The sequence below is a fragment of the Crotalus tigris genome, unplaced genomic scaffold (genome assembly GCF_016545835.1).
Source record: "Crotalus tigris isolate CLP2741 ecotype Arizona unplaced genomic scaffold, ASM1654583v1 scf7180000017598.18339901613:2243638, whole genome shotgun sequence".
Taxonomy (NCBI): domain Eukaryota; kingdom Metazoa; phylum Chordata; class Lepidosauria; order Squamata; family Viperidae; genus Crotalus; species Crotalus tigris.
This window is the reverse complement of record NW_024096502.1, coordinates 187,812-259,900: the sequence shown is the minus strand read 5'-3', so window position 1 is coordinate 259,900 and position 72,089 is coordinate 187,812. Positions and strand designations below refer to the sequence as shown.

The following is a 72,089-nucleotide window of genomic DNA, read 5'->3' as shown; positions in this document are numbered from 1 at the left end:
AGCTTGCAGCTCATTCTTAGATGTGAGCCTTGGGGCCTGCTGGATTGCTTGAAGCTTAGATTCTGCAGGGTGGATGCCTTGAGCATCAATCCTGAAACCTAAGAAATCAGTGGAAACGACTCCTATTTTGCATTTGTGTTGCTTTAATTTAAGGTCTGCTTGGCGGAACTGCAACAAGACAGCTCTTAATCTTTCTGCTAGATTCTGAGATGACTCCCCAATAATGAGGACATCATCAAAGTAGGGACAGACCCCAGGAATACCACAAAGTGTGCGTTCCATGACATTTTGAAATATGTCAGGGGCTACATTAACCCCAAACTGCAGTCTTTTGACCTTAAAGGCTCCTCTATGAGTTAAAATTGTTTGGGCCTCTGCAGTTGCTTCATCAACAGGTGCCAAATCAAGTTTTGCAAAAAGGTGCCCCCCCCTTGAGGGAGGCCAGAATGTGGCTTACCAGAGGCACTGGATAAGTGTGCTGTTGCAACGCTTTATTCAGTGTACACTTACAGTCTGCGCATATGCGTACTTCTCCATTAGTCTTTAATGGCATGACAATGGGGGTTTCCCATGGACTAGAGTCCACAGGTTCTAAAATGCCCTGCTGGAGCAGCTTGTCCAGCTCTGCATCTATCTTGCTTTTGAGGGCAAATGGCACCCTTCTAGGCTTGATCCTGATGGGCATGATAGTGGAGTCTAAACATAATGCAACGGGAGGCCCCTTGTAGGAGCCAAGCTCTGAGCTAAAAACATCAGCAAACTCCCTGCATACTTCTGCAAGGCCCAACATTTGCATGCTGTGCAGCCCAGTCACCTAAATTCCAAGGGCCTTGAACCAATCGAGTCCAATAAGACTTGTGCGTTCACCCCAACTACCATCACATCTAGGAAGCCTTCAAAAGCTTTACACTGCACTTTGAGCATAGCCTCCCCCTTCACACTGACTTTGGAATTCTGGAAGTCAGTGAGGATTAAATTCGATGGCCTGAGTTTGACTCAAAGGCCACTATTGCTACAAATCCTTTTGATGTCAAGTGAAATCATGGATAGAGCAGATCCAGTGTCCAACTCCATCAATAAGGGAACCTCTTGTAACTTCACATCAATGCGAAGTTTTTTCTTAAGGGGCTTGTGTGTCCCTGTCCTCAGAATACTCCTGCGCAATGTGCAGAAACCCACCCTGTGTTGGCTGGGGACCCTGGTACCTTTCTGAAGTAATTCTTCCTGAGGTTGGACCTTCTGGCGACCCAAACAGTTGGAGGCAATGTGGCCTTGCTTTCCACATGCCCTGCAGATGGTGGAGTGGAATCTGCAGTCAGCTCACTTGTGGCATCCTCCGCACCCGAGACACTGGGGCCTTGTCTGGACGCCCCTTTGGCCTTCTTTCTGCCAGCTGGTGAAATCTGTCCACCTCTTCAGGATCCGTTTCTGAATCTTCTCAAGCGTCCTCTTGATGGACGGACGTGACTGCAGTAGTGCTTTTGGCGCAAGGCCTTCACAGCGCCGCCTGCTGCCTCTTCAGCTGCAACCTCACGCAAGACATCTTGGAAAGTGACTTCAGCTTTCTCAAATATTTTCTGTTGCAGCTCTCTACTTTTGAGGCCACAGACAAAACGGTCTCGCAAGCGTTCTTCCAGGTCCTTGACTCACAAGGCCTGGCTGCTTGCCGTAAGGCAGCAATGAATTCCGCAGCATACTCACCAGGCTTCTGGTCCCTCTGCTCAAAAACGTGCCTCCATGCGATCACCGATAGCTTTGGATGAAAATGGTCCTTTAACATATTCTTCAAGTCTGTGTACATTACAGACTCAAGCGGCGCAGGAGCTACTAAGTTTTCGGCTACATCAAAAGTGTCCTGGCGGCAGACGCACAGTAAGGTTGCTGCCTTCAAGCCGTCTTCTCGAACCTGGTTAACTCGCAGGTAGTTTTCCACCTGGGCCCCATAAGAGTTCCAAAGCTCCAGGTGAAACACGTCGAATTCGGACAGCCGGACGATTTTTGACATTTCTAGCTTCTTTAGCCTCGCTGCAACTTCTGCGGAAAGAGGCCCATTTGCCAAGCCCACCTCCAGCATTTGCGTACTGGTAGGTGAGTGCAGATTTGGGCATCGACTTCCTGGCCTCCAGCTCTTTTTAGAGGCTAGCTCTTCGGTTGTCTTCTCCCTGCAGCGATCCTACCTTCGTTGCCACTTTTACGTCTTGGGGTTCGCAGCATTGAAGTGACACACACTCACGTTGTAACCAAGTTCTTCTTTATTTATTCCACATTACTACTCAGTAACCAACAGGCTCGCAGGCCTTTTATAGTTTTCCAAACAGCCTATCATAATTCTCCTTTGTTCGCACCTTGCGCTTGTGTGCAAGGCCGGCACCAGCCAATCTGGTCCCGTGCAGCTTTTGTGTTGCCTGGGACTGTGTGCAACACTTCTGGGTCTGCTGAGCTGCCTCATCAGGCCCAGGACATGACAGATAGCATCTCAGCATGATATGAATAGAGATGCTTGAGGCTTAGTAAGAATGGCTGGAGACTGTCTTTGCTACCCCAAAAGACTATCTGAGGCTGCTTCATACATCACTGTGTATCACTCACTGACTACCAGGATCCAGTAGAAATAGCCATCATAGCTTTTTAATATCAAGCTTTCAGCACTGTGAGATAGCTGGTCTTTACCAATAAGGTCTACATTCAAATTCCTTGTTCAGTCATGAAGCTGTCTAGGTGATTTGGGGAAGTTTCATCATCAGTAAAATGTACCTCTCAAAGAAGCTGACAGTAAAAAGTAGAGGCAAACAATTAATGTGACCTTTTTAGAAAATAAAGAACAGGACATAAATGCAAATAATACTCACATTATCCAGTACATTATAGCTGTTTCAGAGTGAGCGATGAGCCATGAGCTTTCTCAGCCATGGGCTCACTTGGTGAGCTCTTACACAAACCAATTATGTTTTCCCAAAATATTTTATTTATTATTAAATTTGTTTGCTGCCCATCTCACCCTGAACTGACTCTGGGTGGCTTATAATGTTAAAAAGAATAAAGCAATACACTAATATTGTATATAAAAATACAAATTATCAACTATAATTAAAAGACGGGGAGGGAAGGAGCAGGACATGCAGGAGGGTGGTGGGATCTGTTCAACCACCTCCAGCGTGGTGCTCCCTCGTTGGAGCCCCAGTCCAACTGGCAGAGTCAGATCTTCAAGCTCTTGCGGAAGTTCAGGAAGGTGGGTGAGCAGACCTCACTCCAGGGAGCAACATGTTCCAAAGGGCAGGAGCCATGGCAGAGAAGGCTCTTCTCCTGGACCCCACCTGCTGGAATTCCCTGGCCAAATGGAATTAAACGTGAACATGGGAATTAAAGCATGTCATTTTTAGAACCTTTGCAAGATGAAAATGCTATTCTTAATGGGTTACATGGGTTTGCCATATGACAATAGAATCCTATAGGATGACACCATTAGCTGAATGATTAATGATGGGTTTAATTAAAAAATGCTGTTCTGATCTGTATTGAGCCTTCTTCTGAGAAGATTCTCCATGGCTGAAGGGCATCATACACAGTCCATTTTATTTATTTCCCTACTTCTTGCAATATTTTAGCCTCACCAGAAATAACATTCCAGGATAAAGTCTCTGATCCCTGCCTTTTGACTCACTAAGCCTCAACCAGTGCACAGCCAAATACACCCTCTCTTCCTGAGATGCAAAGTCCTTCAACACCCAATAGACAAAATCAGCCAGATGTTCAGACTGGATTTGGCATTTTGTCTACCTATCGAGTCCTTACCCAGGACCTGGGATAGGCAGATGTGGATGTTTGATGGTATTACAGGTATCGTCGCAGGATGGAAACAGTTCCTAGTAAGGCCGCCTTTTGCAATTGACTAATAGCGAATTTGTCAATGCCAATGGTGTTCAAGTGATGCTCCAGTTGTTTTGGGATTGCACCCAAGGGGCCTATTACTATTGGTACTACCCTTGCTTGCTTTTGCCACAGTCTTTCTATTTCTATTTGTAGGTCTTTGTATTTTGTTATCTTCTCCAGTTCTTTCTCGTCTATTCTGCTGTCTCCAGGCACTGCCACGTCCACTATCCAGACTTTTTTGTCTTTCTTATCGACAATTGTTAAGTCTGGGGTGTTATGTTGCAGGTGCTTGTCTGTTTGAATTCTGAAGTCCCAGAGCAGTTTAATTTTATCATTTTCTATGACTTTCTCTGTCTGAGGAAGCTTTGCAAATAGCTGAGGGAAGAAGGAAAGTGAAAGGCAAAGGAGAAAGAGAAAGATATACCCAATTGAATGCAGAATTCCAGAGAATAGCTAGAAGAGATAAGAATGCCTTCTTAAATGAACAGTGCAAAGAAATAGAAGAAAACAACAGAATAGGGAGGACCAAAGATCTCTTCAAGAAAATTGGAGATATGAAGGGAACGTTTCATGCAAAGATGGGCATAATAAAGGACCAAAATGGCAGGGACCTAACAGAGGCAGAAGAGATTAAGAAGAGATGGCAAAACTACACAGAAGAACTATACAAGAATGAGCTTAACGTTCCAGATAACCACAATGAGATGGTCACTGACTTCGAACCAGACATCCTAGAATGTGAAGTGAAATGGGCCTTAGAAAATCTGAGCAACAACAAAGCTAGTGGAGGTGACAGTATTCCAGCTGAGCTATTCAAAATCTTAAAAGACGATGCAGTAAAAGTGCTACACTCAATTTGCCAGCAAATTTGGAAAACTCAACAGTGGCCACAGGATTGGAAAAGGTCAGTTTACATTCCAATTCCAAAGAAAGGCAATGCCAAAGAATGTTCAAACTATCGCACCATTGCACTCATTTCACATGCTAGTAAAGTTATGCTTAAAATCCTACAAGCTAGACTCCAGAAGTATGTGGATCGAGAACTACCAGAAGTACAGGCAGGATTTCAAAGAGGCAGAGGAACTAGAGATCAAATTGCCAACATACGCTGGATCATGGAGAAGAAAAACATCTACTTCTGCTTCATTGACTATGCTAAAGCCTTTGATTGTGTGGATCACAACAAATTGTGGCAAGTTCTTAAAGAGATGGGAATACCAGACCATCTCATTTGTCTCTTGAGAAACCTATATGCGGGTCAAGAAGCAACAGTGAGAACTGGACACGGAACCACTGATTGGTTCAAAATTGGAAAAGGAGTCCGGCAAGGCTGTATACTGTCGCCCTGCCTATTTAACTTATATGCAGAGCACATCATGAGAAAGGCAGGGCTAGATGAAACAAAAGTTGGAATTAAGATTGCCGGGAGAAATATCAACAACCTAAGATATGCAGATGATACCACTCTAATGGCAGAAAGTGAAGAGGAACTAAAGAGCCTCTTGATGCGGGTGAAGAAGGAGAGTGCAAAAGTTGGCTTGAAACTCAACATTAAGAAAACCAAAATCATGGCATCCGGCCCTCTCAATTCCTGGCAAATAGATGGGGAAGAAATGGAGGTAGTGACAGATTTTATTTTTCTGGGCTCCAGGATCACCTCAGATGGGGACTGCAGCCAAGAAATTAAAAGATGCTTGCTCCTGGGGAGGAAAGCTATGACAAATCTAGACAGCATACTAAAAAGCAGAGACATCACCCTGCCAACAAAAGTGCGTATAGTCCAGGCCATGGTTTTCCCATTTGCAATGTATGGTTGTGAAAGTTAGACCATAAGAAAGGCTGAGCGCCAAAGAATTGAGGCCTTTGAACTATGGTGCTGGAGAAGACTCCTGCGAGTCCCTTGGACTGCAAGGCATTCAAGCTGGTCAGTCCTAGAAGAGATCAAACCCGACTGCTCTTTAGAAGGCCAGATCCTGAAGTTGAAACTCAAATACTTTGGCCACCTAATGAGAAGGAAGGACTCACTGGAGAAGGGCCTGATGCTGAGAAAGATTGAGGGTAGTAGAAGAATGGGATGACAGAGAATGAGATGGCTGGATGGAGTCACTGAAGCAGTAGGTGTGAACTTAAATGGACTCCAGAAGATGGTAGAGGACAGGAAGACCTGGAGGAACGTTGTCCATGGGGTCACGATGGGTCAGACATGACTTCACAATTAACAACAACAACAAAATGACTTTCTCTATTTTATGATCCCACCAGTTTTTGCTTACAGGCAAATGATATTTTTTGCAGATCTTCAATGCACCATTGTTGCTACTTTGTCATGCAGCTGCTTGTAGTCAGTCTGTGCAATCTTCTTGCAACAGCTTACCAGGTGGTCCACTGTTTCTTCAGCTTCTTTGCAGAGGCGGCACTTACTGTCTATTGCTGTCTTCTCAATTTTGACTTTATATGCATTTGTCCTTAAGGCTTGGTCTTGTGCAGCCAGAATTAGTCCCTTGGTCTCTTTCTTCAATTTTCCTGCTCTTAGCCATTGCCAGGTCTTGTTATTATCTGCTTTCCCAGCTATTTTTTTAATGTATTGGCCATGTAGTGCTTTGTCTTCCCATGCCTCTATTCTGTTCTTCATTTGGTCTTTCTTGTAGGCCAGTTTGGTCTCTCCAGTAGTCAGTAAGCCTTCCTGATATACTAATTTCAGTGCATCTTCATCGTTGTTCTTCAGATATTCTTCCAAAGCCATTTTTTCTTCTTCAACCATCTGATGTACTTGTAGCATTCCACGCCCACTTATTTGCCTTGGTAGATAAAGTCTGTCAATGTCACTGCGTGGATGAAGGATGAATTATTATTATTATTATTCAACAAGTTTGGAAGGAGCAGAGGCAGTACCATAAAGTCAATGATTAGAAAGAATAAAAATATGATTCAACAATGAGATTATCACAGTGGCTACATCAGGAGTCAGTTAGAAGGGCTGTGCAATGTTCCCAAATTGCATTCCAAAATATGCGGTATAGAAGGGTGAGTCCAGCACCTCCCAGTGGCCCATTAAAGCAATAGTGCTTCTTTACTGCATTAAGCAGATACAACACAAGCCACCTTGCAGCAGAAAGCACCATGCAACTTAAAAAAACACAAAGACATTTTTCAAATTTCTACAAAGTACTGTGTTCCACTCTCAGAGAATTTAACCTAAAGCATCCTCAGACTGCAGAAGTTGATTGTCATTTGAAGAGTGTTGCCAGAAAGGCTGTGTGCCTTCTATGTATTTTTCATCTTCCATAGATTTTCAGGCATGAGGAAAGAATTGCACTCACTTTGTTCCTCCTGGTCAGGCTTTATAAAAAAATAGTGCATAATGTAAAACTCTTTCTATGCTCAGCACCTATTCGTTAACTATGCAAAATATTCATGAAAGACTCAGCTAAATGTGTCTCTTTACAATGATGAAACCATATGTAGAAGATTTGTTCACCATTTTTTAAAATAGTCTGTTGATTTTCTTTTCTGCCATAAAAGTGCAGACTTTATATCCACTTGTCCACATGTCACAGAAATCAAAACCTTTATATAATCCGGAGCTCTAAGGCATTGAAATCTTGAGTTTTGTATTGTCTGCAATAGACCACTTTTTAAATAAAGACCTCAGCTATACGGAGAAATAGCTTTATGGCCATGCAAATGTAACAATTTAAATATATAAATGTAACAGTTGCAGCAAATGGCATAGTGTTCTGATTCAGTCTGCAGTCTTTCTCAAGACTACACTGACTCCTTTATAAACATCTTCTTTCTCAGAGTAATCACATCACCCGCATATTGAAACATAATAGTTTGTTCTGGCAAAGGGTTAAAAATTAACAAACAGTTTATAAATGTCATTCAAAAATGTCTGGAGCTAGTGTGGGTGTTTCTCTATTTGCGTTAACTGCACTCTGGCTAAAATCCCCCTTTCTCCAGACTCTACAAGACATGTTCTCATCATGTCTGCGGGTCACCTGCTTTTAGCAGAATAAAGAGGAGGCTTAACAGAGTTGGAAGGGACCTTGGAGGTCTTCTAGTCCAACCTGCTGTTAAAGTAGGAGAACCTATGTCATTCCAGACAACTGGCCATCCAATCTTTTCTTAAAAACCTGAAGTGGTGGAGGTTTTCACGTATATTATTTTTAATATTAGTATAATATTATTTCTGAATAATTATGCTAAGGTAATGAATTAATATTAAAAAGATGTATTGAGATGAGATAAATTACAACTGTGACTGCTGTGCATAATTTTGGTATTCAAGAACAATGTTTTGCATGGATTGTTATTATTTAATTTGGACAATACTGATATTGACAATAGAGGTACCATTTGAACAATGGCAAAAGATTTTTACAAGTTTGTGTGGCAAAGAAACCATACCCAAACCCCCAAATTAAATATAAATTATTGCAAGATGATAAAAAAAAAGATGCGTTAGGATTACACTTGCTGTTTGTCATGGATGAAAGATTGAGTGACGCTGAGAAACAGGAGAGATTAGATAACCATTTGTCTGAAATTTGTTGTTTGGGACTAATAGTTAGGCTTGAGAGAAGGAACATTTTAGTTTCAGTTATCTCAGTTAACTTGCCACATGGAAAGTGAAGCAAAACTTCATGAGGACATTTCACATATCCTGCTTCCACACTGTAATCCCTCAATGGTATTTTTAAATCAACCAAGCTAACCTCCTCTGAAATACTGAAAGGAATTTGTGGTACTTCTGTCTGAGATAACTGAGTTAACTGAGATAACTGAAATTAAAATGTTCCTTCTCTCAAGCCTAACTATTCATCCCAAACAACAAAATGCCATAACTATGAATAAATGAAAGCCCTGGTAAATTCAAATGTCTTTCTAACAACTGCTGAACAGTATCAACTTCTTCACACAGAAATTTAAGCAGCTTCTTTTCAAACAGTGTTCCTCAATTATTTCTAAACCTAAATTTAAGTAATAGTCTCTACTTATTTTATTATTCTTTACCTTAGTTAATTTGATTACTAAACACCAAGTGAGTTTCCATCTGTGGTTTCCTCATTACTGTTGTTGCACCCACTCATTATACAAAGTAATTGTCCGTTTCTTGGAGAATAGCAGAGGTTTGACATTATTCCAAGGTTTCAGGGCACTTTTGTTGATGCAGCTGACTTCCACAATTTCCTCATTAACTGCTTTCTGTGTCTCTTGGGCAAGGAACCACATTATTAAATATTGATTTCCTTTTTTTTTAGGCCTGCCAATTTTACCATTTTCAGTCTCACTGGTCTCCTACTATTTAGTGTACCTGTGGTTAATTGATTTCTAATTTTGCATGTTCATCTTCTATGAGGTCCTGTATCAAGGCTATTTGATCAGACTTCACAGAAATTGGCTCCAACCTTCAAGACAAAGCTTAGGAGATGTGGCTCAATAGCCACCTTTTCCACTCATTGCCGGGAACTTTCAATCCATTGCTCACCAACAACCAGGCTCAATACTTGACTCCCTGAGGGACCCTCCAAGTATGGTTTTTCACTGCAGCAATTCTTTGCATCTTAACATTACTTAACATTTTCTGTATTATTTTTCTGCATCTAATACAGAAATTGTTAAATCTTTCAGTAGTTTTTTTTTTTCTATTCTTCTTCTCATCCTTCACTCTAAGGATCCTTTCTCAGAGCAATTGTATCGCAGACTGGGAGAAGAAAAAAAGATAGAAGAGAAAAAGATGTTGAAAAATAGGCAATGTTGAAAAGTCATATTTAGTTTGTGAAACTAGGATGATTTTATATATAACTAAATCTGAGTATTTTGTTTTGTGAAAACAGATTTTAATTTTAATTTTATTCAGGGTATGGGGAAATGCTTGGGCTTCACTATGAAATCATCTCTAAATCTCTACAGCATCCATGGCAACTGGATGCGACACCTCAGAACCAACAGAACTTACAGAATAACCGAGTTGGAAGGGACCTTCTAGTCCAATCCCATGCTCAAGCCGGAAACCCTAGACCATTCCAGACAAATGGCTTTCCAAATTATTCTTTAAAACCTCCAGTGATGGAGCACCCAAAACTTCTGGAGCCAAACTCTCACAGTTAATGCTATTGAGCCACATATCACCTATTCTATACCTATCCATTCATTTTTTCTTGCCTAAGTGTAAAGCCATATTGTTCTCACCACTGAAATTTAGAGATAAGTAATAAAAAATATGGCCCCCATAAGATCCTTTGTAGCTGAAGCAGCAGGAAACATTCAATGTAACCAACACTCACAGCTTTTGGAACCCAGCTCTCCTTCTCAATTTCAGTTAATCTTCTGTGTCCCAAAGACTAGAACACTGGGCACTATCTAACAAAATGAAATTCAATGGTGAAAAAAGCAAGGTTCTACATTTAGGCAAGAAAAAACAAATGTATGGGTATAGCATAGGTGGTACCTTGCTTAATAGCAGTAACTGTGAGAGCATTCTTGGAGTCCTAGTGGACAATCACTTAAATATGAGCCAGCAATGTGCTGCAGCTGCCAAAAAGGCCAACACAGTGCTAGGCTGCATTAACAGAGGGATAGATTCAAGATCATGTGAAGTGTTAATACCACTTTACAATGCCTTGGTAAGGCCACACTTGGAATACTGCATCCAGTTTTGGTCACCACAATGTAAAAAAGATGTTGAGACTCTAGAAAGAGAAGAGCAACAAAGATAATTAGGGGACTGGAGGCTAAAGCATATAAGGAATGGCTGCTGGAATTGGGTATGTCTAGTTTAATGAAGAAAAGGACGAGGGGGACATGATAGACCCACCAAGAAGCAGAGCAGCTGTTTTCCCAAAACCCACCCATAAATATGTGTCACCCATGATAGCAGTGCCAACTCCAGATTTCTACCACTTGGTTCTAAGGGCTCTTCCCAAACTCCAGCCATTAGTGAACATAGCCGAGCACTATCATCGTGGACTGTAGAGTCTGGGCAGCAATTCAGTAAAGAATTTTCTTTGCCCCATTAGGACACTGCAAATCCTGAGCCTCCAATCTTTTATAACCATAGCAGGTTGGATGTTCAACTAAGTCTGCTGCTCTTCTAAGGGCTTTTGTAACAGCTAACAAACAGGAGTGTTTCAATACAAGGAAGATGCACCATTGCAAAAACTATTTTGCAATAGTTCACTGAAGTGATATGATGCAATCATTACAACTGCATAAATAGAGAGCCATGTCTGTTCCAGGAGTAAGGTTTGATCCAGAACCAGTCTCAGCATGAAGATCCTTTACCTGCTGTTTTCATTTCTTTTCCTTGCATTCCTGTCTGAACCAGGTAAAAAACAAAATTACTGATAATTTACAAAGGATTGGTAACTCACTCCTTTTTAAACAAGTGTGATCATCACTGAAAGTAGGGTAATCTTCAACATCTTTTTGTTTTACTTTACAGATATAGCTTTAGACAGTATAGACTCCAAACATTTGAAAAATATACCATTGATTTTTCTTTTGATTCACAATTCTTGAAAGAACTTTATTGGGTGTTTTGTTATTGTAGCTTATTTTTGTTGATTTGCTTCACTTTAGTATTGGTTTATCAAATTCTCAGCCAAATATGTTCTATTTGAATAAGGAGGCACAATGGAGAAACAGTTTGATCTAGTGATTAGAGCAAAACACTACAATTCTGGATACTGAGTTCTAGTCCCATCTTGAAATCTGACTGAGTGAATTTGGACCAGTCCCTCCCTCCCCCTCCCTCCCTCCCCCCCCCCTTCTCTCTCTCTCTCTCCAAACCTCTTGATGGCATTGCTGTTATGGAGAGAAAAGGAGGAGGAAGGATTATTAGATACATTGAGTTATTTTTAAAAAATAAAAATGGGAAAAATAAAAGATATTAATGATCTAGTGAATATATTTGTATTTAATTGGGGAAAAGAGAAGAAATTGCAGCAAAATATCATAAATGCACAGCATTTCAAGAGCAGAAAAGAGCAGTGATAGAAACATTAAGAGAAGAGGGAGGAAGCCAAAGGGAAAACCAGCTCCTAAAGTTTAAAAGAAGTTAAACCTTCTCACTCAAGGTTTTCATCCAAAACACACAATGCAACTGGCCACTGTAACTCAGCAAGAATCCATGGCAATACCAGAGAGAAATATATCACAGCAAGGTCTATCCTTCATGTGAACCAGACTATTTCTTCCCTCCTACATTAATAGATGCAGGCTTACCAGTTAATTCATCTCTGAATCAGATTTCAAACCTGGGTTAATAGCTGATTTATTTGAGCTGCTGCAGGAGATCAGCAGAGATGGATCTCTGTGGTCAGAGAAAACTTGCTCTAGTCCTAGGAATCCTGCAATTCTTGGAAGGATGTTTCCATTTCCAACTTGGATGAATGGTTACAAAATCTGATGGGGTTAGCAGAGATGGCTAAACTGACTGTTTTGATAAAAGAAAAGAATATAAGTACTTTTGTTTGCACTTAGAAACTGCTTCTGGACTTTGTGCTTGAGGTGGAAAAAAATGATAGAGAAATGGCTAGTTCATACTACTACAGAAATGTAAAAAGTTGAGATTCAATTTTAATGCCTTACTTTACAGCAACAGAGGAATCAGAAGTCAACGCCTTTTGTTTCTTTCCACCCCTTTCCACATTTCCCTTTTTCCTCTTTCCCTATTGTTGTTCCTATTATTTGCTTTTTATTTTCATATTTTTATGTTATAAATGAATAAAATTATAAATTGATAAAGGAATCCTGCAATTCTGTAGAAGAAGGTAATGTCTTGGAAGGAAAAATGTATTTAAATATTAAGGAATCTTTACTCATCATTTACCTGTCTCCTCTTTTTCTTTTCATAGGGAATGCCCAGCGCATGTGTCGTCATGCAGGAGGACGCTGCCGGTACAAGTGTCGTCCTGGCACTGGCCTTGGAAAGATCAACTGTCCATTCGAAACGTGGTGCTGTAAAAAGTAAGAAAACTCTCCTCTAATAGAAATACTACAGATACAGTACATAATGAGATTCTCTGCCTAATATTATTTGCATTCACAAAGCTTTGAAAAGCAAAGAATTTACTTTAAACTCACTTTGATCAACTTATTATTTTTTCTCATTTGTATAGGTGACCTGGAAAATAATGCCATCTCCATCTACGACCATGGATATCTTCAAGATATGGCCAATGACCTGAGATTATCGCCTTCTATTGCTTTATCTTTCTTTATATAAATCAAATTGCTACCCATCAAACTCTAAAACATTTGTGCATTGAAATAAAATTTGGCAAATATTTCTTGAAATAAAGCTAAATGAGCATTGCAGACATTGTGCAATTTCTTTAAAAAGTACCTGGGAGCAGTATATTCCTGTGACTACTGGTATATGAGAGAGAGGGTGGGGATGTTGCCTGCTCTTCAATCACATATTATGCTATAATTTCATTCTTCCCTTTCAGTTTATTTATTGTAGCAATAACTTTGCCATTGATGTCTTCCAGTGAATGTAGTTGCATGGGCAGGAATAGTATAAAATCAAATTTAAGCTATTTCTTAAGTTAAATACCATTGGATGCAACTTAGAATAAGAATGACTTTGCCTGATGACTTAATTTCAGCACAGTCTGGATCTTGATAAAGGAAATAAAGATGTAACAATACGAAATCCGCAAGAGAGAGAGGATCCTTTCCTGGCCCAATCTTTTTGTTATGAAATTGATTTTAGATACCATTTAAATGAATAGATAGACTACACAATAAAATCACATAGGGTGAATCACATAGGACCTGATGTAGACAAACACAGCCAACATGTGAGGGATACTATTGTGGACACTATTATACCTATGTTAATAAAGGGGTGTGATCTAACAATGTACACAGGTGAAGACATAATTTGCAGAACCACTATCAATACAAACCTGAACCTATTTAATTCCCCCATTCTCAACTTTCATTCATACACTTTCTACTTCTCTTTTATTACAATGTCTAAATTTATAAGGAAATATAAATACTTAAATTGTGGCATAAATCATCCTATTAAATATTAAAATCTCAGCTATGAATCAGACTTCACTGAAAATAATTATTAAAATACAAATAGTAATTACCAGAGTAAGTCTAGGACCAATAGGTTACATATATCCATTCTTTATTAGCCTTTTAATGCAACATAGGCAGGGTACAAGTAACACAGAAATCAGCTAGATTTCCCTTTTCCACTTTTATCCTTATCCCTCATGTTTAGGGTCCTTTCTCAAATCAATGCTATCACAGCATGGAGTTCAAAGGAGGTGGGGTAGCCTAATACACCTCAATATGTTTTTTTTTCCCATCTCCTTTAGTGGTTTTCGTTCATTTGAATAAAAGAGTCTGTGTGGAATTCCTGTAATTACTCAATATTTCTGATGATTCAGATAACCAAGTCTATTGCAACAACAGGTAAATACATACTTCCCTCAGCTGTGAGGGAAGTTAGCCCAGAGAGAAAGGTATTGAAGAGGGCAGAAAAATATATTTTTCCTCAAAAGGACTTTTTAAAAACAAACCTGGTCCCAAATCTACAGTATCTCTCTGCCCCAAGCAAGACTTTAACCCAGTGGTTCTCAACCTTTCTAATGCCGCGACCCCTAATACAGTTCCCCATGTTGTGGTGACCCCCAACCACTTATACATCACCAGGTGCCAGGGGCGTGGCCAAAGAAAAGGGGGAAAAAATGGCAGACAGCCTTGTTTGGCGACCCCCGTGAAATGGTCGTTCGACCCCAAATGGGATCCCGACCCACAGGTTGAGAACCACTGCTTTAGCCCCATACAAATGCAGATGTAAAACCATCAGAGAATTGAAGCCAGAGCAATCAAGAAGACAAAGAAAATCTGCATGTCCCACCCAAACTCTAGGAGTCATAAGCCCCATCACCTGGGAAGCAGGATATGATAATAGGATTAAACCACAGATATCAAGGCCTAGAAATAGCCTCAAGAAATAGCCTCAAAGTTCATGCCCCAGGAACAGGAAACCATTCCAAACAAGGTTAGAGGGGATATAAAACCTACTGCCCATGTGCTCAATCTCTCTCTTTCCGCTCTGCTCCTTGCAAGGACCATCTTTCTGCCATGTTGCCTACTGTATTTATTCCTGGCTTGGATGAACCAGGATGAAGACTTACTTCTGACAGCTGGAAGCCCGCAATTATGTTTCAGGTAAATGTTGAAATATTTAATATGGATCTATCACTATCACTAGGTGCATAACGGCATCATAATATGGTTATAATATGGTGAATATTATTTTATTTGTAATGTATTGTGTTAAACTTATGGAACAATTTGCAGAGATCTGTGCAAGGACCGTTAGCAGACCACTGGCTTGCTAGCCAGACTTGCTGTCTGCAAGGTTGATTAGTATGCATTTGAGTGGGAGAATACAGTGCATTCATTGGCTGATGCTGCCCAAAGCTGAATGTATAAATAGGGGCGGAGCCATGCTTGTTAGTTTTCTGTTTTGACTTTCAATAAAGAAGTGGTTTACTACTGCTGCCTTTTCAATGCTGAACCAAGCAGAAAACAGAACAGTATTCTTTACCTTATTTCATTTTATGTCAAGGTTCTGGTTAAAAAAGCCCAACAAATTAAATCCATCAGACACATTGTGATCTCTAATGTAAAGCTTTAGTAGGCATAGCATATCAGTACAGTAGAAAGAATACCAGGTCTGACAATATGGCAAGGAAAAGTTAATTAAAAGCGTAAAACCTTCCCTCCCCTCTCTGACAGTTCAGGTCACATTGTTTGAGAAGAAAACTTCAATTTGCCAAAACATCTCTTCAATGACCTTGGCTCTCACACTGATAGCAACCACCTGTGCGTACTAAACCTTCTCCCCCTCCCCCCAGACTGTAGGCAAGCTAGAAGCATTGTGGCAGTTCTGAAGCAAGGGATCTTCATAGCTTGACACTTTATTGTTAAACAACATGTCAGTTTGTCCCTGAGATGTCCTCATTTCCCTCTCTGCACATACAGTACTCATTACACAAGATAATTGACCATTTCTGGGGTAATACCAGGAGCTCAACTTTATTTCTAGACTTCAATGCACTTTTAGAAATACAGCTGGCCTCTACCTGCTCCCTGTGGTTCTTGAGCAAAGAATTACATTATTAATAATTGACTTTTTTTCCAGAGCGGCTAGTTTTGCCTTTTGTAGTCTCACTGACCCACTAATATTCACTGTATGTGAGGGCAAGGTTGTCAGGGGAGAGTCCACAGAAATGGGCTCCACCCTCAAAGCAAAGAGCCCTTTCTAACTCCAGTTCTATCACTGGCAGGGAGAAGAAAGGAGAAATGTTCTCCTATCTTCTCTAGCCCTTCTTATTCAGCTGAATAAAAGAGTCTAACGGAAGAATGAGAAATTCCTATACCTACTGGCTCTTCCTGGTGATCCAAGGAACTAAGCCTGTTGCTACTGTACATAAATACATACTTCCCCCATGTGACAGCCCACAATTATGTTCTAGGAAAATATTGGGTAGCCGTATTTAGTTTGCATCTAAGATGATGTTGACTGCATAACTAATTCATAATATTGTGAAGAGAGGCATTATGTTGTAAGTCACTAGGAGTATGGGGGCAATGTCTTGTGTTTCACTTTAAAATTATCTCTCTGATTCTATAAAATCCATGGCAGGTGACACTTCAGTCCTATCCCAAATGAGATAAAATGAGGAACCTCTGCCTAAGGGGCCTTTTCACACTAAGAGAAAGCCACAAAACCAGCAGTAACCTTAACCCTAACCCACTGCTATTTACATTAAGAAGGGGATTTTAAACCAATACAAGAATATTTAGAGAGAAAATATTTCACTCCTTAAGAAAAGTATCTCTTCTTATAGCAGAAGGGAACATTTGAGCAATTGCAAGATAGATTTTTTTTTTATTTTACTAATGGAACTCTCTAATCTGGGATAACCACTAGTCAACTGTTAGCTGCTCACTCCTTCCTCCTGCTCCTGATCTCATAGACCATGCACCATAGAATAATAGAGTGGAAAGGGACCTTGGAGGTCTTCTAGTCCAGCCCCCTGCTCAAACCTATACCATTTCAGACAAATGATTATCCAATCTCTTTTGAGAGCCTTTAGTAATTGAACACCCAAAACTTCTGAAGGCAAGCTATTCCATTGGCTGATTACTCTCATTGTTAGGAAATTTCTTCTTACTTCTAGGTTGATTTTCTGCTTGGTTAGTTTCCAACCATTGCTTCTTGTCTTGCATGCGGGTGCTTTGGAAAATAGTTTATAATAATAATGATGATGATGATGATGATGATAATCCCCCAGTGAGGCACTACCTTGTCGTGGTTGTGGGGCATGTGTACTCTGAGACAGATGAGAGCTATGACAGAGGTTCAACCATACTGGACAGGTCTTATCAGAGGAGTCAGACAAAGAGTGTCTCTCCCATAAAAAAATATGGTGAGTCATAAATTTGGTGGACTTGTAGAGAATAACTGAGCATCTGGAACAGCACAAAAACAACAGAATAAGGCTGCCTGCATTGAAGCTTGTTCCAAAGAAACAGCCAGCACAAGCATTAAAAGATGCAAATACTGCAATATCAAGTATAAGCACCAATTCACTGCAAGAAACAAACCAACTAATGTACAGCACAGCTGCAGTTATAACTGAATACCTGGGATGCAAAATCAACAAAGAAGAAAAACAAACAAACAGTGCACCAGAAAAATGGAAGGTTAGACTAGAAAATAAGATCAGCAAGCAAGCTAGAACAGATGAAAGAAAAGAAACTGAAGTACAAGAAGACCAAAGAATACCTAATCAAGAAATACCACTTAGAAATGTGTAAAAGCCAGTAAAAACAGCGATCATCAGCTGTTTTGAGGCTTGGAACCTTCCAGGGAGAAGGGAAGAAGGTGAGTTTTTCCAGATAGAGGTCGAGTTCCTCTAGTCTCCCAAAAATTCTTTGGGGAGATGAAGGGTGAGAAAACTCCCTCAGAGTCTGGATCATCTCCGCATCCCAGTATGCCTTTGTTCTTCGGAACGAAGCTAGACGCTGCTTCCACATCTGCTGCTTAAAGAGAATTCTGAGTAAAATCAAAAGCAGACGGAGCTGTTCAGGAGGATCAGAATTGTGATATTTTGGAACTTTAACTCAAAAAAGAATTAATACCTTCTCCACTCATTATTTTAATAAAAGGAGAGAGGAGGAAAAAAAATGGCGGAGGAATCCCATTTCTTTGTTTGAAAGGATACTGTTAAAAAGACTTTCACTTTCAATTGGCAACAAAGTTTAAACAATGTAATGGACTTTGTTTATTTAAAGAGTTAGCTTTTTTTCTTATGTATGGGGGATTTGTTTTTATTATCCCCTTATTTCATTTTGTTATAAGAAGTGGCTTTTTTTAAAAGGGAAAAAAAGTTTGAAAATGGCTTCAAAACACCCTGGAATTTCTTCTCTTCCTAAAAGCTCAATTTCTTCTCCGGTAATTCAGACTGTACAGCAATCTAAGCCTAAATCTCCTCCATCCTCCCCCCCACCTCAGGCACTCACACTTAAAGATTTACAGGATGCTTTACAGGAGGCTTTGGAGAAAACTGCACAACAGATTAAACAAGAGACAGCATAGCTTTTGGAGCAGAAAAATAATGAGATGAGAGAAGATATTGTGCTGGCTCTCCAGGGACTTGCAGCTCATGTAGAACGTCTTGATGAGCTTGTGGATGAGATGGTGTAAGGTGTCGAAAGATTAGAGGATAGAGTTGAAAAAGTTGAAAATAATGTTGCTGCAGCACAGAATGAAATTATTATGTCACAATATAGAGATATGGAATATGCTTTGCAAATAAGAGGATTGAAGGAGAATGTGCAAGAGAATTTGAAAGAAGAAATTGCAGCAGAATTAGCATCCATTTTGGGATGTGAACCTGAAGAAATGTTGAAAGAGATAGAAAAAAAATTTAGAGTTAATTCATGGATTGCAAGGCAGAGAAATTTACCAAGAGATGTGGTTATTTACTTTTCAAGAAGATCACTTCGTAATGAAATTATACAGGCTTTTTATAAGCAGAGATTTCAAATTGCAGCTCAAGATATAATAATTTTAAAAGAAATACCTCCAAAAATTCTTAGAAAAAGAAAGGACTTTGCTTTTCTGGCTGAGGAGCTTAAGAAATGACAGATTCAGTTCAGATGGGATGTACCTGTTGGAATAGTGGTGAATTATGTTGGGACATGTTACAGACTTAACACAATTTTAAAGGCAAGAGATTTTTATGTTTCTGTTCTGAAGCAGGTACACCACCATCTCCACGATCTAAAAGAAATGAAGGCAAGTCTGAGGAACAGTCGGCTGTAGGAGCAATGTCATTAGTAGGAGAAGAATTGTTGGTTGAATCTATGCAGCAGTTTTTGGAGATAAAAGCAGACCCAAAGGAACAGAGAATGACCCGTGCAGCCTATAAACGTAAAGAAAAAGAACAACAAAAGGTAGATGTTGGAGCTTCAACACAAGTGGTTACCTCAGAGCCAGTGGGAGGAACAAGACCGAAGAGGTCATCAACTGCAGATTTACATGCAGTGTTCCGAAGGCTTCAAGTCTCTAAAAATGGCAAAGTTCCTGACATGGAATTTAATGGTTTGAATTCACCACAGAAAAGAAAGAAAGTATTTCATTATTTGAAACAACACAAGAATGATGTTATATGCTTGCAAGAGACTCATATTGCTTTAAAGGATCAAAAGTATTTGATTAATTCTTGGCTGGGAGTACATTTTTCAGCCTCTGCTCCGCAGAAAAAAGGAGGAGGAGTTATTTATGTGAGGAAAGATTTATCGCCGAAGTTAATTGATTCTTATCCACAAGGAAGATATGTTATTATTGATTTATTATTAAATGGTAAGAGATGTCTTATCATTGGATTATATGCTCCTAATCAACAACAAAAATATTTTTATAAGATGATATATCAGAAACTAACTCAATTGGATTATAATTCAGTTATTATGATGGGTGATTGGAATGGTGTTTTAGATTCAAGTAAAGACAAGAAGGGTTCTTTCAAATCTTTTAATCATGTAAAATTACCTAAAGTTTTTTTTTTTATTATTTGAAGGATGATTTGGAACTTAGAGACATTTGGCGAGAACAGAATACTGAAGAAAAACACTTTTTTTTCAGACAGTTATCAATTGTATTCCAGAATTGACGTTTTTTTTAATTACTAATGATCTTTTTTCTAAGGTGAAGAATGTCAAGATATTCCCTAGAATATTGTCAGACCATAGTCCTGTATGGTTGGAGTTATCTACTGAAGATGGGAATAGAAGGACTTGGAGATTGAATGAAAATTTATTTAGACATGAGGGGAACCTGCAGAAATGTAGAGATTACTTAAAGGATTTTTTTTCTTTTGAATATGCATAAGGGTACTTCGATGCCAATGGTATGGGATGCCAGTAAAGCATACATGAGAGGAGTTCTGATTTATATGAATAATGCACATAGGCGCAAACAGATGCAGAAATGTAAAGAGTTGGAAGAAGAGATTAAATGTAAGGAGAAGGCTCTTGTTTTAAATCCAATGGACAATAGTTTAAAGGTTTTTATAACTATGCTTAAGGAGCAATTTAATATGTTAATAGCTGATCAGATTACAATTAATTTGCGGTATATGAAACATAATACATTTTGTAATGCAAATAAACCTGGTAGGTGGTTGGCTTACCAACTATGAAAGAAACAGAAATCAAGGATTATAGAGAAAATAAACTATAAAGGTAAAAAAGTATAAACAAAATTTGATTAAAATGAGTTTTTTAGATTTTTATTCAAAGTTATATGCTAGTGAAAGTATACAAGTTTCAGATATAGAAAAGTATTTACAGGATGCACATTTTCCTAGACTTTCAAATGATCAACGAGATGAGATGAATGGTTTAATTACTTCTGAAGAGATTATTTGGGCTATTAAGCAATTAAAGGTTGGTAAGGCTCCAGGTACAGATGGATTAACAGCAATTTACTATAAAATGCTATCTGAAGAAATGATAGAACCATTGAAGGAACTTTTTAATAATATTCTGTTGGGAGTAGAGGTACCTCCATCTTGGAAAAGGGCATTTATATCATTGATCCCAAAGGAGGATCAAGATTTGGCTCAGCCTAAAAATTATAGACCTATATCTCTTTTGAATACAGATTATAAGATTTTTTCAAAAATATTGGCAAACAGATTGATGCAAGTTTTGAAGCAATTGATCCATAGTGATCAATCTGGATTTATAACTGGAAGATACATGAAGACAAATTGTTAATCTAATTGAGTACTTGGACAAGAACAATCAAATTCCTGGGGCTTTGATATTTTTGGATGCTGAAAAAGCTTTTGATCAATTAGATTGGCAATTTTTATTGAGAATAGTAGAGAAAATGAATTTTGGGGATAAATTTTTGTATGCTCTTAAAGCTATATATCAACAACAATCTGCACAAATTATAATTAATGGGGGATTAACAGAAACATTTAACATTGAAAAGGGTACTAGACAGGGATGTCTTTTGTCCCCATTGTTATTTGTTTTAACAATGGAGATTCTACTTATTAAAATTCGAGAATCACCTAGAATAAAGGGAATAAAAATAAATAAGAATGATTATAAGTTGAGAGCTTTTGCTGATGATTGGTTGTGACATTATCTCAACCGACAGATTCGGTTAGGGATCTGGTTGAAATTTTAACTCAGTATGGGAAGGTCTCTGGTTTTAAGGTAAATAATAATAAGACTAAAATATTATCCAAAAATTTGTCTATGAAGGAAAAGGATATTTTGGCTAAATTAACAGGTTTTGAAATAATGAGGAAGGTTAAATATTTAGGAGTATATATTACAGCTTCTAATGTTAAATTGTATAAAAATAATTATGAGATATTATGGGTTAAAGTGCAAAAGGATTTAAATGATTGGAAAAAATTACAGTTATCTTTGTTGGGGAGAATCTCAGTAGTTAAAATAAATATTCTTCCAAAGTTCTTTTCTTGTTTCAAATGATACCTATTTTGAAAAAAGATGTTAATTTGGAGGAATGGCAGAAGGGGATTAATAAGTTTATTTGGGCAGGGAAAAAACCAAGAGTTAAGTTTAAGATTATACAAGACGCACGGGAAAGAGGAGGACTTAAGGCGCCTAATTTAAAATTGTATTATGATGCAGTGGCTTTAACGCTGATTAGTGATTGGCTCAACTTAACAAATAAAAATATCCTTTCTTTTGAGGGATGGGATTTATTATATGGATGGCATGCATATTTAATTTATGACAAAAAAGTAGATCAGGTTTTTAAATTCCATATTTTGAGAAGTGCTTTGTTGCATGTCTGGAAGAAGTATTATTATAGGTTAAATTATAAGATTCGGATTTGGGGAATTCCTAGACACGCAATAGAGGGAATATCTAGGGGTGTGAATTTGGATAGGATTTCTTATAAGGAATTAATTTGCTTGGTAGGGAAGGATTGCAACTAAAGTCTTTAACTGAACTGAAGCAAGAAAATATTGTACACTCTTGGTTTCAGTATAATCAATTGTTAGTTAGGTGGAGTTTTGATCAAAAGGTTGGTATTACTTTAGAGGATGTGAATTTGGTAAAACAGATTAAAGATCAAAATCGAGCACATATAAAGAGAATTTATAATGTTTTAATAGAATTGGATTCTGAAATGGAGTTAGTTAAAGATTGTATGGTTAAATGGGCTCAAAATATTCAAGAGCCAATTTTATTGGATACATGGGAGACAATTTGGGTTAGAAATGTAAAATTTACCCAAGCGCAAAATTTAAGAGAAAATTTTTACAAAATGTTTTATAGATGGCATTTGGATCCCCAAAAGTTGTCTCGCATGTATCCTAATTTACAGCCCAAATGTTGGAGATGTGGAAGTTTAGATGCAATCTATTTTCATATTTGGTGGACTTGTAGAGATGTAAAAGCTTTTTGGATTCAGATTTGGTGGAATATTCAAAAGATTTTTAAGAGAAAGAAAAAATTTACTCCGCAATTATTTTTGCTGGGTATTATGGTTGATTTTGATGTTAAAGAAATTAATTTGATGCTGAATCTTATAACAGCTGCAAGATTGTTGGTGGGGCAATATTGGAAGAAAAATTCTTTGCCTACTATGGAAGAATGGATACTTAAGGTGTCTAATTTAGCAGACATGGCGAAAATCTCCGCTTATTTGAAGGACCATTCACAAGAAAAATATATTTCGGTTTGGAGAAGATGGATTGATTATATTCAAAAGAAATATGAGACTGAAAAGTATTATCTTGTTTATGAGTAGATTTTAGATTATTATTAATAGTTTAATATGGTTGAATTTATATTCTTTTTAGTGTTATGGTTTAATTATATTATTATTTTTGTTTTTAATTAGTTAATATTTGTTTTGAAAAGGAGTTAAAGTATGTTATAGATTGTTTGATAGTATAGTCGGGTAATGTTAGTTAGATTATGATTGTTTATTTGTTACCCTGTAATCAGCTCTGGGAAGTGGGGGAGGGGAGAAGGAGTGGGAGGGGTTTGGGTTATATTGTATTAAATTTGTAAAACTTTTAATAAAAAAAAGAAATACCACTTAGAAACAAGGAAGATCAAGGAAGCACTGGAAATAATAAAGCAACAAATAACAGCTATAGCCAGGAAAATCAATAGATATGGAGCTCGAATTGCAAATTATAGGCAGAACCTCCAATTTCAATCCAATCAGAAATGTTTCTACCAAACTATCAATGGAGAAACTGCAATGAATCAGTCAGTACCTGACAAGGAAGAAACAGTGCAGTTCTGGAAGCAGATATGGGATAACCCAAAGAAATACAACAAGGATGCGGCTTGGTTAAAAGAGGTGGATGCAAATAAAACAGAAGCTGAAATGAAAGAACTAGTAATAACAACAAAAATGGTAGAAAAAAGAGCAAGGAAAATCAAAAATTGGTCAGCACTAGATGAAGATGAACTGCATGGGTTTTGGTTGAAATATCTGTTATACATCCACTCACTGCCAAGCAGTTCAACAATATACTACAAGGAGAAGAAATTGAAAAGTGGCTAACAATTGGGAAAATCTATCTAATAATGAAAAATCCAGCAAAAGGGGCAACACCAGGCAACTACAGGCCAATTACCTGCTTACCAACAACTTTCAAATTGCTAACTGGTGTGGTAGCTGATGCAGTACAACAGCATCTAATTGAAAACAATCTCTTTCCACCTGAGCAGAAAGGAAACTGACCCAATAGCAGAGGAACAAAAGATCAACTCCTAATAGACAAAATGATCTTGGAAAACTGCAAGAAAAGGAAGACCAACCTGAATGAGGCATGGATTAACTACAAAAAGGCATTTGACTCTCTGCCCCATGACTGGATAATAAAGTGCCTAGAAATAACAGGAGTCAGTAGAAACATCAGAAAATTTGTGCAAAGATCGATGGCACAATGGAAGACACAGTTGCAGGTCAATGGTGAGAGACTGGGAGAGGTTAACATCAAGAGAGGAATATTTCAAGGAGATTCATTATCACCATTACTATTTGTTATTGCACTGTTTCCTCTGTCAACAATACTGAATAACTCAGGACATGGCTATCAAACATCAAAAACATCTGCCAGACTATCCCACCTCCTTTACATGGATGATCTGAAGTTGTATGGAAAAACATCATCTAAAATAGAATCACTGCTCAACATTGTCCGTATATATAGCCAAGATATTGTAATGGAGTTTGGCTTGGACAAATGTGCCACACTTACTATCAAACAAGGAAAAATGGTGAAAACTGAAGGAATCAAGATACCCCACGAAAATAACGTTAAGAGTCTGGATGAAGAAGATTACTACAAATACTTGGGTATCCTTCAAGCTGACAACATCAAGCACACTGAAGTCAAGAAAAAGATTAGAGGTGAATACATCAAGAGAGTGAAGAAGATCTTAAAGTCCAAACTCAATAGAGGAAATACCATAAAGGAAATCAACACCTGGGCAATTCCAGTTATTAGATACACAGCTGGAATAGTGACTGGACTCAAGCAGAACTAAAAGCAATGGATAGAAAGACCAGAAAAATAATGACAATGAATCATGCCCTTCATCCACGCAGTGACATTGACAGTCTTTATCTACCAAGGCAAATAGGTGGGCGTGGAATACTGCAAGTATATCAGATGATTGAAGAAAAAAAATGGCTTTGGAAGAATATCTGAAGGACAATGATGAAGATGCACTGAAATTAGTATATCAGGAAGGCTTACTGACTACTGGAGAGACCAAACTGGCCTACAAGAAAGACCAAATGAAGAACAGAATAGAGGCATGGGAAGACAAAGCACTACATGGCCAGTACATTTTAAAAAATAGCTGGGAAAGCAGATAATAACAAGACCTTCCAATGGCTAAGAGCAGAAAAATTGAAGAAAGAAACCGAGGGACTAATTCTGGCTGCACATGACCAAGCCTTAAGGACAAATGTATATAAAGTCAAAATTGAGAAGACAGCAACAGACAGTAAGTGCCACCTATGCAAAGAAGCTGAAGAAACAGTGGACCACCTGGTAAGCTGCTGCAAGAAGATTGCACAGACTGACTACAAGCAGCGGCATGACAAAGTTACAACAATGGTGCATTGGAAGATCTGCAAGAAATATCATTTGCCTGTAAGCAAAAACTGGTGGGATCATAAAATAGAGAAAGTCATAGAAAATGATAAAATTAAACTGCTTCAGAATTCAAACAGACAAGCAATTGCAACATAACACCCCGGACTTAACAATTGTCAATAAGAAAGACAAAAAAGTCTGGATAGTGCCTAGAGACAGCAGAGTAGACGAGAAAAAACTGGAGAAGATAACAAAACACAAAGACCCTACAAATAGAAACAGAAAGAATGTGGCAAAAGCAAGCAAGGGTAGTACCAATAGTAATAGGCGCCTTGGGTGCAATCCCAAAACAACTGGAGCACCACTTGAACACCATTGGCATTGACAAATTTGCCATTAGTCAATTGCAAAAGGCGGCCTTACTAGGAACTGCTTCCATCCTGCGACGATATCTCTAATACTATCAAACATCCACATCTGCCTATCCCAGGTCCTTGGTAAGGATTCGATAGGTAGACACAAATGCCAAATCCAGTCTGAACATCTGGCTGACTGTGCAATGATCAATAATAATAATAATAATAATAATAATAATAATAATAATAATAATAATAATAATAAAATTAAACTGCTCTGGGACTTCAGAATTCAAACAGACAAGCACTTGCAACATAACACCCCAGACTTAACAATTGTCGATAAGAAAGACAAAAAAGTGTGGATAGTGGACGTGGCAGTGCCTGGAGATAGCAGAATAGAAGAGAAAGAACTGGAGAAGATAACAAAATACAAAGACCTACAAATAGAAATAGAAAGACTGTGGCAAAAGCAAGCAAGGGTAGTACCAATAGTAATAGGCTCCTTGGGTGCAATCCCAAAACAACTGGAGCACCACTTGAACACCATTGGCATTGACAAATTCGCTATTAGTCAATTGCAAAAGGCGGCCTTATTAGGAACTGCTTCCATCCTGCGACGATATCTGTAATACCATCAAACATCCACATCTGCCTATCCCAGGTCCTGGGTAAGGACTCGATAGGTAGACAAAATGCCAAATCCAGTCTGAACATCTGGCTGACTGTGCGATGATCAATAATAATAATAATAGTAAAGTTGGAAGGAACCTTGGAGGTCATCTAGTCCAACCCCCTGCTCAGGCAGGAAACCCTATACTATTACAGACAAATGGCTGTCCAGTCTCTTCTTAAAAACTTTCAGTGTTGGAGCATTCATTGCTTCTGGAGGCAGGTTGTTCCACTGGTTAATTGTTCTAACTGTCAGGAAGTTTCTCCTTTCTGTTAGTCCTGTTATGTCAGTCCAAAAAATCTATGGCTAAACTTTCAGATCTACCAAATGTTTGCTAGGTTCTACCCCTTATTTATTTTAGACAATGTTCTTGGAAATATGTTGATTTATTTATTTTTAAAAATCATTTTAACCTATTGTATAACATCATATCTATTACTGGATGTTTTAAAGAACTAAACAGACAAACTTGCATTTCATTGTTTTCTTTCTTTTGAATGGAGTCCAATAAACCTTTTAAAATTGGAAAACTAAGGTTACCACATTTCTAAAAATTTGGTAACTTTTACATAGCAACATAACATGCAGAAGAGTCTATACTGCCACTTAGTGGCCATCTGGATTTCTAAACCCAGATGTGGTAGTTCTATCTGGTCAGATGGCAATATCTGTCCAATTTCATCTGGTTTCAGAAACTAAACAGGATCAGGCAAAGGTAGGACTCAGATGGGAGAGCTCCATCAAGGAAATACTAATAGCCTTCACTTAGCCATCACAGTAGATAGCAGCAACTCTGTTGGTGAGTGATGCAGTTATTAACTGAAACTACATTTCCAACAGACTTATAACATCGCTTGCCGTTCAGTCATTAAGTGAGTTAGCACATGACTGCAACTTGCTATTTTACTGCTGGTTTCTCCATTGATTCTGCATGTTGGAAGATTGTTGAAAAACACCAAAGAGTGATCACATTACTGCAGGATGCTGTAACAGTTGTAAATGCAAGGACTGTTTATAAAGTTACTTTTTCAGCACCATGATAACTTTGAGCAGTCACTAAACAGGCAATTATTAAACATGATCTACCTGTACCAAAGCCATAGAGTAAAATTCATTCTGAAAAAGCAATAATTAAAGAAAAATAAGAGTGAAATCATAGGAGCTTGACTTTTAAGGAAACCTATCTTTGCATACAGATGAACTCTAAGGAGCATCCTACATATTAGAATTCAGTCAGGCACACATAACATCCATGATAAAGTTCTGAAGTCCATTTCCACTGCAAAGAATTCTCAAAAAGAAAAGTCAATTATCTTCAGGAGAGATAAAAAAAAATAAGGAAAAACATGTTGAATTATTTTTTAGCCATGGAATTCACTAGTAAATCTTGCATTGTCAACTATAGTCCCTACCAATTCTATGGCTATGTTTTTCTAACAAACTATGTTTTTTGGTAATCTCAATTTGCACAAGACACCAAATATTTGACACATGGGATTTGCCCAGTATGTTAGGCTAAAACATGGCTGCCCTCTTTGTGGTTCCCTATCATGAAAACAAGTCCTTTGGTTCTTATCTTATAATGCAAAGTTGCACTTTTATTTAATGTACAACTCCATGGAAAGCCATGCAAAAGCCATGTTGCTATTGAGTACTATAAAACATTATGCATATAGTTTATTTTATGGAAAATAATTAAGATATGAAGTAGCTTTGAACACATTCAACCAGTTATTTGAAAGGCTTCTATGCTGCTTTAATTTCCAGTTACATGACCCATGAACCTCACCACCATCACCCCTGTTCCAGTTACAGCAGCTTGCTTGACTTCATGGCCAAGAAGGAACACAGATGTAAATTTGACATTGGGATGCATGGGAGGGGATGGGGGAATGGAAGAGTGTGGCAGTATAAAAGTATTTTTTCTGAATGGAAACTTATCAGCTTGTTCCTGTCATTCAGTTATCAGCATTGCTATTTCAGTAAGTAAGAGTGGAGCCTCCCCTGAATCCATGCCAGATTGTAAGGAACTGGATGGGAAGGGGAAAAGGAGGTGGAAGACCAGGAGGGCAGTGGGAAAGGGAGGTCTCTGCAGTCAGAAAACTGGGATTCCTGCCAGTATCCTGGAAGGTCACAAAGACAGGAGTCTTTCGACCTACTGGTTCCACTTCAGTCCCCGGGTTGAACAGGAAGGGTGAAAAGTTACACCAGTGGAGATAAGAATGGGAAAGGGTAATCAAAATCCCACGGCCGCTTTTGGCATCACTGTGTTGTGGAAAAATGGAAAAATCAGTCTGTGGGTAGCCTTATCTACATCATAGTATTGCTGAGTTCAAGGTCTAATTCAAGCACCTTTCTTAATGTGGCTTTCAAAAAATAGCAACAAAATTGGACATTGAGAGCTCAACCCTTTGTTAAATTGAACATGCTGTTTCAGTAAGTGTGTTGTTTTAAAAACCCAGTCCGTTTCTAGGCTACTGAGGCAAGCTCACAACATAATTTAAAAACCATTCTGCCATGAACCAAGAAAGCCAATACATGTGTTTTACGTTTAAATCAGAGATAATTTGAAGAAAGACTTTTTGTCCTTGAATAAAGGAGACATTTTATTTAAAGAGGAAGTGTTGAGATAGATAGATAGATATATAAGTAACGATCACCAAAAGAAAGTAGTAAAAGTTTTAATAACCTAGCTTTCATTGGAATCATCCAACATCGTCAGGGTTTAAAAGCAGACGCTAGAGAGGAGCCTTTTATAGGATATTAGCAGCCTTCATTCGGCTTCTGGCTCGTGTCACTGGACCCAGCTGTTCATGTGGAGCCTTAATTATCTCACCTGCGTCAGTGCATAATACTTCCCTATGCCTCCTCCGTGTTCTGTAAGTGTTTTCCTGTGCACAATTAGGTCTGTGCTGTGAGAAACTTTTAAATTTGTCTTCCTTTTAGGCCTGAATCCCATTTTGTAGATACAGGTGGAGTTGGGAGGCTAATATTTCCTTGAGCCATCTGAGTCATATTGACTGTTTCCTCCAACACCGCTATGTCTGCCCTGCAAAATGCAGGCATTTTGGTGTCTCTCTTCATTGTAAACTATCCCTTCCAGGCACTTTTCCTTATCTTCTTTCACTTTCCTGTTTCCCTTCCTAAATGGTTACCCTTAAGTTGACAAAGGACACTTATTGGCTCTAATCAACACATTTCCTCTAGGGATGGATACAGCCACCAACAGGCAGTCTGAGGACAGAGTTCTAGTGATTCCTCCATCAACATCCCATTGGCCACCAACAAAGCCTCAAAGGAAATGGGTTATGGTCAAAGGCTACATCAGTAGGAAAGCACATGAATTTGGTCAAAGGTTTGGGAACTTAGAATATCCTTGCAAAAAAAAACAAACAGTGTGTATGTGTATAAATACATACACAAGCACACACATATGGAGCACAGGGTTTAGGGTAAAAAATGATGGATTCCAGAAAGAATATAAATCTTTATGCTGGTTTCTTAAGATAAAATTGCTTCGTGGTGGTAGTGCCTAATGTTAGAGTTGTTTTGAGGGCTACATGCCTTTCCTGGTTTGACCACAGACTTGCTACCATAATGATGCATTCTGCTGTTTTTCAGTGCTTTGCAATATCCCTCTGTGTAAATCATGAGTTAGGAATGAAACAAGTTGTAAAAAATATGATTACCGGATGATTCTAGTGCCAAGGTAACTAAAGCCACTTCTAGGAAAATTATTCCAAGATAGTCATAAGATAGTTCTGCTAACTTCATAGTTTCACAGTGTTTAGGCTCTCTTTAGTGTTTTTTGTGCAGTTGATTGCAGGACTCCATATTCTAATTGAAGAATTGAGTCATTCTGTGCCATCAGATTAGTTTCAACTCTTAGCAACAACCCAGACGGACTTCCTTGGGAATACCATATTCAGAGTTGCAGCTACGGATCTAAGCTAACACAATTCTATGCAGGTATTCAATATTCATTATCTTATGTTATTTACTTATTCAATTTATATGTCATCTGCCTCACTATCTAGTGTATGTATACAATCATGGCGGCAGGTCTAGCCCCTTACTGAGTCTAATGTTCACATGTTCACAGCATCTGCAAAGATGCTCTGCAGATGGGGAAAAATGTAGAGTGTTGTAGCCTTATCAATTTGGAATCTATATGAATCAATCTTTATGCACACATATAATCATCTTAAAGATTTCATTAGGATCATGAAGGGACAAAATGGGTGTCCTTGATGATAATGTATCCATTTCCTGTATTGAATGTTTGGAGATGTATAGACCATGGGTCAGCAACCTGCAGCTCTTTTAGCCGTCTCCTGCGGCTCCCTGTCCTCAGCCACCATGTGCAGTCTGAAAAAAAAAAGTGGGACTAAAAAAGTTCAATTGAACTTCTTTGGTTTGTGGGACTGTGCACAAACCTCTTTACTTCTTCAGACTGGTGGCCAAGAGGATTGCTGGAAAGGTGTCCCTGGTAAGGAGCCACAGGTAACCGGTCTCAGGGTGCCTCTTCCCTGCCCGGCAGGTCTCCCCTCACCCTGCTCTGCCACCGCCTCTGTTAGTGGGGGGATCACTGAGGGTGTCTGTAGCTTCCCCTCTCTGCCCACACCTTTTGACCATCTCACAGGCAGCGGATCCTCGTGGCCTCTTTTGAGAGATTCCCCCACAACGCCTGCCCAGCCCTTTCCCCACCTGCTGCGTGGTACTCTTGGCCATCCTCCTGCTGCTGCTGCTGCCAGTTGTGCTGAGCGAGGCTGAAGAGGCAGCGGCGAGCAGGCAGCCGCTCCCCTTCGCCGTCCTGCCCCCACCGCCAGTCGCACTAAGCAAGGCCGAAGAGGTGGCGGTGAGTGGGCAGCCACGCCACTTCATCATCCTCCCACTGCCGCTGCCGCCCTCAGTGCTGCAGGAGAAGGAGACCTTGGGCTACAAGGGTGGTGGGGCCGGCGGTGGGTTGGCACCCCCCCTCATCCCTGCCGCAGCATTTCCCATTGCCGGTGCAGTCGCCCATGGTGCACTCAGCCTTGGCACCCTCCTCTTGCGATGGCAAAGTGGCTGAGGACGTGGCAGGGGCAGCAGCCTGGCCGGGGGCGGCAGTGACCCCCGATGATGCTGCAGTGGCTGCTGCCAGAGCCGCTGCCTCCCATCCTGCTCCCCCTCCCCACCTGTTCAGCTGAGGACATGGTGGGGGCAGGGGCCAGGCTGGGGGCAATGGGGAACCCTGACCATGCTGGAGTGGCTGCCACCGTGCCGCTGGAGCCGCTGCCTCCTGTCCTGCTCCCCCTCCCCACCCATTCAGCTGAGGATGTGGTGGGGGCAGCGGCTGGGCCAGGGGCAGCAGGGAACACCGATGATGCTGCAGTGGCCACCGCCATGCTGCTGCCTCCACCACCAGAGCCGCTGCCTCCCATCCTGCTCCCCCTCCCTGCCCATTCAGCACCGTCTGCCTTTCGTTCTCTCTCTCCTCACCTGGAGGAGAGAAAGAGAGAGGAAAGAGAGAGAGAGGAAAGAGAGAGAGAGAAGAGAAAGAGAGAAAGAGAGAGAGGAAAGAGGAAGAGAGGGGGAGAGGAAAGAGAGAAAGAGGGGAGAGGAAAGAAAAAAGAGAGGAAAGAGGGAAAGAGAGAGGAGAGAGGGAGAGAAAGAAAGAGAAGAGAGGGAGAAAGAGAGGAAAGAGAGAGAGAGGGGGAGAGGAAAGAGAAAAAGAGGAAAGAGAAAAAAGAGAAAGGAAAGAGAGAGAGAGGAAAGAGGGAGGGAGAGGAAAGAGAGAGACAGAGAGAGGACATCTAAAATGGATAACACTGCATATAGAAAGACGAGAAAGAAAAAGAGAAGAGGAAAGAGGGAGGGAGAAGAAAGAGAGAGACAGAGAGAGACCCTTTTGACATCTAGAAATGAAGATAACACTGCATATATGCCTTTTTTACATTTTATAGAACACACACACACGCACACACACGCACATACACACGCACACACACACACACACACACACACACACACACACACACACACACACATATATATATATATATATATATATATATATATATATATATATATATATAAAAGGTAAAAAAGGATATATGCAGTGTTATCTTCATTTTAGATATCAAAAGGGTTTTGTGGTTCCCAATGTTTTGTTTTCGGTGGGAAACGTGTCCAAGTGGCTCTTTGAGTGTTTTGGGTTGCCTACTCCTGGTATAGACCAATTCAAAGAATTCTGGATGGGGAATTCTGGCACAGGAAATCTACACATCTGGAGTCTGTCCTGCACAAAAGCACATATGCACACTGTATGATCCTTTGCAACAACTATGATGGTAATGGAAAATGAATCACAACTGTCAAATGTACCACTAGATGTCACCACTTATTAATCTGAAAGAAAAAGATATCATAGTACAGGTAGTCCTGAATTTAGAACTCTTCATTTAGTGATCGTTCGAAGTTACAACAGCATGGAAAAAAAAGACTTATGACTTTTTTTTCACACTTACAACCATTGCAATATCTCCAGGGTCACAATGATCAAAATTTGGATGCTTGGCAGCTGGCATGTACTTATGATGGTTGCAGTGTCCTAGAATTATGTGATCACCTTTTGCAACCTTCTGACAAAGAAAACCAATAAGGAAGCCAGATTCACTTAACAACCATGTTACTAACCTTAACAACTGTAGTGATTCACTTAACAACCTTCATAAGAAAGGTCATAACAGGGGTTAAAAACTCACTTAACAACTGCTCACTTATCAACAAAAAGTTTGGACTCAGTTGTGGATTCAGTTATGTCAAAGCTTTACAGCTTTAATATCCACAAGGAGTACACAGCTACCGTTTGCAGCACCAAGTCATTCATGCTTGTGCATGTGTGTGTGTCTATGATTTTAAGGTACAAACTGATTTCTTCACTGTCAGTTGCTTTCTTCACTGGTGTACAGATAGCCTAATAACATCAAAATTATAAGGATGAAAATATATTAATTAAAAGTAATAAACATGATTGATTTTTCACATTTTTGAACTACCCATCTCTCTCAGAGTGGGACTCTGAACAGTATATTGATACAACATCAAAATATAAAAAGTATATTAAATTTAAAAGATGAGAATGAATTAAAAATCAATGTGAAAGTAAATTAAAAGGCAACAGGAAGATTTGGGGGCTATTAGCCAACTCTATGGCAGCATTGTCCTATATGAGCCCCAAGCAAGGAGAGCCCCAGAGCCATATTTTACCCTTTTCTAGAAGGCCAGGACAATGGCGGCCCACCTCACTTTGGGAAAAGAATGTTTCACAAAGATGAACGAGAAGGTTCTCTTCTCGGACCCCACCAATTGGAATTCTTTGGCTGACTGGGTCACAAACACCTTCTCTGCCTAAGTCAAGCACAGGACAAGTCAATGTAATGGGACAAAAATGGTTCTTCAGGTAACTGACCCATGAGCTTTATAAGTCATAATAAACACCTTGAATTAGACACAGAGCAAATGATAATGCTCAAAGTAAATTCTTAAATACAACTTTAGTTCAGTGTAGTAGTTTTTCTTCATCTCATGGTGAAAGAAGATCTTATAAAAATGAAAACAAAGAAAAATACAATGAATTGCAGAAAACAATTAGAAAAAAAATTGACTAGCAAAAGAAAAATGGTTTACAAAGAGATGTAAGGAAATAGAAGAGAAAGAACGTATGTGTTGTGTCCTGGGTCTGTTGAGGCAGCTCAGCAGGCCCAGAAGTGTTGCAAATGGTCCTGGGCATTCCAAAAGCTGCCCGGGACCAGACTGGTTGGCGCCAGCCTCATGCACATGCGCAAGGCGCGAAAAGGAAGAATTATGATAGGCTGTTTGGGAAACTATAAAAGGCCTGTGAACCTGTTGCTTAGTGAGTAGAGCTAGAGTGAATAAAGAAGAACTTGGTTGAAACTGGTTATGCGTATCACTTCAATACCACGAACCCCAAGACATAAAACTGGCGATGAAGGTAGGATCACTGCAAAGAAGAAGACAACGCAAAGAACCTAGTCTTTACAAAAAAGACCTGGAAGATGGGAAGTCAGTGCTCAGATCGGCACTCACCTACTAGTACGCAAATGCTGGAGGTGAGCTTAGCAAACGGGCCTCTTCCCAGCCTGAATTGCAGTGAGGCTAACAGAAGCCAGAGATGTCGAAAATCGGTCGGCTGTCCAAATTTGACGTGTCGCACCTGGAGCGTTGGAATTCTTATGTGGCCCGGGTGGAAAACTACCTGCGAGTCAACCAGGTGCGAGAAGACGGGTTGAAGGCAGCAACTCTGCTGTGCGCCTGTGTACAGGACACTTTTGATGTGGCTGAAAATCTAGTCGCTCCTGCACCGGTTGAGTCTGTAACATTCACAGACTTAAAAAATATGCTGAAGGATCATTTTCATCCGAAGCTATCTGTAATCGCATGGAGGCACGCTTTTGAGCAGAGGGACTAGAAGCCTGGTGAGTCTGCTGCTGAATTCATTGCTGCCTTGAGATAAGCGGCCAGGCCTTGTGAGTTTAAGGATCTGAAAGAGCGCTTACGAGACCGTTTTGTCTGTGGTCTTAGAAGCAGAGAGCTGCAACAAAAAATATTTGCTAAAGCTGAAGTCACTTTCCAAGATGTCTTGCGAGAAGTTACAGCTGAAGAGGCCACAGGAGGCGCTGTGAAGGCCTTTCGACTCACCAAAAGCACTACAGCAGTTGCGTCTGTCCATCAAGAGGACGCTCGAGAAGGTTCAGAAGCGGATCCTGAAGAGGAGGTGGACAGACTTCACCAGCCAGCAGAAAGAAGGTTAAAAGGGTGTCCAATCAAGGCCCCAGCATCTCCTCATTGTCTCAATTGCGGAGGACATCACAAGCGAGCTGACTGCAGGTTCCGTTCTGCCATTTGCAGGGCATGTGGTAGGCAAGGCCACATTGCCTCCGTCTGTTTGTGTCGTGAGAAGGTCCAACCTTGGGAAGAATTGCTTCAGAAAGGTACCAGGGTCCCCAGCCAACACAGGGTGGGTTTCTGTGCATCACGTAGCAGTATTCTAAGGACAGGGATACACAAGCCCCTTAAGAAAAAACTTTGCATTGACTTGAAGTTGCAGGGGGTTCCCTTATCGATGGAGTTGGATACAGGGTCCGCTCTATCCATATTTCACTTGACATATTCAAGAGGATTTGTAGTAGTAGTGGCCTTCAAGTCAAACTCAGGCCATCAAATTTAATCCTCACTGGCTTCCAGAATTCCAAAGTCAGGGTGAAGGGGGAGGCTACGCTCAAAGTGCAGCATAAACCTTTTGAAGGTTTTCTTGATGTGGTGGTAGTTGGGGGTGAACGCACAAGTCTTATTGGACTTGATTGGTTCGAGGCCCTTGGAATCCAGGTGACTGGGCTTCACAGCTTGTAAACGTTGGGCCTTGCAGAAGTCTGCAAGGAGTTTGCTGATTTTTTAGCATAAAGCTTGGATCCTACAAGGGGTCTCCCACTGCATTACGTTTAGACCCTACTATCATGCCCATCAGGATCAAGCCTAGAAGGGTACCTTTTGCCCTCAAAAACAAGATAGATGCAGAGCTGGACAAGCTGCTCCAGCAAGGCTTTTTAGAACCTGTGGACTCTAGTCCATGAAAAACCCCCATTGTCACACCTTTAAAGGCTAATGGAGAAGTCCGCATATGTTCAGACTATAAGTGTACACTGAGTAGAGCATTGTAACAGCACGCTTATCCAGTGCCGGTGGTGAGCCACATTTTGGCCACCCTGAAGGGGGAGCGTCTTTTTTCAAAACTTGATTTGGCACAGGCTTATCAACAGCTACCTGTTGATGAGGCAACTGCAGAGACCCAAACAATTGTAACACATAGAGGGGCCTTTAAAGTTAAAAGACTGCAGTTTGGGGTTAATGTAGCCCCTGGCATATTTCAAAGTGTCATGGAATGCACACTTCACGGTATTCCTGGGGTCTGTCCCTACTTCGATGATGTCCTCATTGCTGGGGAGTCATCTCAAAATTTGGCAGAAACATTAAGGGCTGTTTTGCTTCGTTTTCGCAAAGCAGGCCTTAAATTGAAGCAAGACAAGTGCAAAATAGGAGTCACTTCTGCTGATTTTTTGGGCTTCAGGATTGATGCTCAAGGCATTCACCGTGCTGAATCCAAGTTTCAGGCGATTCAGCCCCCAAGTCCCAAGTCCAAGAGTGAGCTGCAAGCTTTCTTGGGGCTTTCGAATTTTTATCACACATTTCTCCCACACAAGGCTGCAGTAGCAGAGCCATTACACCGGCTCTTAGACAAGCAGGCTCCATGGCAGTGAATTCAGGTCCATGAAAGGAGTTTCAATGAGGTTAAGGCCTTGCTCTCTTCAAATGCTGTTTTAGCGCATTTCAATGAGCAACTGCCTATATGCATCGCATGTGATGCATCTCCTTATGGGGTGGGAGCAGTACTAAGCCACCTGAAGGCTGATGGGACACAAGTCCCTGTAGCCTATTATTCCAGGATTCTGTCATCTGCAGAGCGGAATTACGCTCAGATTGACAGAGAAGCCTTGGCCATAGTGGCTGGCATAAAGAAATTCCATGATTTCTTATAAGGCCGTTATTTCACGGTCTACACAGACCATAAACCTTTGCTGGGGTTGTTTACTACCAACAAACAGACACCACACATCATTTCCCCATGTATGCTGAGATGGTCTATTTTCTTGTCAGCACATGATTATACACTTATTCATAAACCTGGAAAAGAGATGGGCCATGCTGATGGCCTCAGCAGGTTGCCTCTCAAACAAATAGAGGCTGGTCCTGCTCCTGCTATTCATATTCTATCCATTCAGGAGTTACCTGAATCTCCCCTCAATGCTAGGGACGTGGCTGCAGAAACTGCCACTGATCACACACTCACACGCATGCTGATTTGGGTTTTGTCAGGATGGCCTGACAGGTGTCCAGATACTGTATTTCAAAGCTTCTGGCAAAGAAGGCATGAACTGTCTACCTTTCATGGGTGCCTGTTATGGGGTAGTAGAGTAGTTATTCCTACCTCACTGAGGTCTAGAGTCTTGTCCTCTCTGCATGAGGGACATTCAGGCATTGTGCGCATGAAAGCGCTCACAAGAAGCCATCTGTGGTGGCCTGGCCTTGATAAAGCTATCGAAGCCCAGGTACACGAATGCCAGGTCTGCCAACAGTCACGGCCTGAAATGCCTCATGCCCCTGTACACAGGTGGGAGGAGACGCATACCCCTTGGTCAAGGGAACATTTAGATTATGCTGGCCCGTTTCAGGGGCAATTCTTCCTTATCTTGGTGGATAGCCATTCCAAGTGACTAGAGGTTGTACCTGCCTTCTCCACTACTACTGCCAAGACTATCCAGGTGTTGAGAGGAATTATTGCTACCCATGGACTTCTGGATGTCCTCGTTTCTGACAACAGTCCTCAATTTACTTCTTTTGAATTCCAGGCTTTCCTTCAGGCCAACTTGATCCAGCACGCAACGTCAGCTCCTTTCCACCCTTCCTCCAATGGGCTAGCTGAAAGGATGGTGCGCACCACCAAAGACGCACTCAAATGAATCACGCACGGTAGCTGGCATCACAGGTTAGCAGATTTGCCATGCACTGCCACTGGGAAGAGCCCAGCTGAACTCCTCTGGGGTCGTCGCCTCATCACAAAGTTGGACAGACTGCACCCAGACCAGGTGGCTTCACAGGTGTCACAGCCACGGGCACCTAGGAGACTTCAGGTGGGCGATCCAGCCTGGGCAAGGAACTATGGTCATGGACATCTCTGGGTCGCTGCTGTCATCTGCAAGATCTCGGGGCTGCTATCATACAAAGTGACCTTGGGAGACGGCCGCGTCCTTCGGTGTCACATCGACCAACTGCACTGGCAGTTGTCCCCCGTCAATTCTGCCCCTGACTCTGCTCTCGGGGGGGAGGGGGCCCAGTAACATGGTCATACTTCAGATCAAAATCCTGAGAACCAGCCTTATTGTTCCTGGGAATTACCACAGGGTGCTAGGGATTCCCCAATGGAGGAGCAAGGACATCCTCACGATTCAGCCATTGCTCGGAACAGGGAGTCCTGCGCATCAGGAAGTGTGCCAAACAGGAATTCATCCAGGGGGGTGGCTGGCACATCTGCAAGAGCGCCAAACAGGAATTCCCCTGTGAAGGAGTTTGCCATAGAGGCGGCTCCTGACTCTGGCACTTTGGCCATTTACATGGGGAACCGGAACAATGGGGGCACTGCTGAAATGCAGGTCATGCCCGAGACTGGTCGTGGGCTCAAGGGACTAAGTTCCCAGGAGCAGTCCATGGTGGATAGGGGAAACTCCACTCTACCACCAGGTTTGGGGATTTACTTCTCTCCAAGGGAACCTGAATGGAGCCCAGAAGAATCTGCCAGCCCATCACAACAGTCACCTGTAACTTATGAGCATCAAAGTCCTGGTCTAGCTAGCCCAACAGATGGGCCGGTAGGCCAGGCACCCTTAAGCACAAGTCCTGGTCTGCCTAGCAGAGCAGGTGAGCTGACAGGCCAGGCACTCTCCCTGACCTTACGTAGGTCTCAAAGGGCTACAGCCCCTCCCAAGCATCTGGGAGACTATGTGAGATTTCTGTCATCACAAAGGAATCTTGCTGGTCCATAATGAGGTGTTGGGGACCTACACTTGGTAAAATACGCAAACATTAATTTTATTTTGAAGAGTGGGTTGTTTAAGTTAACTTTATTATTTTAAATAAATAATTGCCTGCCTATGTGTATTGGCAGAGGAATAAGTGTACTTGTGTGTTTTATCTAGGGGGAAGGGGTATTGTGTCCTGGGTCTGTTGAGGCAGCTCAGCAGGCCCAGAAGTGTTGCAAATGGTCCCGAGCATTCCAAAAGCTGCCCGGGACCAGACTGGTTGGCGCCGGCCTCGTGCGCATGCTCAAGGAGCGAAAAGGGAGAATTATGATAGGCTGTTTGGGAAACTATAAAAGGCCTCCAAGCCTGTTGCTTAGTGAGTGGAACTGGATTGAATAAAGAAGAACTTGGTTGAAACTGGTTGTGCATGTCGCTTCAATGCCGTGAACCCAAGACATAAAAGTATGCATGATAATTTCATGCATTTACACAAAAAAGTGAAAGAAGCAGCAGGCCTCTACAAAAAGAAAACCAACAACTTAGTTGACAAAGAGGGGGAAATTATCTTAGATGAGGACAAAAAACTAAAAATATGGAAGGACTATATTGAAGAATTTTTTGAGGACACTAGGGATAATATAGATATGGAAAGTATAACAACTGGACCAAACATCACTATGGAGGAGGTTGAACATGCAATAAAAATAGCAAAAACAAGAAAAGCCACAGGACCTGATAATATCCCAGTAGAAATTTTAAAATTGCTGGAAGTCAATGGGAAGAATTTTTTACTGCAGCTCTTCAGTCGAATATATGAAACAGGAAAGATACCAAATGATTGGCTAAAATCAATATTTGTGACAATCCCCCAAAAAATAAATGCAAAGAAATGTACTGGATACAGAACAATAAGCTTAATGAATCATGCCCTGAAAATATTCCTGAGAATAATTCACACAAGAATATACAACAAAATTGAGGAGCGTTTAGGTAGCACACAATTTGGTTTCAGAAACAATCTTGGTACACGAGATGTGCTATTCAGCATTCAAGTTCTTGTACAGCATTGTAGAGATGTCAGTCACAGTGTTTACATGTGCTTCATTGATTTCAAAAAAGCATTTGATAAAATAAGACACAACAAACTATTAGAAATCCTGAAACAAGGGGGACCAGATGACAAAGACATCCAAATCATAAAGAATCTTTATTGGCATCAGGTAGGCACTGAAGAACATCAATGCTGGCATCAAAGTAAATGATGTTTGGATCAACAATTTAAGATATGCTGACAATACAGTTCTGCTTGCCAGTAAGCATGAAGACCTTCAACTCCTCATCAACAGAGTCACAGAAATATCTGAAAAATACGGCTTGAAGCTTAACACCTCAAAAACCAAGATCATGGTCGTCAGCAAACAACCCATTGCCACCAATAAATTCAGAAGGAATACCATTAGAAAAAGTTGAAAGGATCATGCACCTTGGTTCTAATTTACATGAAAGCTGGGACATGACTACTGAAGTAAAGACAAGGATAGAGAAAGCTTGAACAGCATTCTTCAAAATGAAAAAGGTCTTCTGCAGTCACGACATAATCGTAAGACTGAAAATCAGGCTTGTCAGATGTTATATTTTTTCTATCCTGCTCTATGGAGTAGACGAGTTGGTTTCTGACAGAAGGCCACCTGAAGAGACTAGAAGCATTTAAAATGTGGATTTATAGCCAGCTGTTACCTATAAGCTGGGTTGACAAGATCAGAAATGAGGAGGTGATAAGCCGCCTGGAAAAGCCAAGGAAAATCATCAAAACAATTAAAAAACGAAAATTAGAATATTTCGGACATGTGATGCGACACCCAGAAAAATATGGCATACTCCATTTAATCCTCCAGGGAAATATTGAAGGCAAACGAGGTCCAGGCAGAAGAAGAACATCGTGGCTTCAAAATCTAAGGGACTGGTTTGGACAAAACTCAGCAGCACTTTTTCGTGTGCCTGCTGATAAAAACAGGATCTCCAACATGATCACCAATGTCTGATAACAGATAGGGCACAAGAAGAAGAAGAAGAAACAGTTTGTTCCTCCTGTACCCTCCCTCCGCTCTGCTTAATGCACTCTACTATATATCATTTGCTAATGCTAAGGATCTATCATTATTTGATTAAGCTTCTGGAAGAGAACTTCTTGCCTTTCCTATCTAGTTGTAAAGTCTGCCAGGCAGACAGAAATACCAGAGTCAGCAAATAATTGAGGCAGGATTAAAGTAATCTTAGTGCTATAGATTGGCTTGCATTTATTTTAAAATAGGATTCTTTTAATCCATGGCCTGCTGAGCAAACTCCAATTGTGTAGTTTGCACCATGGCCAAATGCAATTGTTGGGTTCACATCAAAAGCATAATTTGATCAATCCATATACAGTAATGGTAAAGTGAGATTTGTGGTCAGAGCCATATTGTGTTTGACTGCCTTAATATTTTGTTAATAGTCTGTATCACTAAGATTGACCTCATCCACCTGATCTCCTAACAGGGGCTTTATTACTGTAGAACAGATTGAAGATCTGGAGTATCTTTTCAGCCTCTCAACCATCAATAAGAAGGAGGATAGCTAGAAGAGAGATGGACAAAGATGAACAGCTTTTAAATTTCCAAATGCTTTACAATAAAATATCATACCTACCAATAAGGCCCTGGTCACCATCCAGTTCTGGTTTTCAAATTCAGATTCCTGAGATCAGATTTTTAAAAGTTGAATCATGCGTCATTAACATCAGGGTCATAGATTAGGGTCTTGAGAAAGGAAGTAAAAGCAAAGAGAACAAGGCTAAAATCTGAACAGACTTTAGACAGGCAGCCACTGGGATTTGAGGTATGTAGAATAAAAGCTGGATCTTTTAACATGGAATCGGGTTTTGTTAGGTTCCTGTTCTCTCCCAATATGTATTAGAGACATGGATATTTGTTGCTATGGTGTAGGTCTAAGCAGGTCCAAGCAGTCTGGGACTCAAATCCATTCTCAACCACAAAAAAAAATAACTGGATGACTTTGAGCTGATCACCCATTTGATAAGGAAAATAATAGTGCTATGTATGACACCTTGAGCTCCTGGAGAAAAAGCAGAATCTAATCTCAATCAATCAATCAAATAAATAAGGACTATATTAAATCCTGTATAATAATAATAATAATAATAATAAGAAGAAGAAGAAGAAGAAGAAGAAGAAGAAGAAGAAGAAGAAGAAGAAGAAGAAGAAGAAGAAGAAGAAGAAGAAGAAGAAGAAGTAGTAGTAGTAGTAGTAGTAGTAGTAGTTGTTGGAAGGGACCTTGGTGGTCATCTAGTCCAACCACCTGCTCAGGCAGGAAACCCTATACCATTTTGGACAAATGGCTGTCCAGTCTCTTCTTAAAAACTTCCATGTTGGAGCATTCACCGCTTCTAAAGGCAGGTTGTTCCACTGGTTAATTGTTCTATCCATCAGGAAGTTTCTCTTTAGTTCTAGGTTGCTTCTCTCTTTGATTACCGTAGTTTCCATCTGTTGCTTCTTGTCCTGCCTTCAGGAGCTTTGGAGAATAGTTTGACTCCCTCTTCTTTGTGGCAACTCCTGAGATATTGGAACACTGCTGTCATATCCCCCCGTCATCCTTCTCTTCGTTAAACTAGACATACCCAATTCCAGCAACTGTTCCTTATATGTTTTAGATTCCAGTCCCCTGATCATCTTTGTTGCTCTTCTCTCTACTCTTTCTAGAGCAGGCATGTCAAACTCACAATGTCATGTGATGTCGCATGACATATCGCGACTTTTTCCCCATTGCCAGCAATGGGGTGGGCACGGTTTCATCGTGATGCGTCCGGCCCATGGGCCAGCAGTTTGACATTCCTGTTCTAGAGTCTCAACATCTTTTTTACATCGTGGTGACCAAAATTGGATGCAGTATTCCAAGTGTGGCTTTACCAAGGCATTATAAAGTGGTATTAATACTTCACATTATCCTAGACATTACACTGTATGGGAAACTGGATGTGTACACATGCCCCCATTCTATTATCTTTACATTGGTCTATTTTTTTTCTTGCCATCCCTTGAGAGAATGAAACAAAACATGCTTATTGCTTTTCTTATCAATCATATCTGGCTGCTCTCTATTTGTCCACACCCAAAACTATGATTAATGTAATAATGCAGGCTTGTACCCCTCTGTAATACTGGGATATTTTTTTTGCTTTGCACGCAGTTTGTGTTGGATTATGCGTCAGTTATTTTACTTATTTTTCTGATTCACATAGCTTCCCCTGTACCCAAAAGTACTTCTCAGAACTGCTGTGTTAGCACTGAGTGCAGCAATGTCACAACTGTTAACTATTTACAATGAAGCAAGATCTAAAGAACAAGTCAGCAACAATGGAGTCTTCAGCTGAAACTTTGTCAGCTGAGAGTGTCTTGTGCTTCAGATTTCTTGCTCTCAGTTCCTCTCTACTGACTTCCAAGATCTGCTTAGTCACCAAGAGAAAAAAGAGGCAGGATTATCAGCATTTATCTTCTCACAAGAGAACTCAGAAATGCAACATGTGTGATTGCAATACTGCCTATAAGTATTGAATGGCATGTTAGCTCTCCAGGAGATATTTCCATACTGAGAGACACTTTGTTCTTGCCTAGTTTGTGCTCTTAAGTGAAAACAGTCAACATGCTTCTCACTCTGTTACATTTCAAATGAGTTTTCCAATTTTCTTTCCAAAGAGCTCCTTTGAAAAGAAAACTGAAAACTTTTCCTTCTCCGATTTCATGATTCAAGCAATTTCTTGATACTCACAAATGTCTTGGACTCAGATTACTGACTACAGGCCAGATTTCCTAGCTTGGGTGAAGAAATGTCTGCAAGAAAACAAGCAAACTCAGAGAGCACTAAGGACCTGTCAGATTTCTATTTTACCACTTCTCTAGCCAGTTTACATGGGGAATCTCTCTTTTTTCACCCAATGGGAATTTTCTGTATTTTATTCCCAAAATAACAAACCTATGAATAAACTGGGCTGAAAGGAAGTGGCTTATAGGGGCTTGCTTCAATTCTTTTCCAAACAAAGGAAAGAGGAGGTAGAAGAAAGAGAGTTGCAGTTAGGGCTAGATCTAAATAAGCAGAGGAACCACATAGAAAATATGTAAAATATGTGTTTTCAATTACCTTTTAAATTCTGGCTTTTAAATTATCTCATGTGCTTTCATAATAGTTATTGAAGATGGAAATAGAGATTTCAGGAATGCTACCTTATTGTATGGTATAATAACAGAATCCTGAAAATCTGTTCTTTTTTTTCTCATGTCATACTAAAAAAAAAAATCAAGATGAGGTTATTTTTAGTTTTTTCTCTTCCTGTAATCTCTTATGTAAGTCTCTCTTTAAAAGCTCTTTCATATTTTTCCCAAGGTCAGCTCTGAAATTCTTTGTAAGGCCCCATTTTTGTAAATGAGCCAGTGTAGCATCAGTGCCTTGTCAGTAAAACAGGTATGGGGGCTTTCCTTCTACTTATTCATTCTGAATAATATCCTATCCTTAAATTGGAAAGCACTTTGTAACAGCTAGTTTAATAATTTCAGATGCAGGTTATTGTATAGCTGTTTTTAGGACACACTCTTGTAAAAAATCATCCTGCTCTCTCAGTATCTTAAAACACAGTGAGTGAAGGTGTATGACCAAATGCCATACGAAACAGCACAACAAATAGTCGGGAAATACCTGCTCTGTAAATTACAGGATTCTGTTATTATACCATACAATAAGGTAGCATTCCTGAAATCTCTATTTTTCTTAACCTGACTTAACCTGAAGGTCTGACAAGTCTTCTGGAGTTAGGGTAGGGACACTTATGAAATGATCTATTCCTGAGTTTGACACACACACACATCCCACACACATACACACACAAATGTCCTGGTCCAAGTTGCCCACTGATTCAGACAAAGCATAGTGGTAAAGATATAATAACAGTGACAGCACCACACTAATAGGGCTATCATATTTGAATTGAAAAACCATAAAATGGAAGAAAACACAGGCCCCTAATTCTTCACTGCCATCAAGCAATTTTATGTGAGATTTGTAGTCTAAGATTCTACAGGAGAGTAAAAGAAACCTAGGAAATTTTTTAAAAGGAGAAAAAAAGTAAGTACACCAGAGATTGGAAGTGGACAGAAGGCAACCTTTAAAAAAATCCAGAATGTCTGACATAATTCTTAACACTACTCTGGTTTTCAAGATGCAGTGGTTGGTTGCACATAGACCACTTAGACAAATCATACAAGAGCTAAAACAGTTGGGCCTTACTTCAGAAGACAAATATACTTGTGTAGTGTTACAGTAGCTGTTTTGACTTGTAATATTCTGAAACATTGTTCAAAACTGTACAACTTGGTACAGTTTAAACAAAGTATAAATAAATTTTAACAATAGCTCTGACTTTTTCTGTTACCAATAATTTAGTGGGGACTGAATAATAAGGGTCTCATTAGGGTAGACAATCTGTAGTGATACAAGGCAGGATTTGGGGGGAATCTTGTGGGCCATTGTGTATATGCCACATGCAATGACATGCCAAATGAGTGGGACTGGTGGAGTTTCTAGGTCACTGTTTCTTCAACTTGACAACTTTAAGATGTTAACTGAGGATTTCTGGGAGTTAAAGTACACACATCTAAAAGTTGCAAAGATGTTCTAAGGAGGTATTTGCAAATCAGATATGTTTGGATGTCATTTCCTTTTTTTGCTAAAAAAAATTGAAAAAATATGCCTCGATTTTTTTAAAAAAGTTCTGAAAACTTAAAAAAATAGAATCTGGGCCACATGCATCCTGTGAGCTAATGGATATTTTATTATAAAGTCTTAATTAATGAACATCATCATCATCCATTTTAGGTCTAGATTCTAGAAGACAATTCACAACCATGAGATTTCACAAAATCCGAATCCAAACTCTAAGGGATTAAATTAACTCCCATCTGCCCAGGGCAGCAAGAAGAGTCCCCCTATTACAAGCCAAGCTTATTCTCTGTATCTAATCAAGTAAAATTGAATTCTCCTAATAATGCAGTTCTTCTTTCTATTATTGAAAAAGGGAACCAGCATCAACAATAGAGTTGCTCAGTCTAAAATTAGGTTATCAGATACAGAGCAAAACCACCAACCAGCCCAAGCTTTTTCCACATTAATGACTTTTTCCCCATTCAACATCTGCATAGATCTGCACCTGACACTGTTTACAGACTGTAAATAAAACATCATCCAACATGATTTGGCTGCCATGGACCCTCTGCCAAATTAGTGACCTTGTCAAGAAATCATGTGATCCATAAGCAATTTGAAAGCAAAACGAATTCTTACAGAAGCACTAGCAAACACAACTTTATTTGTTTCGTACTAGTTCACGAACAACCTACCAGCCATTCCTCATGATGCCAGAACAATTAACTAAAAAGACATGAGAGTTCAAAAGTTTTACTGTGTTTTAAAATCCAAATTCTACTTTACAGACATAATCTAATTGATCTCTAGGGGATCTATCCTCCCTTGATCCTTTATCTAGAAGCCAATTATACCCAGCATGTTTCCGCAGAAGTAGCTGGTAGGAACAGATGTTTGTAAATGTTTTGTCATCTCTATTCTGCTTTCAAAAATTCTGCAGATGTTGAAATTGATTAAGAGGAAATGCATGCTTGGATGATTTTTTCTTAGGCTGTTTCAGTTCATATGAGTAAGGATATGAAAGTGGTCCTGTAGTCCTATTGCAGGCTAACTACAAATCTCCTTCATTTTATCCAGTGAAATCACAGACCATTGTTTGATACTTAGGATCCAATTTACATTCTTATTTATTGGACAATTGTTAGCCATAGTTCAGGAGTTCATAAAATTTCATTTTAAAAAAAGCACTTCTTCAAGACCCTGGTTACATCTGGACTTTGACGGGCATGCTGGTGGCCTTATTATAAAATTTATGCAAAATCAGAACATTTTTTATTTAATTTCATTTAAATTTAACAAAATATTATTTACCTAATTATTCCCAGTTAAACACATTAAACTGTGTTTAATATACCTTTCTTTCAGTCATATTAAACATTACAACTCAATAGCAAATTTCTGGTTGGTTCAGCCTTTGGGGAATCATAAACAAAGCCAGGGATTATGAGTCATGCTGCCCTTTGGCTTATATGCTTAAAAGATATGCTGCCTTTTAGAGTATCATCCTCACAAGGTGGTTGATGTTCTAAAAGTATAAGATAACAAGAAAATAAGAAGATAAGAAACAAGACAACACAATAGCATTTGAAAAAGAATAAAGTAATTCCCAATCAAATCAAAGGCAGAGTTGATTGAATCTGGACCTTAACAGTAGAAGAGGCATCAGGCAATGGACTGGGAGATAATATTACAAAATATTCAGTCGTATTTTTCCTCAGGCCCAGCCAAAGTATTATCAAAAAGATACTATATTTACACACAGCTTTTGTACAGCAAAAATAGTCATTGATTGAACAAAGCCATAGTGTCCTTGTCATTCACACATTATGTAAACTAAAAGTAGACAAAGTATTGAATGGCACAATAGGATGCATCAAGCAGGCTAGTGAACAAGCAGTGCTTGAAGTTCCCTCAAAGCTATAGAGCAGGGGTGTCAAACTGCCGGCCCGCAGGCCGGTTGCATCATGCAGAGGCCACGCCCACCCCAGCTCCGGCAATGCGAAAACAGTCATGATATGTCGTGACACATCACTGTAGGCAGAATGAATTTGTACATGGTTTTTGTAGGCATCAGGTTACCCCTATGGTTTTGGACAAAGGAGCAATGGCTATTTTTTTTTTTTAAAGTAATAATCTGAGAGCATTTCATTTATCTGTTAAGAAGCAAGCAAGAGACCACACTCCAAAAACTAGGAAGAACCAGGATATAAAAGTGGTTGTGCCTAGGTCAGGGGTGTCAAACTGCCAGCCCGTGGGCAAGATGCGTCATGCCGAAACCGCGTCCATCCCATTGCCGGCAATGGAAAAAAGTTGTGATACGTCGTAACACGTCACGTGACATTGTAAGTTTGACACCCCTGGCCTAGGTTAGAAACTAATGTTGTTCTGTTGTAATTTAAAATGAATTTAATAATTATTTAATTATTGCCTTTGCATTTAATAATTCCCTCCATCTATCTTAATTTTAAACAGGTGGCATCTTTAGGAGACCCCTGGACTTTCAGGCAGGGCAACTTTGCTCTAGCCCTAAATAGAATTACAGGTTCACCTTGATTAGGCAGAAAAGACTAAAGTATAGGAAACTGCTCCTTATATTATCAAAATATTGTGCCCTTCCCAGGTTTTCCTTCCTGAAAAACATGGTTGCCATAGAAGCTTTTGTTCAGGTCCTTGTAAAAATCTCATGTCTCAGGCAAGGAAACTGTGCAATGAAAGCTTCACTTAGCAGTGATACAAATACAGAAGCTATGGATGGAAAACACCCAGACTGGTGAAGAAAGCTCTGAGCAGCTAGGGACTTTTCTATTTTCTTTTTGACATTTTGGTTAGTCTTAATAAGAAGGGACTATGGATTCAAAAATAAGCAATGGACAGCTGAATTTAGAAACGCTCCAATAGGACTCAAAAGATCTAGGATCCAATTCTCTATTCAGACAGGACTACCTTAGAAAGCCATTGTCTAATAGCTTAATTTTATAAGATTGTTGTGGAACTTAAACTGCAGTCGCATTCATGTTTACCTGGGAATGTATTACTGTGAGGGGTCCTCGGTGCTCTCTGCCCTTGGTTGTTTTCTTGCAGATCTTGCATTATCCAACTTAGTTTGGGTAATGAAATGTCTGCAAGAAAACAACCAAGGGCAGAGAGCACCAAAGGCCCCTCATTTCAACCCAGCACTACAAATATACTCCTTTATATATTACTGATTGTTAAATTTAACTGATATTATGTCTAAACTGATCTGCTTAGAACTGCACCTTGACAAAAGCAGGTAAATTCAGGAATCAAATTATTACTAGGGAAAATATATAGCATGATGCTTAACAAACAAGAAAGTTTATGTATTTTTTGCAGAAAGGTATAACAATGTATATTTATAGGAGCAGTCTGGGGGGGAAGGGGGTTGTTAAGAAGTGCAGGGGTTAGAGCAATAGGATGGAAGAGATGTGGCTGCCTCACATATATGGGGTTTTCCTTACCTTCTTTTCATTAAGAGATTTTTGAAAAACGTTTGTTCAGATGCTTACAAACACCGAGTGTCTGCGGGTTTTCCATTTAAGTGGCTGCGATTTTTGACACCATGGCAACATTTGGCAGAAATCAGATCGCACTTCTGGTGGTCATACACATTTCTCGCTTGCCACTTAAAGGAAAAATCCACAAATACCGGAAAGTTTTGGTAAGCATCGGAACAAAAATGTTTTGTTTTTTTTTTTTCAAAAATCCCCAAATCGCAAATTGACTCACTCTTGTTTTAAAAAAAGAGACACTAAAAATCCTATGGCAGCATTTATTCCCATGCAAACGTTGAGAGGACTGCAAACGGCACACCATGAAGCATGAAACTGCAGGAAAAGCTTTGCTTCTGAGTAAACCTGCGCCCGATCTCAGCCGCGCTTATTGGGACGCACTGCCCAGGGCAACGGGACTGGACCCTGATAACCAGTGGAACAGCTTGCCTTCAGACGTTGTGAGAGCTTCATCACTGGAGGTTTTTAAGAAGAGACTGGACAGTCACTTGTCTGAAATGGTACAGGGTCTCCTGCTTGAGCAGACGGCTAGATTAAACGATCTCCAAGGTCCCTTCCAGCTCTGATTCTGACCCCTAGATTTGCATTGGTCCAACCAGGCAAGGTGGAAAGCAGCACGATTGTCTAACTTAAGTTCACCATTCGCCATCTCATCCCACCCCCGGCGAACTCCCGAAAACAGATTTGCCGGGTTAAAGGAGGGCGCGAGGGGGTGAGGAGGAAGGGGGTGGATCAAGTGATTCAGGGGAGGGAATCACGTGCCCCAGGATCAGGCGCTGCTGTTGCGGCTGTCGCTGCCGGAGCGGAGCAGCCACGTGGGGTGAGTCAGCGCGGGGAGGAGCTGCTGAGGGCAGGGCTGTGGAGACGCGGCTTTCGGGGTGGTGGGGAGCGTAGATAAGGCGAGCAGAGCGGGCTCTGCTGAGGCCTTTGGTGACTCTTCCAGTGTTGGAAGGTAAGGAAAGGAAAGGAAAGGAAAGAGGAAAGGAAAGGAAAGGAAGGGTTTTATTGTTACGGGAAGCCGTAATCCAAGGTTAAACTTAGAATCTGGAACAAAGGTTCTTCACGCATTTACAGGAAAGAGAGAAGGAGGAGGCGCGGCCGATACGGTGGCTTTTCCTCCCCCCTCCCAAGTTTGGTGCCCCTGGATAATTTGGGGGGGGGGATAGAGCCCCATTGTTATCCAGAGCCAATCATTGTCGCCGCTGATTTTCAAAGGGGGCCAAGGGATGGGCCGGGTTCGCATGTCGCTCTTCCCTGGCTTTTAAAAATTGTCTTATTATTCTCACGACCTTCTCCGCTAAAGAGGAGGACTTCTTTTTCACGACACTCGCGGCTAAAAACGAATAGCTGCCTTTGCAAGAATAGAGCCGTTTTCTGGGTAATTTGCTCGAAAAGGAAGTTATTTGATTTCTGCTTAATAGGAACAGAGTAATTACGAAAAGATTTCCTGCTCCTGGCTAGCTGTGACGAAAGAGGGAGCCGACTCCGCTTTTGTGTCTGTGTGTGGGTTTGCATAGTTTTGCTCCAGATTCCACTTCATCGGGCTTGGCTTATGGGTTTATGTTTGTGGGTATAAGCTTTCAAGTACCTTCCTTTCTGCCCTATTCATATTATTTCAACCATATGGATTGAGGACTCATGAAGGGATTTCAGTTCAGGATAACCATCCCCCATCCTGGCCACTTCAGATGGGATAGGAGTAAAACTCCTGTAGCCCCAAAGCAGCACAGTGATTGGTGTGTGTGTGTGGGTCCCATGGGGGAATGAAGGAGGAACAAGTTCATTGCTATGTTGGACTCAAAACTGAAATCAAAACCAGTAATCCACTCCTAGCCAAGCTTATTTATAAGGAAATCCCCAATGAAATTTATATGCTGGTAAAGTAGGTTAAATTGCATTAGCCGAAAAAAGATGTAAGATGCTTCATTTATCCAATGTGGTCAGAAGGGGACCAGAGGGCAGAAGTACAGAAGGGGAAGTGGAGGTGGCATGGCATGGCAGTTCTTCATGGCATTTCAGAAAGAGTTGATCCCCTTTCTGGGGAAGCTTTCATGCATCCTTAAAACTGCAGAAAAATATACTGGGGAAAGAATTTGCTTCCTCACTGTTGATACCTATCTTGCCTTTTCTGAATTGGTGCCAAATGAGATCACCCTTATTTACTATGTGTGCAGAACACATAAAAAAAAAACTAGATGGATGCCCTGCCCATGGCTTTGCTTCCCTCTCCTTCCCTCCCATCAAGCTCCACTAGCCAATGGAAACCATACATCAGCTGACCAGCTCAGATGGGGGGGGGGGAGCTGGACCCTAGAGCAGCTAGAGGGTGAGTGCTGGTCAGGTACTATTCAGTTTATTTCTGACTCAGATTTGGTGCAGAGAGTGAGTCTGGTTTACAAGAGTTGGGGTCTCCTGTCCTAAGTAGATGGAAGTTGGATTGATTCCACCACCCCTTCTAGGAATCACCTGACTGCTGTTGACAAAGCAGGGAAGTGTGTCAATTTGTATTAGGTGTAAACACTATTAGGGAAATAGTGGGCAATATTTCCTCAACACTGGAGCAACTTAAACTTTGAAATGTGAGTTGGGGATCAGATTGGGCAATGCCATGTGGATGTACCAGGGAAAAAAAGCTGCTCAGGAACATTTGTTCTTTGATTAGGTGCAAGTACTGTAAGGAAAAGTCCTTAGCATGACTCTAATAACAGAAAGAAATGTGTGTGTTTTGCTTTTCTACAGAGACTTGAATTAGAGATAGAATTGGTGCTTTGCCATGTAAGCAAACTCTAATGCAATTTCCCTGAAATAAGAGGCTCAACAACAGAAAGAGATTGGATATTTTAACAAGTGTTCCTTGTTGAAGTAGTCTCCTATTAATATATGCAAGCATGTTATCGCTTTAAAATGAATAATGACTTGCATTTTTTATCATTATGGAAGCTAGAATACAACTATAGATGGCCTGGGGAAATAAAGGAAAATTGACTTCAGTGGTTTTAGGTATAGTAAAATGTAAGAAAATCCAATAGGAATGTTCAGTACTTGAACTGTAAGAGTTGAATTCTGGCTTGACTTATACATCTCTAAGGAAATGTTCTTTCAAACAGAAATATACTGTGGAGAATAGGCCAGAGTTTATTTGGGAATGTAGGCACTTAATACTTTTTAGATTGCTAATCAAGCTCATTTTAAAAAAAAAAAAACACCTCTAATGTTGTAACATGTTAACCTTCTTGCAGTATCTGTTCTGCCTTTGTTGTGAATATTGGTTTCTTTCTTACGGTCTGCAGAAGTAGTAGTAATCTTAGAATGCAGGACTGAACATGCAATATGGGGAGATCTCAAGAATTAGTCCAAAGAGTTCCAGCGATTAATATTATGCCAGAATTTACTCTTTTTCCCACTTCTTTTGCTGAATCCATGTCCTGTAGATATGAATTTGTTTCTAATTTGTATGACCTCTTCATTATCAATCTTTTAGAGAACTTTAGAGTTTAGAAGTAGAGTAGGGATCTTTCGGTAAGTAAGCGTACAACGTGATGAACACATTGCATGCCACACCTGGTGCATGGAGCTAGAACAAGTGGCATTTTTCCCCATTTTGAGGAAGGATAAACACAAAATGTATGAAATATATCCTAACTTAACATAATTTATTGAACAAAAAAGGGGAAAAAGCCTAAATTGCCCCAAAACCAGTTTTTAAAAACCAGAAAATCCTGATAGTACTTGCTTATCATCAACCTGCCCATACCCACTTACAGAATGTTGTTTATGATCCCTACACATCAAAATGTTTGTCTATACAGTGTTGCTCAAACTTAGCAACGTTAAAGCATATGGACTCCCTACAATGAAGGCAAAACTTCCCTGAAATATATAGTGATTAGAGCTCAAGTTAACTGGATGGGATTCAACCAGCCTTTCTTGTCCCCAGATGTTTTGGGATTGGGGCTCCTAGAATCTTCAGCTAGTATATAAGGACCAGAACTGGTCATGATAAGTGAGGCTATTGGAAATCGCACTCAAGGTAAAGAACAGGTTTTTCTTGTTAAAGGAAATCATGTTCTTGGAATTCCAGTTCTGATGCATGAAAGACAAAAGAAATGTAAGTTGTAGAGGCCTCTGACCCAAGCAACTTCCAGTATGTTCTGTTTTTGAAGAGTTGAAACATTCTGTGCATCTAAAAAACTTTATTCAAGTTATACAATGGACAAGGAAGAAATGACCCTTGCATGAATAGCAGGCTCCAAATTGCCTCTTGCTGGGTGAGATTAACAAGCCCTACAATTTTAGAAATAAATCAGCAGTAACCATAAACATTTCCAAAATCTTTTAGTGGTAGTAATTCCCAAGTTGGCAACCACTATTTTATATTAAAAGAGGAAAGAGGTGCAACCAGTTTTCTGTCTTTCTGTTTATCTAAACCAATCTGTTGTCTTCCCCTCTCCATCCTATTGATTGTGCAACCAAATGCTTTTTCTAATTCTGTGACATGTCAGATGAATATCCAAGGAATATTCCCCCTCTCCATATCCCAAGGACGTTTATCATGTAAAATTACTGCATGTCACATCTGTATCCTATCTTTTATTTTGTTAGCTCACTGTTTTATGTATGGAGATCCTTCTCTAGATAGAGAACTGGAATCTTATGAAATAGATGACCTTGGGCACTGGCTGTGCAAATAGTTTTGTGGTTGAATAGGGATTTGAATTTTCCTAAGATGCAAGTTTAACTAGGCAAGACTTATTGCTTTGGTTTTAGTAATGAGATTCCAGCCCTCTCAAGGGTATGAGTGGGTAAGATAGCTAATAGTGAGTTTCTGTAATTGTGTAATAGTTTGCAGAATTGGAAGGCCCATTTTCTGCTGTTGTTTTTAACTAACAACAGATGCTTACTATAGCATCTGGTTTTCTTTCATGCTTCCTCCCCACTCAACATGTCTATGGAGATTCTCAGTCATCCAAGTCATGGTTATCACAAAGGTCCTTTTCAGGAGGCATCTGGACTTGTTTTCTTTGAAGATGTTTTGCTTCTCACCCAAGAAGCTTCTTCAGCTATGACTGAATGGAGGGGAGTGGAAGGATTTATATTCCTTGCAGACAGCTGGTCATTTGCATTCTTTTAGAGTCCTTGAGACCATTTGGAGGTTTGTCTGTGTCCTCAGGGTCACCTGAGTAGGGCAAATGTCTGTGGAGGCTTCCTGACTGCAGGATGTTTTCTGCCCTGTGTCCCTTCGGTGTTGAAGACAGGTATAGGCTGTTGGGGATGAGTCTGTGTTGTCTGCCTCTCAAACTGAAGCGCAAATGGTTCCAGTAGTCTGCAATGTTTTCTGGAAATCTGTTCATACTTCCGCTCCATTTGAAGGATGTTCATCCCAAAGTACATAACAAAATGTCTATGGAGATTCTTAGTCATCCAAGTATGGTTGTCCCAAAAAGTGCTTTTCAGGAGGCAACTGGACTTTCTCAATACTGAACACATACTTCATTATCATGTTATGAACTGTTGGATCTGTCGTGAAAGAATTCAAACAATAGCAAACAATAGATGGAAACAGGCAAAAAAGGAGTGAAGGAAGTAAGAATTGTAGCCGCATTCTAGCATTTTCCAGTGTGTGACCCATGACTTGTTTAATTAACTGTTGGTAGGGTTTTATTTTGGGAGGGTTTGGGAATTGTTTGGTTTTTTTTATATCAGCTGCCCAATATCTTGAAATGCAGGAATTTGGTAGAGGTTTCATGACAAGTTTCTGAATCAAACAGCTGGTACAGCTATTTGAAATTCTACAAAAGAAATAAAAGGAAAATGTTGGGAACATTTGTCTCCCAGCAATAAGATTTTGCATTGGACAGAATAGAGTTGTTTAAGATAACTTTAAGATCAGCCAGAAGATTGTATTTGTTTTCTGTTGTACCATCCAAAACAGGTTTCTTACTTCAGAGAGAGCTAAAACGTGGATCATATATTGTACAAGTGAAGACTGATATAATACTTATAATGCACTGATACTAAAGATAGTTCTTGACTTACAACACTTCCTTTAGTGACCATTCAAAGTTACAACAGCATTGAAAAAAATGACATTTTTCACACTTATGACCATTGCAGCATCCCCATGATCACGTGATCAAAATTCACTCGCTTGGCAAGTGACTCATATTTATGATGGTTGCAGTGTCCTGGAGGTCATGTGATCCCCTTTTGTGATCTTCTGACAAGCAAAGTTAATGGGGAAGCCTAATTCACTTAACCATGTTACTGACTTAAAAGCTGCAGTGATTCACTTAACAACTGTGGCAAGAAAAATCATAAAATGGGGCAGAATTCACTTAATAAATGTCTCACTTAGTAAGATAAATTTGGGCTCAATTGTGGTCATAAGTTGAGGACTATTCATATAATGCTCCATCATTTGTATTAAATGATGGAGTAACAATATTTAGACATGACCTAAATAACCATTATTTACTGAAAAGACTACAAATATCTGTACTCTCATGGCATGAAAAACTATGAGTCGTAGTTTACAAAGTACACTGACCAGATTTCTGCAACATGTAGACCTCAAAATGTCAAGTTTGGTTTCACAGTCTGAATGCAACATTCAGTAAGTTCTTGATGCATTGCCATAGCATGAATGTTCTAGCTTTTAGGAATGAAAAACATTCTCATTGACTTCCAAAGAGCATCTAATTGGTGCTATATGTTGCACAATTCTGTTTCAGATGCTGTGGTTTGGCCCTGGAAGGGAATAGGTCTAATTTCTCCCCCATCCCGAATCATATCTAGAGTGAATGTAGCAATATATACTTTTATGACTAATTAATCTTAATTTTCTGGCAGGTAGGTGGTAAGGCTGATACATTGGTAAGATGGGCAGCACATAAATTAAATATAAAGCAAATTGCATTTCTATCTTGGTTAAGTTTTTCCCATTGGGTTATAACCAACAGTGTTTTTCTAAGCTTACTGGCAGCCCAGATTTCTGTACTGAATCTGAACCAGGGGAAGAAAGGGCAGGGCCTCCACAACCTAGCTTTTAGGATGAAGGTTTAAAGCATTGGACCTTCTGTTTGATCCTCTGACATTTGAAAATGGGGTGGGAGAGGAAGATCTTTCATTATGAACTCTAGAGTGATTTGGAATTGGAGGTTTCATGACAAGTTTCTGAATCAAACAGCTGGTACAGCTATTTGAAATTCTACAAAAGAAATAATTCTGGAAAATGTTGGGAACATTTGTCTCCCAGCAATAAGATTTTGCATTGGACAGAATAGAGTTGTTTAAGATAACTTTAAGATCAGCCAGAAGATTGTATTTGTTTTCTGTTGTACCATCCAAAACAGGTTTCTTACTTCAGAGAGAGCTAAAACGTGGATCATATATTGTACAAGTGAAGACTGATATAATACTTATAATGCACTGATACTAAAGATAGTTCTTGACTTACAACACTTCCTTTAGTGACCATTCAAAGTTACAACAGCATTGAAAAAAATGACATTTTTCACACTTATGACCATTGCAACATCCCCATGATCACGTGATCAAAATTCACTCGCTTGGCAAGTGACTCATATTTATGATGGTTGCAGTGTCCTGGAGGTCATGTGATCCCCTTTTGTGATCTTCTGACAAGCAAAGTTAATGGGGAAGCCTAATTCACTTAACCATGTTACTGACTTAAAAGCTGCAGTGATTCACTTAACAACTGTGGCAAGAAAAATCATAAAATGGGGCAGAATTCACTTAATAAATGTCTCACTTAGTAAGATAAATTTGGGCTCAATTGTGGTCATAAGTTGAGGACTATTCATATAATGCTCCATCATTTGTATTAAATGATGGAGTAACAATATTTAGACATGACCTAAATAACCATTATTTACTGAAAAGACTACAAATATCTGTACTCTCATGGCATGAAAAACTATGAGTCGTAGTTTACAAAGTACACTGACCAGATTTCTGCAACATGTAGACCTCAAAATGTCAAGTTTGGTTTCACAGTCTGAATGCAACATTCAGTAAGTTCTTGATGCATTGCCATAGCATGAATGTTCTAGCTTTTAGGAATGAAAAACATTCTCATTGACTTCCAAAGAGCATCTAATTGGTGCTATATGTTGCACAATTCTGTTTCAGATGCTGTGGTTTGGCCCTGGAAGGGAATAGGTCTAATTTCTCCCCCATCCCGAATCATATCTAGAGTGAATGTAGCAATATATACTTTTATGACTAATTAATCTTAATTTTCTGGCAGGTAGGTGGTAAGGCTGATACATTGGTAAGATGGGCAGCACATAAATTAAATATAAAGCAAATTGCATTTCTATCTTGGTTAAGTTTTTCCCATTGGGTTATAACCAACAGTGTTTTTCTAAGCTTACTGGCAGCCCAGATTTCTGTACTGAATCTGAACCAGGGGAAGAAAGGGCAGGGCCTCCACAACCTAGCTTTTAGGATGAAGGTTTAAAGCATTGGACCTTCTGTTTGATCCTCTGACATTTGAAAATGGGGTGGGAGAGGAAGATCTTTCATTATGAACTCTAGAGTGATTTGGAATTGGACACTTTCATGAGTTCACAATCTTTTGTGTTTTTGTGGTGTATAACGTTAGACAGACAGACAGATATAGATTTGTTCATTCTGTGCTGGCAGCTTGGCAATTTTCCTGTTCATATAAGCCTGGCAGTGCTTGGACAGAAGTGGATTTGGAGTGCATGCAGCATCTGTCAGGAATATCTTAAATCAGATAGATACCTGTTTCCTCAGAACCAGCTGCTGGTAGTAAAAGGCATCTGCAGAAGCCCAGGAAAAAACATGTCTGCTTTACTCATGTTGCATATTTGAATCGCTTTATAGGACTAATTTTGTCAACATTGCAACTGTGTAAATTACTAATCTCTCTTTCTCTTCCAGGTAGCATCTTAAGCATCCATTATCAAAATGTGGTGCTCTGTGGTAATTCTGGGCCTGTTAGCGGTCTTCACGAGTGCCCGTAATGTGCCCTACTTCCCTCCCCTCTCTCCTGACTTAGTGAACTATATCAATAAGCTCAATACCACATGGAAGGTGAGTAAATTTTGGGATAGGGGCCAGCTATGCAGAGTGGTGGCAAGTGGTGGCTGTCTGTCTTCCGAGATATAGCTTGGCATACTTAATATTAGTGGATTGATTTATCTTACAATTTGTTGACCTGAATAGATAAGTTGTGGCATTTTCCTTTCTGGGTGATAAAATATTTTATTAACTCTCCTTTCCCCACATTGACTCACTGTCCTACAGTCATAGAAGCAAGATCGTAGTTGAGCTGATACAATACAAATGCTGCTTGCTGAGTGGCTATTCTGTGGTCATCTTCTTGGGACACTATCTCTTGGCCTTGGTCATAAGATTCAGTTTCTGTTGTGGCCACCAATAGCCTTTCAGTAGAGGACACTGACCAAGATTTTTAAACTGCCAGTTAACTGGCAAATACTATATTTCCACCCTCCCCCAAAGTGTCAGCTGACAGACAACTAGAAGATGAGCCTTTTCACAGTAGCCCCTGCTCTGTGGAATATTCTCCCCCCAGAGATTACAAGGGCCCCAACTTTGATGGCCTTTCATAAAGCTTTAAAACGGGTGTCTAACCTTGGCAACTTTAAGATTTGTATACTTCAACTCCTAAAATTCCCCAGGCAGCCATGTCCACAAGTCTTAAAGCTGCCAAGGTTGGATATGCCTGCTTTAAAAAACTTGACTATATACCTGAGCCTAGGGCTCTGAATATATTAAGGTGTAGGAGGAGAAAGGTGTATTAAGTATGTTTACTGCCCTGAGTTATTTATAAAAATAATAAAGGCAGGATTTAAAAAAACCTGTTCTGCCTTAAAAGTAAATTGTTAGCAGTGGCAGGAAGAGAGAATCTAGTCTTTCATCCAAGTAAAGGCAGTATTTACTGAAGACAGTATTTTATCAAACATATATTTTATCTCTGCCTGCCATAAAGAAATAGTGTGAGTGTGCAGATTGTGGGATCATGAGTTCATTTGTACAAATGTGTTTAATTATGTGTTTAATTAGTAAGCAGTAATTGTGGTTGGGGTGAAAGGTCTAAATTATAATATGTGTTATTGTTATTTTTACTTTTTTTAAAGGCCGGACACAACTTTGCCAATGCTGATATGAGTTACGTGAAGACTTTGTGTGGCACTTTCTTGCATGGCCCCAAATTGCCAGAAAGGTGGGATATATATGTGCTCTATTTCTAATCCTGCTGCATATGTGTTCTTGAACTTTTGGACTCTTCAGATAATGGCTATCTTGCTTTCTACTCTCAGGAATGGCTTCCTGGTTACAGCTGTATTAAAGTTGCTATTGGATATAAAAGAAAAGTCTAATTTTAACAATATAACAACTGTTTTTATGGAGAAAGTGTTAGTTTAATATCCTGACGGGACTGGGAAACACCACTGCTGAAATTCTGAACTGTTATTATTACTTTTATATTTAAAGATTAAGGTAGATGAAGGCCAGGTTGGTGTAGTTGTTAAAGCATCTCACTAGAAACTAGGAGACTTTGAGTTCTACTCCCACCTTAGGCACAAAGCCAGTGGATGACCTTGTGCCAGTCACTCTCAGCCCTAGAAAGGAGGCAATGACAAATCACTTCTGAGAAATGCCAAGAAAAGTGCAGGGACTTATCCAGACTGTCTTTAAAAATTTGATCCAGCAGTGTGAGTTGATATTAGACAGCCTTCCTATGTTTTTATTTTTAAAAAATAAAAGAGCGAGGAAACAGGATGCCTCACATTAAAAAAGTTGGCATTTATATACAGCCATTCTTTTCAAAATTTGGGTGGCTGTCTTGAAATCTACAACAATGATTTGTTGATAGTCTTGCTTTTTAGTGGAATGAATTAATCTGGACAGATGTAGTTCCGGATCAAAATATTACTAATACATTCATGAGGAGTAAACTTTGAAGTTATTAAATAAATCCCTTTTATATACAGTGTCAACTCTGAATCATATGTATGCTAGTATTTTGTCAACATGCTGGAAGCAAAATTGAAGGTCTGACATAAAAAGATAAAATCCAAGGATTTGGGTTAAAAAAGACCTTAGTTATTAATTAGAGCATGATTCTGTCTCTTTTTCACCCAACTTCTTCCATATTGTTTGAAAGGTTTGAATTTGCTGGTGATTTGGTCTTGCCAAAAAGCTTCGACTCAAGGCAACAGTGGCCAAACTGCCCAACCATAAGTGAAATCAGAGACCAAGGCTCTTGTGGTTCCTGCTGGGTAAGTTCCTTTCCTAAGTCTAGAAATTGATCCAAGAAGAAATTGCCACAGGCCAGAATTCAACAGATCTAGTAGTTCATATCCAGTTCTCCAGCTTTAATAGAAGCATCTGATGCTTGAAAAAATGCATATTAGCTAAATTCATGCATGGCACTTATTTATGCATGGTGTGAACACAGTTGTAGTGGCATACTCTTAAATTACAGTTACGGGAAACATTTCCTAACACAGTCAGTGTATATGTGAATTCTTACACAGCCCTATGACTCAGTTTGTATTGGAACCACCTATCCATTAAGAAACATCAGTGTACTTGTGCCCAAAGAAAGTCCAGAAGAGCTTTCAGTGAGAAAGAGAGACTAATATATATATTTTGCTTGGTGGTGGTCAGACAGGGCATTAGGATAATCTACAGGTCTCAAGAGTGCCACTGACTGAACTTTTGGATTGTTTTTGTAGGCATTTGGTGCAGTTGAAGCCATGTCGGATCGTGTTTGTGTCCATACTAATGGCAAAGTGAATGTGGAAATTTCTGCTGAAGATCTGCTCTCTTGCTGCGGATTTGAATGTGGGATGGGGTAAGTCACTTCCTATCTTGTCACTTGTTTTTTCTGTTCATATGTTCAGGAATGACACTGGAAAGTTCAGTGAGAACACCCACATATCTTGAGATCAGAAGGCTTTGTTCTGGAAGATTGAGTTCTAGCAAGCCCTCAGACTGCTCCAGAATGGCTGGAACTATGTGGTCTGAGATTAAAAGGGGAGGTAGTGACAGATTTTATTTTCCTGGGCTCCAAGATCACCTCAGATGGGGACTGCAGCCAAGAAATTAAAAGACGCTTGCTCCTGGGGAGGAAAGCTATGGCAAATCTAGACAGCATATTAAAAAGCAGAGACACCCTGCCAACAAAAGTGCGTATAGTGAAGGCCGTGGTTTTTCCAGTTGCAATGTATGGATGTGAAAGTTGGACCATAAGAAAGGCTGAGCAACAAAGAATTGAGGCCTTTGAACTATGGTGCTGGAGAAGACTCCTGCGAGTCCCTTGGACGGCAAGGCGTTCAAACCGATCAGTCCTAGAAGAGATCAACCCTGACTGCTCTTTAGAAGGCCAGATCCTGAAGTTGAAACTCAAATACTTTGGCCACCTAATGAGAAGGAAGGACTCACTGGAAAAGATTGAGGGCAATAGAAGAAGGGACGACAGAGAATGAGGTGGCTGGATGGAGTCACTGAAGCAGTAGGTGTGAACTTAAATGGACTCCAGAAGATGGTAGAGGACAGGAAGACCTGGAGAAACATTGTCCATGGGGTCACGATGGGTCGGACACGACTTCGCAATTAACAACAACAATATTTTTCAGATCATTCTATTCCCAATACAGTTTGTTTTCTACTTCATAGTAGGCAACAAAAAGTAATCAGGCGTCAAGCTCAACTTGAAAGAATATTTTTTTCTTTTGAGGCTGCATGATACCATGAGCCCGAGGATCGCAGTAAACACTTTACTTGGTGCCTGTCAAATTTCTTCCCTATTTCCTTTAAAAAAAATTGTTTAATTAAAAACATTGCAGAAAGTTGTTTTGCCTTCTAGTTTTAGCTTTTAGCATTATTTTTATTTTCAGAATGCTTCCAGGCCCTATAGAAAATTTTAAAAGCAGGTACCTGCTGTATGGAGAAATCGATGTAGAAAAAAAGAGGGGCAACTAGAGATGAGAGCAGTCTCACCATTTACTTCATGGTAAATGTGTATTTTATGAATGGGCCATGTCTGCTGTGTCACCTCAAGGAAGCCAGTTTTTAAATTCCAGTGTGTTGCCAACATTTTGGAGAAGTTGCCTTTCCTATCTCTGTTAAGTACCTTTTTGGGTATCACATTACTCCAAAGACTCTTCAACCTTTCAGACTACCCCCAGTTAAAATGCATGTCCCCTAAGGCAGGAGTCAGCAACCTTAAATACTCAAAGGACCACTTGGACCCATTTCCCAGAGTTCTTTTGTGATAGTTATACATCATTTTCTTGCAGTTGTAATGGAGGATACCCTGCAGGAGCCTGGAGGTACTGGACTGAAAAGGGCTTAGTGTCTGGTGGCCTTTACGACTCACATGTTGGTGAGTTTTCTTCTGAGCAAAATGCCTGTGACCAGCATTGAATGGTAACAATGGACCCCTCTACAGCTAGTTATGACCAGATTTTGAAGTCTTGACATTTCCTTCTCTCCCTCACATGACCATATTTTGGGCATTCAACAATCAGCCCCTATGTACAGCAGTTTGCAGCACCTCATGGTCATGTGACTGTTATTTACAACGGTTCTGTCAAAAACTGGCATTTACTTCTGGTTTCCAGCAAACCCAGGCCATGGCGAACAATGTGTTCACTTTACAGCCATTATATTCAATTTATGGGTGCCATAAAAAGGTCATAAAATTGGGTCAGTCACATGACTTACTTACAACTGTCATGACTTATAACTGTAGTTGCCAGGCTCAGTTAGTCATTAATTGAGGCCTACCTGCATGCTAGTTCAGATTTTGGAGTGAATGCAGAGAGCCTGGTTCAAGTTCCCAATCAGTCACGGTACTCACAGGTAACTTTGGGCAGGTCACCAGTTCTAGCAATATATTTGATCTCAAAAGGTTACTGTGAGGATAAAATGGGTGATATAAATGGAACGCCCAAGGGAAAAGCAGGATGAGCCGTTATCTAAATTACTGGTTCATAACAGGGAACTGCAGAATGAAATATTTTTGAATAAGTGAAATTCTGTAGTTTAGCATGATTTACTTTGATTTGAGCTTAGAATAGGGACTTTAGCCAACTGTCCCTTAAAAGATTATTTTCAAATGGCGTTTTATTCTGTATTGTATCCAATAGGATGTAGGCCATACTCTATTCCACCCTGTGAACATCACGTCAATGGGACTCGCCCTCCGTGCACTGGAGAAGGTGGTGACACCCCTGAATGCATCAAAAAATGTGAAGCTGGTTACTCTCCTTCATACCACAATGACAAACATTATGGTAATGCATATATTAAACTGCAAATTCAGGTTTATAAGAAACCTGCAAGCTTTAAGTTCAAAATGTTTAAGTGATAAAAAATTTAATATTCTGTTTTAGATACAATAGACTTCCCGATGCAGTAAAAGGTTAGAAATATAAATAAAAAAATAGCAAACAATAAGATCAGTATGAATTGCTATTATTATGGTTGGTCACATATGTAGCCACATATTATTTTTTATAAGAGGAAACAAAGTGGCTCCTATTGGGGGGAGTAGAGGCAAAGCTTTGCACATGGCCTTGCATATGGATATTCTGGGTAAAGTCTCCGGTCAGAATGTAGATCCCTTTTCAAGCCAAGTGTTGCATTTGGCCTTTCAACAGTATAAGTAGGCAAGGGTAAAATTATTTGTACTTTTGTGTATATTTAGAAAATAAAATTATTTGTACATTTTTATTTTAAGTACGTCCCCAGGTACTTAGTAATTTCCCCTTCTTTCACACTGTTACAAATCTGCAACTTTTTGAAGCTCTCTGTCCAGGGATGTACTCAAGGCTTTGGTGGATATTGATTTGGCTGAAAGCTGTGAAACCATGGCTCAGGACTGTATCAGTTTATAATTAAAATTTTATAATTAAGCTAAAGATTCCCTATTGCCACTCTAGAATGGTGTAGCAGAGATGGGTGGTATATAAATTTAATAATTAAACTACAAATCAATAAGCTACAAAAATCAGCTGTAGTATAAAAAGTATAATGTGCTGTACAGGCTGGATTCGTATACGGCACTGCCAAAATTTGTAAACCAGGGTTTCTTAAGTGGCTGTTGACTTTCAGACAACTTAGATATCACTTCACATAAAAAAAAATTAACTAAATTAAATCAGACAGATTATATTCTTGTTATAAATTGATGTTTATTTTAAACGTGTTCTTCTCTGATTCATTGAATGACGATTAGCATCAGATTTGAAAACTCATCAAGTTTGAAGTAAGCGATTCAAATGCTTTCTAATATAGAGATCACTTTCCCCTTTCCCTGGCCAGGAATGACTTCGTATAGCGTCCCTGGCAGTGAGAAAGAAATAATGGCTGAGATTTATAAAAACGGACCAGTGGAGGGAGCCTTTACTGTTTATTCTGATTTTCTCATGTACAAATCAGGTAAGTGTTTTTTATGTAACTTCTTAAAGTAGACTATTTTTTAAAAAGAGCAATTTTCATTTTTTAAAACTCTTGAATTACAGTTGTAATTTGTACAGTTGTAATTTCCTTTATTTCAATTACAACCATTTTGGTTTAATCTTCTGATAGGACAGGCATCGCTTCTGATTAAATGTGATATTCAGAAGGTTTTGGGTATAAAAAGTTGCTTGAATTTAGCTTATGTTTGCAAGGCTTAAAGCTTGAGATCTCAAGTATTCCCGAAGTTGGCATTCAGAGTGGGATTTGGGAAAACACAATGTGTGTGTGGAAATATCAGCAACATTGTGTCATTGATGAATGAAGCCCAGCTTACCTTTCTTAAGGTTTTCTTAGATCACCTCCTCAGAATTTGTTAGGTTTATCTCTAGTAGGTGTTTCTTGGATTCACATTTTCTCCTTCCTAGCATTCTAGAGTTGGAAGAAATCTGGGAGATTAATTAATCCAATAATTTGGAACACGTTATGCTAGGACTATTGGACAGATGACTCTTCAGATTTTGTTTGAGGACCTTCAATAAAGAACAATACAGACATTCCTCAATTTACAACCATAATTGGGACTGGAACTTTTATGACTATTTACACAGCGGTTATTAAGCAAATCATCACGGTTAGGTGAATCATGAAAATCTTAAATGATTCCGGTTTCCCATTGACTTTGCTTGTCAGAAGCCAGCTGGGGAAGGTTGCAAATGACAATCCTGTGAGACCTGCAATTGTTGTAAATGCGTGCCAGTTTCAAAGTGCCTGAATTTTGATCATGTGACTGCAGGGTTGCTCCAACTGGCCATAGGTGCAAAGACCAGTCATAAGTCACTTTGTAGGTGGGGCCTGGTCAAGGCAAAGTACAGGTAGTCCTCAACTTAAAACAGTTCATTTAGTGACTGTTCAAAGTTAGAACAGCATTGAAAAAATGACTTATGACCAGTGGTGAGATTCAAATACCAGAACAACTGGTTCTCTGCATGGATGCAGGCCTGGGCCTCCAAGGCCTAGAACAGACTTCTGGAAGTAGCATCCACGCACTTCCAGCGGGTCCTTCTTGGCCTGAGAGGCCTCCTCTAGGCTTCCGAAGCCTAGAATGGACTTCTGGAAGGAGTGTGCATTCAGCCGGTTCTCTGAACTCAACAAAATTTAGCTACCGGTTCTGCTGAACTGGTGCGAACTGACTGAATCACACCACTGCTTATGACTATTTTTCACACTTGTGACCATTGCAGCATTCCCATGGTCATGTATCAAAATTCATACACTTGGCAACTAATTCACGGTTGCTGTGTCCCAGGGTCATGTGATCACTTTTTGTGACCTTCTGACAAGTAAAGTCAATGGGGAAGCCAGATTCACTTAACAGCTGTGTTACTAATTTAACAGCCACAGTGATTCACTTAACAACTGTGGCAAGAAAGGTAGGAAAATGGGGCAAAAATCACTTAACAACTGTTTCACTTAGCAATTTTGGGCTCAGTTGTGGTCATAAGTTGAGGATTACCTGTACATCCCCAAGTTGCATTTGCTTTCTTAGCAGCTGCATGACCTTCTTGACTCATGTGCATGATATTCCTATCACTGTGTAAAAGCTAGGAATATGGAATGAAATGAAAACCAATTATTTTGAATTCTGAACAGAATTAACAATTCCTGAATTTTTCAAGATTAAATTGGCTCCATTTTGAAGCAGCCCATTCTGCACTTGAAATATATATATTTGAGCTGCACCTCACAGGTTGCCTGAGTCTGAAATGTGAAAGTTGGAATTCAAAGCAAAAGGCTCTCGCAAGCCATTTATATCTATGGTTTCTTACAAGTTTAAATTCCAAGCAGAATGTTAACTGAGTAGGGAAATCTTAGCAGGGAAATCATAGCATTTATATTTGGGAATAGAGTAACAGTTTTTCCCCTGCAGGTGTCTATCAGCACGTCTCTGGTGAATCAGTTGGTGGCCATGCAATCCGAATTCTTGGCTGGGGCGTCGACAATGATACACCTTACTGGTTGATAGCTAATTCTTGGAACACAGACTGGGGTGAAAATGGTAGGTGATCTCTCTTCCTTTGGTGGGTCAATTCTCTTTCAGGGATGCCTTTGTTGTAGAACTCCCAGGAGCTGTGGCTGAGCAACATCTGGAGATCTAACATGCTCCTTTTCAGTTAACATTTGACCTAAGCCATTATGTTGTTATGCATATCAGTACAAATAATCCTCGAAATATGAATATAATAGAGCCTGCCAATTACATTAGTAACCCGAGGATCACATTAAATGAATGTGATTCCTCCGTTTTCCCCAATGCATTTGTTAATTGAATGCACAGTTCGTTAAGTGCACATGAAGTATCTAAGGGTGGGGAAGACCATGGAGGGGCCTAGTGCTGGAACAGGCCACCTACTTCTGATCACTCAAGGCCTCCCTCTACCCACTGAGATATCTCATGCTCTGCTTACAATCCCTTGGGGTTCCCATGGTTGTTCCTCCCCCCCCCCCATCCCTGCCAGATCTCCACAGGCACTGGGCCTGCTTTGCTAGCTCCCCAGATTACACTTGCTCCTCCCCATTGTTTCCAATTGCTCATCTTTCGAAGATCTCCAGAGTGCCAGAACAGGCTGATCCACATGGCAGAAAAATGTCTGTCTTTTACTCAGAGGCTGAAGCTGTAAGAATGTGAGATCCAAGGAAAACAGTTTCCCCAGCATCTGAGTAAAAGACAGATGCTTTTCTATCATGAGGCCAGCATCCCCACAGGCCTCATTTGGTGCCAGCCTGGGCAGTGCCATGGGCGCCTTCTGCTTGCTGCTGGGGGTTGGTTTGAATGAATAGTTTGGGGGATTGAGGTGTGAAGGCAGCAGTGGCAGCCAATCAGTGTGGAACTTGTTTCATTTATCTCATTGGGCTGAAATCTGCCAACTGCAAGTCAGGAACCAAATGAGGTCTACAGGCATACTGGCCTCGTGGTAGAAAAGCAGCCATCTTTTACTTAGATGCTGGGGAAGCTGTTTTCCTTGGATCTCGCGCTTAGAGCTTCACCAGCACCTGAATAAAAAGCAGCTACTTTTCTGCCATGTGGGTCAGCCTGTTCTAGAACTCTGGAGATCTTCAAAAGGTAAATGAGTGATTGGAAACAGCGTGGGGAGGTGGGTAATCTGGAGGACTAACAAAGCAGGGCCAGGGCCTGTGGAGGAGAAGGATGGGGGGGGGGGGAATAGGTAGGGTCCATTTGCAACATCTCTGTGGTCGGTAATAAGGGAGAACGACCACTGGGGTGGTGCAACATACGTAACTTCGGGACCGAAGTATTTTTTGTGGGGATGGGTCATAAAGCCATTGCTAAGTGAACTGTTGTCACTCAAGGAATATATGTACACACAAAAAATAAATACAGACAAGCTGGTTGGCCTGGATTTGTTTCATTTTATTTAGTCTTGAGAATTTTTGCAAGATTTTTCTCTCAATATTTTCTAGGTCTCTTCCGAATCCTCCGTGGGCAAGATCACTGTGGAATTGAGTCTGAGATAGTAGCCGGAATCCCTCGCACAAGCCAGTACTGGAAGCAGCTGTGAGAATCCTGCCAGTTGAGTGGCACATAATCATACTTATGAAGCTAGAAGGCATGGTGGCAATCCTGTGCTTTTTTAAATCCTTTAATATTTTTCTTTTTAAAAAAAAAAAATACAAGATGTCTCTAGCAGGCTGTCTTTGTGTCTGAAGCATGAGGCTTTCTAATTTTCGCTCAATAATTTTTCATGTCTGGCAAGACAGTTATTGAGATGGATTTGTGTTAAATGAAATACCTCTAAAGGAATCAAAGTACATTTCACCAAGAGAAGGGCACGATTAGAAACAACCATCTTAGGATGTTGAAGATGCTACTTGCAGTGGTATTTAACTTTATCTTCCACATATTGATGGCACCATTCATCAGATAGAGCAGTGTTTCCCAAACTTGACAATTTTAAGGCATGAGGACTTCAACTCCGAGAATTCCACAGCCAGCAATGCTGGGAGTTGAAGTCCACATGCCTTAAAATTGTCAAGTTTGGGAAACACTGAGATAGAGTGTAGGATCATGTAGTCACAGGGGTGGATTGTTGTGAGTTAAATCCTTAGTAAAAATTATTGTGCAAAGTGGTAAAGCGGATTCTCCCTCCCCCGCCCCACCACACTCACAACCACAAAATCACTTTCAGGAAATAGAAAATAGACTGAAATAGTAGCTTATTTACTGTATGGATACTGAAGTCTATGCCTAAATTTCAAAAAAAAAATAAAAGGATGTCCTTATGGTGGCAGTAGTCCTAATTCTTCATACATTCTCAATTTCAATGTATGCCTCAATAGTTAGGCATATATTAGAGAAGATAAAAAGTAGAGGGAGGGTCCTTCTAAAATTGAGCAAATAATCAAAACAGACAAAACTACTGAATCTGTCATAACTCTATGGATTGAATTTCAGTTCTTTGGTGGACGTGGCTAAGTGGGATTATAGGACATGAAATTTCACTTTAAATTGAATTTCAGATAATTTCAGAAGCAGAAACAAACAAAAAAAACATAGATATAAAGAGAGGCTTTATGTGTGACTGCCATTTAAGCTTGATTCCTGAAAATATTTGGGCAATTGCACTAATTGGTCCTGCACATATGCATGAATTATTTCATTTTTTATAATTGCAAAAACAGATGAGGAAACAGATAAGCAATAAGCATAAAAACCATGCATGTAAAGGGGACTATGAAAATGGCTCAACTCTTAATCAACCTCAAATTAAGTTTGCTGTCATTAGTCTTTCTGACTTCAAATGGTTCTCACCTAGACATGATAGAACTGGATTTGCTGTTATGAGAAGCCTCGGTAGGCTTAAATAGTCTCAGCAAACTATTTAAAACAAAACATGGGTTATTTGAATCCAGTCTAAAATTGAATCTGACCCATAGGCTTTATGTGATTGGCTTCTGGCTTCAAGTACAAAGTTATTGTTAAATGCAGAATATTTTATATATTTAAGACTTATGATCAGAATTTCATCAGTATACTTCCAATTCCTGTCTCCAATAAAGTATCTCTCACTTTTCTATAATGTATGCTCTCATTCTTCCCCCGGTGGACAGAAAGGATTGCATGGGGGGGGGGGGAGAACACATTTATTTCTATATATTTTATAGTATATCTTCAGTACAACTGTCTACTTCAGTTTGGAAAATAGACCCAATGCATATTGTGCTATAGCTAGGAGATAAAACTTTAGCAGGTGGCTGTTTCATACAATACATTTTACTGATCCTTGAAGTTCTGTATTCTCATCAGAATAGTGTGTATTGCTGAGATCAAATGTAATGGCTTTGATTTTATACATACAGTGGGGCAAAAAAGTATTTAGTCAGCCACCAATTGTGCAAGTTCTCCCACTTAAAAAGATGAGAGAGGCCTGTAATTGTCATACATAGACTTCAACTATGAGAGACAAAATGAGAAAACAAATCCAGACAATCACATTGTCTGATTTTGAAAGAATTTATTTGCAAATTATGGTGGAAAATAAGTATTTGGTCACCTACAAACAAGCAAGATTTCTGGCTCTCACAGACCTATAACTTCTTCTTTAAGAGGCTCTTCTGTCCTCCACTCATTACCTATATTAATGGCACCTGTTTGAACTTGTTATCAGTATAAAAGACACCTGTCCACAACCTCAAACAGTCACACTCCAAACTCCACTATAGTGAAGACCAAAGAGCTGTAAAAGGACACCAGAAACAAAATTGTAGACCTGCACCAGGCTGGGAAGACTGAATCTGCAATAGGCAAGCAGCTTGGTGTGAAGAAATCAACTGTGGGAGCAATAATTAGAAAATGGAAGACATACAAGACCACTGATAATCTCCCTCGATCTGGGGCTCCACGTAAGATCTCACCCTGTGGGGTCAACATGATCACAAGAACGGTGAGCAAAAATCCCAGAACCACACAGGGGGACCTAGTGAATGACCTGCAGAGAGCTGGGACCAACGTAACAAAGGCAACCATCAGTAACACACTACGCCTCCAGGGACTCAGATCCTGCAGTACCAGACGTGTGCCCCTGCTTAAGCCAGTACATGTCTGGGCCCGTCTGAAGTTTGCTAGAGAGCATTTGGATGATCCAGAAGAGGATTGGGAGAATGTCCTATGGTCAGATGAAACCAAAATAGAATTGTTTGGTAGAAACACAACTCGTCATGTTTAGAGGAGAGAGAATGCTGAGTTGCATCCAAAGAACACCATACCTACTGTGAAGCATGGGGGTGGCAACATCATGCTTTGGGGCTGTTTCTCTGCAAAGGGACCAGGACGACTGTGTACAGGAAAGAATGAATGGGGCCATGTATCGTGAGATTTTGAGTGCAAACCTCCTTCCATCAGCAAGGGTATTGAAGATGAAACATGGCTGGGTCTTTCAGCATGACAATGATCCCAAACACACCGCCTGGGCAACGAAGGAGTGGCTTAGTAAGAAGCATTTCAAGGTCCTGGAGTGGCCTAGCCAGTCTCCAGATGTCAACCCCATAGAAAACCTTTGGAGGGAGTTGAAAGTCCGTGTTTCCCAGCGACAGCCCCAAAACATCACAGAGGAGATCTGCATGGAGGAATGGGCCAACATACCAGCAACAGTGTGTGCCAATCTTGTGAAGACTTACAGAAAAAAATTTGACCTCTGTCATTGCCAACAAAGGATATATAACAAAGTATTGAGATGAACTTTTGATATTGACCAAATACTTATTTTCCACCATAATTTGCAAATTCTTTCCAAATCAGACAATGTGATTGGATGTTTTCTCATTTTGTCTCTCATAGTTGAGGTCTACGTATGATGACAATTACAGGCTTCTCTCATCTTTTTAAGTGGGAGAACTTGCACAATTGGTGGCTGACTAAATACTTTTTTGCCCCACTTTAGGTTTGGATCCTGTGCTACAGTATCTTTACTATGTACCTTGAAGGCTTGATGATTTGAACCAATTGTTTTATGCACGTCACAAGGTTCTAAGCTTGAATTCCATACAGCCTGTAGATCCTTCTTTTCCAACTTCTAGCGCCTCTGTAATTCTGATTTCTGGAC

At 40.0% G+C, this 72,089-nt stretch overlaps 1 protein-coding gene and 1 long non-coding RNA gene across 2 annotated transcripts; both read left to right on the top strand.

Annotated features, from left to right (window-relative positions):
• Positions 1-11,172: 11,172 nt before the first annotated feature.
• Positions 11,173-13,178, top strand: LOC120318385. The gene is made up of 3 exons (XR_005559477.1): positions 11,173-11,200; positions 12,732-12,843; positions 12,996-13,178. It is a non-coding gene; the product is annotated as an uncharacterized LOC120318385 (long non-coding RNA).
• Positions 13,179-50,302: 37,124 nt separating this feature from the next.
• CTSB (cathepsin B) lies at positions 50,303-70,067 on the top strand. The gene is made up of 10 exons (XM_039366133.1): positions 50,303-50,437; positions 58,414-58,566; positions 59,634-59,719; positions 60,665-60,779; positions 61,239-61,357; positions 62,805-62,890; positions 63,657-63,803; positions 64,834-64,950; positions 66,899-67,027; positions 68,452-70,067. The coding sequence occupies exons 2-10, from the start codon at positions 58,441-58,443 to the stop codon at positions 68,547-68,549; spliced, it is 1,023 nt and encodes a 340-aa protein (XP_039222067.1). The 5' UTR covers positions 50,303-50,437; positions 58,414-58,440; the 3' UTR covers positions 68,550-70,067.
• Positions 70,068-72,089: the final 2,022 nt, after the last annotated feature.

What these genes read in the sequence shown, in the direction of transcription:
- CTSB (XM_039366133.1), top strand. Translation starts at nt 58,441, where the DNA reads ATGTGGTGCTCTGTGGTAATTCTGGGCCTGTTAGCGGTCTTCACGAGT. An exon ending in GGCCCCAAATTGCCAGAAAG is followed by an intron (nt 59,720 to 60,664) that starts GTGGGATATATA and finishes ATTGTTTGAAAG; the next exon opens with GTTTGAATTTGCTGGTGATT. An exon ending in CCACAATGACAAACATTATG is followed by an intron (nt 63,804 to 64,833) that starts GTAATGCATATA and finishes TTCCCTGGCCAG; the next exon opens with GAATGACTTCGTATAGCGTC.